General features: G+C 40.8%; 1 protein-coding gene across 1 annotated transcript; it reads right to left on the reverse strand.

Annotated features, from left to right (window-relative positions):
* Positions 1-15,670: 15,670 nt before the first annotated feature.
* On the reverse strand, positions 15,671-22,990 carry NKX6-2 (NK6 homeobox 2). The gene is made up of 3 exons (XM_077455560.1): positions 22,254-22,990; positions 19,160-19,332; positions 15,671-16,537 (listed from the first exon to the last, which is right to left on the reverse strand). The coding sequence occupies exons 1-3, from the start codon at positions 22,678-22,680 to the stop codon at positions 16,289-16,291; spliced, it is 849 nt and encodes a 282-aa protein (XP_077311686.1). The 5' UTR covers positions 22,681-22,990; the 3' UTR covers positions 15,671-16,288.
* Between the last annotated feature and the right edge of the window lie 49,099 nt (positions 22,991-72,089).

Consider the following 72,089-nt stretch of genomic DNA (forward strand, 5'->3'; position numbering starts at 1 on the left):
GGACTACCCGCGGGCCGCCCGCGGACCGCCAGCTCTCACCCGCGGAGCGACCCGCGGACTGCCCGCTCTCACCCGCGGAGCCGCCCGCGGTCCACCCGCGGAGCCGCGGACTACCCGCGGAGCCGCGGACTACCCGCGGGCCGCCCGCGGACCGCCAGCTCTCACCCGCGGAGCCGCCCGCGGACCACCCGCGAAGCCGCGGACTGCCCGCGGGCCACCCGCGGAGCCGCCCGCTATCTCCCGCGGAGCCATAGTGCCTGTCCTCACCGGGCCCCATTTGACTGCGGGCCCCATAGCGCCCGCATGTGCTGCTATGGCGGTAGTTCCGCCACTGGTAGCAGAAACAACTTCTGACATTTTTAAGGTCTTCATGCTATTTGTACTGTAGAATTCTGAGCACAGTTATAGTGGATGTAATAGTGCTAGAGGCTGATATGAATTTTCAAAGAATATTAGTTGCTCAAGAGTTCTTATATTTTTAGAACACTTTGTGTTATGATTTCAAAGGCAATATTGTAAGGTTTACCAGTGGCTAAACTTTATTTACTGTAGACCTTTTGTTTCTGTGCTGTCGCCCAGGAACTCTAATATTCATGTGGTCATGCAATTTAGTATATATTTTGAGGAAATTGTGTGCTCGATATGTGATTAAATTATATGTTTAATTTTGAAATTAGAGGACGAAAGGTAGAAATATGAGAAGCAGTGTACTGCGTCCCTCACCTTTCTTGTAATTCCACCTTTCGTGGCCCAGGCCTATAATATATCACATTTTTAGAAACATGGCTATGCTTTTTTGCCTATACACAAAGCTAATGGAACCATTCTGTTAGCTGAACCAATATACTATATATAAGGCATATAATTTTTATAGAAAACGGCTATATACAGTAGGCTTGTGCAATTCGTTTCGTAACGAATCGAAATTCGGCCAAATTTTGCATCTTTCGGACATTCGGATGCATCCGAATGTCCGAATAAAAAAATAACAAATTACAACGAATACAGAAGAAATATAACAAATGAATTTGAATGAATTCGACTTGATTCGAAATTATTTCAACCGCATTAGAAATGATTTCAAAATGATTCGACATTATTTCAACTGCATTCGAAATGATTTCAACATGATTCGACATTATTTCAACCGCATTTGAAAATATTTTGTGACCCGACTTTAGGGCCATGTATCTCGGGGCCACTTGGTGCTAGACACTTCGAATTTGGGGTTTCTAGCTATAAGTGACCCCGAGATATGTGGCCCCAAAATCGGGTCGCAAAATGTTATTAGTTATTAGAGCAGAGAATGACATTTTGCGACCCGATTTTGGGGCCACATATAGCTAGAAACCCCAAATTTGGTATGCAAACACAATAGTACTAGCACTACAACATATCCAAATTTGGAGTTTCTAGCACTAAGTGACCCCGAGATACATGGCCCTAAAGTCGGGTCACAAAATATTTTCGAATGTGGTTGAAATAATGTCAAATCATGTTGAAATCATTTCGAATCCGGTAGAAATATTTTCGAATTTCGTTGAAATATTTTCGAATGTGGCCGATTTTTCGAATTCGGTAGATAACTAAATGAAATCCGAAAACAAATTTAAGGAAGTTAACGAATATAACTAAACGAAATTAATGAATTAACGAATTAAAACGAAACGAAACTAAACAAATTTTTTCCTTTTGCACATGTCTAATATACAGTATGTTGTAATAGAGTAAAAACGATATGCTATATGGGGGTGTCATACACACTGTGATTTTGTCAGTGATGAAGAGGCAATAAAAAGAAGGCCAGATGATGACTGCCACGGGCATCTTCACGCTTTTGTGGCCTGAAGCATGTAGGGCAGGGATATGCAATTAGCAGACCTCCAGCTGTTGTAAAACTACAAGTCCCATCATGCTCTGCTCTGGGTGTCATGCTTGTGGCTGTCAGAGTCTTTCTATGCCTCATGGGACTTGTAGTTCTGCAACAGCTGGAGGGTCGCTAATTGCATATCCCTGATATAGGGTTTTCAAGATCCTTGGCAGTCACGTGAGCTAATTTAGTCTTGTGGTCCTGTGGTGGTATACAGCCCTCCTGAACTTTTCTTGTAGGCGCTCTTGCAATGTTGTTTTTAACACTAGTGTTTTTGTTGTACATCTCACTCACCAATATAGTGCATGGATAGAAAAGATGATTATATGTTTATTATATTATATGTTGAGTGTCTGGAGATCAGCACTGGCAATCCTTATCGTTTATTACTGCCTTCACCCTAAGCCTCTCTCTGTTATTAGCAAACACCATGCTCTGTATAGTTGCCACTGTTTTTTTGGTGTGTGTTTAAAGTAAAAGAAAATGTAAATTGGATATTATCAGGTCATCATCCATTATTGCAGTTTTTCCTTTCTTTCTTTTTGTTTTGTTTTTTTGGTCTTTTAATGTGTACTTATTAAAGCGGTATTTAACCAAAAATTTAATATATTGCAGTTTACCAATCATCCTTCTAGATTGTAAGCTCTAACGAGCAGGGCCTTCTAGTCCCTCCTGTATTGATTTGTATTGTAACTCTACTGTCTGCCCTCATGTTGTAAAGCACTGCGCAAACTGTTGGTACGATATAAATCCTGTATAATAATATAATTAGATGTGGTGACAGCTTTCATTTTCTTTTTAGGCTTTTTTTTTCCTTCTGTTTTCACCTAGTGATCTGGCCAGTAACACTCCTGTATTAGAGATCCCCCCCCCACTCTGGATGAAGGAGCACAGGGACAACTTTGAACAACAGCATCGTCAGTCTGATGGCGATCCTTGGCAACCCAGATGTTTTGGAACTACATTTCCCATGATGCTCAACTACACTGCAAGAGTGCAAGAGCATCATGGGAAATGTAGTTCCAAAACATCTGGGGTGCCAAGGTTCCCCATCACTGGTCTAGGGCGAGGGTGGTGTTAGATATACTAGCAGATTTAGAAACTACTTCTTTAAAGTAGTTCTAAGGTTTTTTTTTTTTTATCGTAATCCATTCTTTGCATTAACATTTTCATTTATCGGGCAGCACAGTGGTGTAGTAGTTAGCACTCTCACCTAGCAGTAAGAAGGATCGCTGGTTTGAATCCCAACCACGACACTACCTGCTCAGAGTTTGCATGTTCTCCCTGTGCCTGCGTGGGTTTCCTCCGGGGACTCTGGTTTCCTCCCACAATCCAAAGACATGCAGGTAGGCTAATTGGCCTCTGTCCAAAATTGGCCCTAGTATATGAATGGGGACCTTGGATTGTGGGCTCCTTGAGGGTAGGGACCGACATGAGTGTGCAATGTACAGGGATAGGGACAATTGTAGACACTCACTCAGGTTGAACTGGATGGACTGGTGTCTTTATTCAACCTTACTAACTATGAAACTATTTTCCTGCTGATGGTACGCATATATGCTGCCTCTCGGCGGATGGGCTTGAACGCAGAGAAGTCGCATATATGCAGCCATATGTAAACACTTTTCTGTGCTGAGAGTGCGGGACCTGCTTGCTCCCAGCACAGTTAAAAAATAAAATAAAATGGGGAACGGAAAGCTCCCTATGCATACTTGTGATCAGGAGATTTCCGATCATGGGACGTCTGTGACAGCCAATCACAGCAGCCACATTACCCAAATGCCCCCCTCCACCTCCCAGCATTTAGAAGCTGGACCTGGGAGGTGGCGGCAGGAAGGGATTAAAGTAAAAAAGTGTTTCTCCCCCACAAGGATCCCACTTATACTTACCTAAGCCCAATCTCAATCCAACACTGTGTGGGAGGGCTGTGGCTCTCTTGGCTCTCTCTTTTCTCATTGGACAAAGAGACAGCAGCTAGAGACATTGGCTCCTGATGCTGTCAATCACAGCCAGTAAGGTGGGGCCAGGGCCAAGCTGCTCTCTGTGTGTCAATGGACACACAGAGCTGGTTTAGGAGCAAGCACACACGAGTGCCCCCAGAGCAAGCAGCTTGCTATAGTGGCATTCGGCAAGGGGTGGCGGAGAGAGACATCTCTGGCAGGGGACCTGAGAAAAGAAGGATCGGATGTTATGTTCTAAAGGTGAACCTATTACAATCCCTTTTTTTGAGACTGCTACAGTCTCTACTTCTTTAGTCCGGCATTTCCCAACCTTTTTTAGGTCACGGCACCACCCTTTTAAAAATGCAAAATCCTGAGGCACCCCGGTCTAAAATGTAGAAAGCCTAAATGTTACTTATCAGTTGGAAATCTTACCCTTGGTAATGATACACAAAACTGCCTTGAAGGAATTAACATCACATTAAAAGCCCCTCTTTACATCTGAGTACCCCTTTCACCAGTAGCGGCTGTTGCTCAAAATTTTTGAGGGGGCGCAAACAAACTAAAAAATTCTGAAAAAAAAAAACTTTGCCACTGTGCCATCAAACGCAGCCACTGTGCCCCTCAATTGCCATCACCGTGCCATCAAACGCAGCCACTGTGCCATATCAAATGCTCCCACTGCGCCATATCAAATGCTCCCACTGTGCCATATCAAATGCTCCCACTGTGCCGTATCAAACGCTCCCACTGTGTCCCATCAAACGCAGACACTGTGCCCATCAAATGCTGCCAGTGTGCCCGCCATCTGCCCTCCTCTGTCCTCCTTGCTCCTCAATGTCTTTTCCCATCCTCCTCTATGATTGAACGCCTGATAGGCATCCAATCACACCGCCTGTCATTTCAGCCAATCAGGTGATGGGTAACAGACTCGAGCACCTGATTGGTGGATAGGCGGTTCAGTGTTAGGAAAGTGAATATTCATTCCTAACACAGCTGAGTGAACTGCGAGTACCGACCATGGCGCTCGCTGTTTTACCTTTTTTGATGCCTATTAGAGCCAATGGCTCTAATCAGGTGCTTAAAAAAAATACCCCGCCGCTGTAAATTAGGCGCCCGGTGCACTAAAAGGGGCCGGGCGCCTGAATGGAGTTGGCACTGGTGGCCATGGATAGCTTTATGCAATGCATGACTCTATCTATTGGTGATAGAGGGGGTGGCTGGTTAGACGGGCGGCGCCTGTGCGCCCTTATGGACGCACCGCCACTGCCTTTCACCTCCAAATTCATCCTTTGTCTGAATCCCCCCATCACATCAGAGTCCCCCCAATCACACAGTCCCCTCTTCACATCAGAGCCCAGCTTCTGACTCTAGCAGTATAGGGCAGCAGGTGGTGGAACAGCTCTGGAGGAGTGGGACTTCCATCCGCCCCTGAATGCTGGGGGGCAGCTCTGGTTGCCGCCTGCCCTGGATCAGCATCATGTGATTCCACAGTGCAGACTGGTGAGCCATCAATATCATAGCAACAAATGACGACATGTGTCCTAGCCTTATGCTGTATACACACGATCTTCCTTTCCGATGGACTGGAATCCGTCAGACAATTCGATTTACTTTTTTTCCCCAAAAGTCAGACGGACCTAGAAATAAAACATGTTTCAAATCTATCCAATGGACTAAAAATCGGGAAAACCGTTGGTCTGTGTGCTAGTCCGACGCACCAAATATACGATGCAAGGGCAGCTATTGGCTACTGGCTGTTGAACTTCCTTGTTTAGTCCCATTTACGTCATCCAGGGCTGTCTTTAAGGCAGGGCAAAAGGCCTGGGCCCTGCATTGTTGGGGGGCCCAAAGCAGCTGCCTCATACTTGCCAACTATTCTGGTTTAAATTCCCTTGTCCCTTGAAGTTTTAGAGGAGGCAGGTAACTTTTGCATGTGTTCCCAACACACACATGTGAATGCAGGCTACATGTCTCAGTTACATTGGTGGTCATTGTAAATCTTCTCATTACATTGGGGCTTGGTGTAGAATCCTTTCAATCACACTCTTGGCCAGTGTGAATGCTCCCCTTACATTAGTGGTCAGTGTAAATCCCTCCTTACATTGGTGGTTACTGTGAATGCTTCTATTACATTAATGGTCAGTGTAAACCCCTATTACATTGGTGGCCAGTGTTGAAACTCCTCTTTATATTGGTAGTCAGTAAAAAAAAAAAAAATCAGCATTGCCATTGGTCACACACTCCCCTCCCCTCCCCCCAGTACTGCCACGGATTCCTTGGAGTTTTCTGTCTATTGATGGGTTCATTCACCACCCCAGTCCATGGTGTGCAGGCAGTGAGGAGATAGTGTGCTGAAACCTCTAGCAACTAATCAGTGAGCAGTATTACTGTACAGTAATCTCTAGCAACCAATCAACAATCAGAAATCATGTGTTGTAACCTCTAGCAACTAATCAGTGAGCCATATGTGTGCTGTAACCTCTAGGAACCACTCAGTAAGTGGTAATGATATACTGTAACCTCTGGCAACCAATTGCAATTGTTCCCTGATCTGATACAGTATACTGGTTTTGAGTCCAGTAGCTATTGTATGTCTCAGAGCAGATGGAGAGCGAAATTGCATGGCGGGGGGCCCCAAGAAAACTTTTGCCCAGGGTCCAATCAATATTAAAGACGGCCCTGACGTCATCACGTTCAAAATGAACGGACTTTCGAACGGACTTAGTCTGGTCGTGTGTGGACAAGTGCGTTCGTTCCGAAAGTCCATCGAGAAGATCGTCGGACCTAGTCCGTCAAAGTCTGGTCGTATGTATTCGGCATTATAGCATCATTGGTTGTTATGATACATTATACATATTAGGTCATGTTACAGTTTATTATACTAATGATACAAGAAAAGTTCATGTTATAATAGTATATATACAATATACGGCCTATAATGTTCATTTGATGGCTGTATTTGTGGGAAGATGTTAACCTTTAACTTCCCAGAATCTGATAAATATGAATATAGTGGACACATATTTATTGTTTAAAGTGGTTGTAAACCCTTACAAACCACTTTGACTTTGAGGTAAGCCTAGATTAAAGCCCCATACACACTATCAGATTATCTGCTGAGTTTTTCCTTCAGATTTACCAAAACCATGTAGTAGAAGGGCCTGCCTGATTGCATACACATTGAAACTCCTAAGGTTTGTCCTCATATTATATGGCTTTGGTAAATCTGAAGGAAAAACTCAGCAGATAATCTGATAGTGTGTATGGGGCTTAAGGCTTACCTGTAGGTCCAAGAAATATCTCCTAAACCCACACGGTTTAATAGATATTTGCCAAAAGACAGGCACCGCTGTCTACGGCGCATGCGCTGTAGACAGCGGTGCACAGGCGCACTGAGCACGCCGCTGTTAGCGGCGATGTGCCGCAAGTGGCGGCTCCCGTGCGCCTGCGCGGGAGTGACGTCATCGCGGCTCAGACGAATGGCAGCGCCGGAGCAGAGACACTCGCCAAGAAGATGGATGCTCCGTGCTACAAGGGACATCGGTAACTTCGCTGGCTCCTGTGTCAGGTAAGTGACACATAATGGGATACTATGCGATGCATAGTAGTCCATTATGCTTTACCTTTTCAGGGAATCAAAGAAGAAGTAAACTCATCAGAGTTTACTTCCTCTTTAACAGAATGGCTGTCTGGGGTGACTGGGACATGCTATATTTTAAAATGCACCAAGTATAATGCCCTCCACTGACTTGGTGTTATTCCATTGTAATGCAATATGTATAGGACAGGCATGTTTGGACAGGTCACTACCAGGGACGGCCCATCTATTAAGGGCGCATGGTCGCTGCCCCCTCCCCCCTATTCATCGCCACCTCCCCCTATCCATGCATCCAGCCCCTTTCAGGATGCCGGGCGCATGGATTTCAATGCAGGGTGGGTGTTTTTTTGAAGCAATGATTAGAGCCAGAGGCCTTCAAAATAGGGTGGGCTTGGGGCGCAGAGAATGCGCTCACGGCCCACCCAGGTGTGTTACAACAGCGAATGAATATTCGCTATTGTAACACTGATCCTCCACCCGGCCAATAAGGAAGTAGGGTTTGACACCTATCATCCAATTGGCTGAAAGGACAGGCGATCCTATTGGACGCTTAGGAGGAGGGGAGGAGCCGCATTCTGGAAGCCGCCGATGGAGGAGAGGACATGAAACCACTGCCCGCTTAGACGGAGTAAGTGCCGGACTGACTGGAAAACAGCGGAGGGGTGGGGGGGAGGAGGTGCCAACCCCCCCCCAAAAAAAAAACATCCCAGCCGCCACTGGTCACTACAAAAATAATACCATGAAATGAAAAGAGAATGCAATATCCTTTTAGTTCTGCTTTATCGTATACCAATGCAGTAGTCATAAAAAGCCAGTACATCCGTGTAACAATGTCAGGTTTTTAAGATGTAAAAAAATCAGACCAAAATAAATGACTTCTGAATATTTCTATCTTTAATGGGGGCAATTCAATTAAAAACAAACAAATATTTAACCACCTAAGGACCACCCGCCTGCATTGTACTGTGGAAAGGCGACCGCTGTAGGCAAAATGACATACTGGTACAGCGCTACCTACTTCCGGGTTTAGGGCGCTCACATGCGACCCCCCCCCCCCCCCAGCTACTGCCCACTGTGATTATGGGCACTGGGTGCCTGTCAGCAAGTCCCGGCCAATGATTCACAGCCAGGACCTGCTGTATGTTTTTAGCACTGATCGCTGTATTAATGGCACTGGTGTTGTCAGTGGCAATTAGTCAGCCACCCCCTCCCCCCCAGCATCAGTTAATGTTAGATTGTCCGCCACACTATCATAGTCCCATTATAAGCCGTTGATCACCACCATTAGTAGTATATTAAAAAAAATGTAATTCCTGTACACATACCATAGTTTGTAGGCGCTATAACTTTCACGCAAACCAGTCAATATACACTTATAATTATTATTCAGGATTTATATAGCGCCAACAGTTTGCACAGAGCTTTACAACATGGTGGCAGACAGTACAATTACAATACAATTCAATACAGGAGGAATCCGAAAGCCCTGCTTATTGGGATTTTTTTTCATCAAAAACAAATTGGCCAAAATTTATGAAGAAATATGACTTATTTATTTATTTTGCATGTTTTATAGCGGAAAGTAAAAAAATTTGTTTTTTTTTCAGGATTTTCTGTCTTTTTTTTCGTTTATTTTGCAAAAAATAGAAAACCCAGTGGTGATCAAATGGCACCAAAAGAAAGCTCTGTTTGTGGGATAGCAACATAGCAAAAAAATGGCCTGGTCATGAAGCGGGTAAAACCTCTCAGAGCAGAAGTGGTTAACCACCTCAATACCGGGCATTTAAACACCTTCCTGCCCAGACCAATTTTGAGCTTTCAGCGCTGTTGCACTTTGAATGACAATTGCGCGGTCATGCTACACTGTACCCAAATGAATTTTATTTTATTTTTTATTTTTTTGTCCCCACAAATAGAGCTTTATTTTGGTGGTATTTGATCACCTCTACGGTTTTTATTTTTTGCTAAACAAATAAAAAAGTAAGAAAATGTAAAAAAAAAAAAAATTTTTTTTTTGTTTCAGTTTCAAAACTTTGTAAATAAGTTTTCTCCTTCACTGATGGGCACTGATAGGTGCCACTGATGGGCACTGATAGGTGCCACTGATGGGCGACACGGATGGACACTGATAGGTGGCACAGATTGGCATGGATAGGCGGTACAGATGGGCATGGATGGGTACTGATGGCATGGATGGGTACTGATGGCATGGATGGGCACTGATAGTTGGCATGGATGGGCACTGATAGTTGGCATGGATGGGCACTGATAGGTGGCACGGATGGGCACTGATAGGCGACATTGTATTGTTTTGTATTGATGGATGCCAATCAGTGCCAAACAATAATGCATGTCAATCAGTGATGCCCATTGTGGGCAGTGTTTGGCATCCATTGTGGGCACTGATTGGCATCCATTGTGGGCACTGACTGGCATCCCTGGTGGTCTAGGGTGGCATACCTGGTGCTGGGCATCCCTGGTGGTCTGGTGGTCCAGTGTCAGCATCCTCGGGGGGGGGGGGGGCTGCACTAATAATCAATCAGCACAGACCCCCCCTGTCAGAGGAGTAGCCGATCGGCTCTCCTCTACTCGCATCTGACAGACGCGAGTGAGGAAAAGCCGATCACCGGCTCTTCCTATTTACACTGTGATCAGCCAGAGACTCTTTACCGAGATCATAGTTGCGGGGTGTCAGACTGACACCCCGCAACAACGATCGCCGCGATGCGCGCCCCCGGGGGCGCGCAGCGGCTCAAAATCCTAAGGCCGTCCTATGATGTCCGGTCAGGATTTTGAAACCACTTTGCAGCCGTCATTTGACTATTGGCGGGCTGCAAGTGATTAAAGAGGAAAAAAAAAAACTTAAAATAAGGTTGCATAAATATGACCTCCACTAATACTGTGTTGAAGCACTTTTGACTTTATAAGAGCATTCAGTCTTTTGGGGTAGAAATCTATCAGCATGACACAATTTGCCTCGGGAATCTCTGCCCACTCTTCATTGTAAAAGGGCTTCAAATCCGTCAAGAGTGTGAGAACATCTCCTATGCACAGCCCTCTTCAGATCACCCTACAGATTTTCACATGGATTCAAGTCAGGGCTGAGCCAATCCTAAAGATTGATCCTCCTCTGGTGAAGCCGTTCTTTTGTTGATTTGGAGGTATGCTTTGGGTCATTGTTGTGCTCAGCTATTTAGCAGAGATTTGAAGGTTTTGCATCAAAATTTACTGATGTTTGGAACTGTTAAGAAGTCCCTTCACCTTGGCTAAAGCTCCAGTTTCAGCTGAAGAAAAACAGCTGCCCACCACCATGCTTCACTGTGGGTATGATGTGGCGTTGTGTTTTGTTTTTTGTTTTTATTTTGGTTGGTGATGCACAGTCTTGGTTTATCAACAAACATACTTTTTTGGACTTATGAAAAGAAAGTTCGGGTCTTGGTCTTAAAGCATCAGACCATAACACATTTCCTAAACATGCTTTTGGCAGACTTGATGTAGGTTTTTGCAAATTGTAGCCAGAATTGAATATTTTTTCTTAGTAAGAAAAGGCTTCCGTCTTGCCAACCTACCCCACAGCACAGATATATAAGGAATATGGGAGATTGTTGTCACATGTAGTACACAACTTGTACTTGCCAGAAATCCCTGCAGCTCGTTTAATGTTGCTGTAGGCCTCTTGGCAGCAGTTTTCTTGTTCTTTTACATTTTAGGGGCTGACCACAAAGGAAATGTTTGCAGAAGTCACACTGGGGTTGATTTACTAAAACGGGAAAGTGCAAAATCTGGTACAGCTCTGCATAGAAACCAATCGGCTTCCAGGTTTTATTGTCAAAGTTTATTTGAGCAAGCCGAACCAAAGATTTTGGTTACCATGCACAGCTGCATCAGATTTTGCATTCCCTAGTTTTAGTATGTTAAATGGGCATGCATCTTGTGTATGATCTTATGGTTACCCTAGAGCAGCCATTCTCAACCAGTGGCGGCCGCTGTTTTTTTCGGAGGGGGGGGCAAACAAACAACCCCCCCATTTAGTTTCACCCCCACCCGCTCACTCTATGTCAGGGATCGGCACTTACGCAATAGGTTGCAGGCGTGCAGCAGCTCCTGTGTGCCCTCTTCTGCCATGCGTCTCCTCTCTCCTCCTCCTCCTAAGCCAGGGATCCTCAAACTACGGCCCTCCAACTGTTGCAAAACTACACATCCCATGAGGCATTGTAAAACTCTGACATTCACAGACATGACTAGGCATGATGGGAATTGTAGTTCCTGAACAACTGGAGGGCCATGTCCTAAGGTCCTTTGAGCCAATTGGGTGACAGGTCACACGACCCACTTCCTGATTGGCTGGGAGGAGGATTAGTGTGAGAATAGCCAATATTCATTCGCTATTCTCACACAACTGGGTAGGCTTGGAGCGTAGTTCTCTGCGCCCCAAGCCCACCCTTGTTTTTATACCTATTACGGAGCCTCTGGCTCCAATCGCATGCTTCAAATCCCCCCCCCCCCCCCATCCCTTGGAATCCATGGTCTGGCATTCCTGCATGTAGATCAGGGGGCCGGACTCGTCTGTGGGGGGGGGGGGGGGGCAGTGCCCGTGCCCCTCTAATGGACAGGCCGCCACAGCAATCGACCACCCATCTGATGGTGCCTGCAGATTTCCAAGACAAACATGACTTGGCAGAGCCAACTGCTTGACACTTTGGGTTTGATTTACTAAAGACAAATAGATTGTGTACTTTGCAAAGTGCAGTTGCTCCAGGGCTAAGTAAATGAGGAAAGCTTCACTTTGTCGTGTGCAAGGGGGGAACAACAAAAAGAGCATTTTTGCTTGTACTTGATTGGATGATGAAGTCAGCAGAACCTCTGTTCGTTTACTAAGCTCTGGAGCAAATGCCCTTGCAGAGTGCAAATGCATTTTGCAAAGTGCGCAGTCTTTTTGCCTTTAGTAAATCAACCCCTTTATCTCACATTATCTTTTTAGCTGTTGGTAATTCTGACCAGTGCTGTAAGGAGAATTTTTCCCATGGACTCACAATGAATTGATTACGTTCCCCAAAAGCTGAAAATTATTTCAGGAGTTGTAGGGTGAAAAGGTTACTTTGTAAAGTGTATATTTGTCCTGTATTAACATCTGTCAAGCAAATGTGTGGCTTTGTTGGCTCAGTTGCCTCCATTCATTATCTGTGTGCTAAAGTGCCCCAGTACCCCAGGAAAACAGGCTGTACTGATGAGGAAATGGCTACAAGCCAGGGGCGGACTGACTATTTGGCCACATGGGCACTGCCCGAGGGCCCCCGGGCCACTAGGGGGCCCCATCAGGGTTGCCAGCCTCAGTAAAACCAGGGACAGTATGTAAAAATCTGTGTGTTTTTTTTTTTTTTACATCTGTCTCAGAAATGCCCCTTACTGACATCCTTTGGTCTAAAAATCCTGAGATTATAGCTGCCCCACCTCTACAATACCTTCTCAGCCAATAGAAACATGTCTGTGTATACTGTGTGATTGTATACTGTGTGGCCCCATAATATCTGATTGCCTGGGGGCCCCATAATCTCCTATTGCCTGGGGGCCCCATGAGTTGTCAGTCCGCCCCTGCTACAAGCTCTCCTTGCATGTTGGCTCTGGCTTGCAGATATCACTTCAATCAGTATGGAAAGAGTAAGCTTGGAGCTGGCTGAATGTTTCCTCATCAGAACAGCCCACTTTTCTGGGGTCCTCCTGTTCTGCCAAAGGGCATGCAGGCAATGTGAAGGGACCCTCGCCACTGCATAACTGTCCTTTAAATACATTTCCTATGGATGGTCCTACACTGAACAATTTGATTATATATTCTCAAAACAATGTAATATGAAGACAAACCTATACAATCATTAATCAAATCAGATAGGATGTTTTTCATAGCATAATTGTTGCCCTGTACACACGGTTGGACTTTCTGATGGAACATGTGCGATCATGTGTGGACTCCATCTGACATTTTTCTGTCTGAATTTCCGACACACAAAGTTTGAGAGCTCCGACAACAAAATCCGATCGTTTACATTCCAATTGTGTGTAGATTTGTAGACAATTCCAATGGACAAAGTGCCGCACATGCTCAGAATAAATTACGAGACGAAAGCTATTTTGCTACTGCCCTCTTTATAGTTCCGTCGTACGTAGTTTACGTCAAGTTTGGGCCAAAATCTGATGGAAAAAAAATCCGCTGGATTTTGTTGTCGGAATGTCCGACCATGTGTACATGTCAGTAAATCTAAAGTAGGTTGTACAATTGGATTGTATGGTCAGTCTATAATGTCAAGAGTAGTACTGTGAACTGATAGTCCACTCAGAAGAAAACATGTTAGGAATTCTGTTGCAGGGATTGATTTTTCTGACCACATCAGTCTGTTACAGGGATCAATTTATTAGAAAATCTGTTTTTATTAGACCAACAAACGATCAGCTTAGAAATAGACCACTTTGTCAAGTCTTGGTGGTGGGGGGGTAGCATGACTCCTACAGCAGATCAGACCCCTGGCATCTATTTATTTCTAGTATCACTTTTCACCCAATCGTGTTTTAGCATCTCTCAACCAAAATGACACAGACCCAACACAAATTTACAGTTTCTGCTAGGACAAAAAATGTATCACAGGTGATTCCAGGGGGGAACCTCAAGGTGTCTATTTAGGTTATCTATTACCTTTGGGGTGTCTATTATACTGGCAATGTTATATTACAGTGTGCATTCCTGTTTAGTTAAACTACTACCACCATTTTTAGGTTATAGTAATTCTGTCGCCCTCCTTTTTCGGGGTTTATGGAATGAGAACTAGTTTACTGTCCAAAAAGTGTTTTTTTTTGTTTTGTTTTTTATTATTAGAATGTTTTAATTATGTATTTAAATAATAAAAAAAATTAAAAAAAAATTAAAAAAAAGTTTCACTGCCAGGAGTCCCCGTGATCCGAGTGACCAGGGAATCCTGGCAGTGAAAACCTTTTTTATTTTAGTTTTTTTATTATTTATTCAAATAATAAAAAAAAAATTTAAAAAAGGAAAACCTTTTGGACAGTAAACTAGTTCTCATGGCCAGTCGGTCTCGACTTCTGTGCTGCACAGGGTACAGAGCAATGACATCTCATAATGAAAAATGTAAAGCTATACTTTATTTTATTTTTTTATTTTTTTTCTTGCTCCCCTGCAGCCCTATAATTTATAGTAGGTATATACAAATTATCATTATATATACTGTTCTTACTCTAAAGCCTTGGTAGTTCTCGAGCAAATACTATTAGTAGCAATGTTTAAAATAAAAAGCTATATATATATATATATATATATATGTAATATTTAAGTAACAAGCCGTTATATATCTTATTTATATTAATAAATTAAAAATAAGTGGTAATCTTCCTAATCAGAATCCTAATTGAATTGCAGTCACACTCTCAGGAGTAGGTAAATCTAGTTCCGAGGTCCCAGAAAGTCGATTTGCCGGGTCAGTGTCTATACAAAGGACAGGGCAGGTGTACAATCACCGCTAATCAATGGCAAGCAGGGATCCATTCCATCAGCAGCAGCCTCCAACACAATACAACAGGTCCCATTCACACCTGTGCCAGGCTCGGGGGACCCAGGGGGCACCATGGACTGGGCAGGGCATGCTGAAACTTGTGGTTCAACAGTGACCACAGCATCGCAGATCTGTGTGCCGATTTATCATACACTGCCAATATCTCACTGAAATAGCATGACCTGATAATCCACTACAAAATACATTACATTATGTAAGGAAAAAAAAATTAACTTTTAAGCAAAAACATCTATTGATTTTCCTATACAATGTAAATTTGAAAATAAAATATTTCAGAATATTTTAGTTTCCGATATTTCAATTTTTTTTTTAATCTGTTATTTTTCATAAAATTATTTAAAAAAAAAACGGAAGTTTTAGTAGTGTATTTTGCAAATTATAGTAACATTAGTTGCAATAGCTGTGGAACCGGTGTATAAATGACAGGACACTAATGATTCCCAGTGTATAAATAATAACAATAATAATTTCTCTCTGCCCAGGTGTGGTTCAGTAAATACTAGTGGTAATAATACATGTTGTAAATAATAGCAGTAATAATATAGTGATAATGTTTTTATGTACAAACATTATTTAAAAAATATATATATATAAAGACAAGCCAATGGCAATAATAATAAAGTGATGATGTTTTTATGTACAAATATTATTTTTTTAAATATATATAAAGACAAGCCAGATGTATGGAGAATCTGTTAAATAATTTATTGAATATACAAAGTTTTTTTTCCAGTAACTGGAGGACAATATTTTAATCCAACTCAAATAAACCATTATTTTGGTATCTTTTTTTTTTTTTTTTGGCTGGAGTGTCAATGTGGAAAACTTCAAGAGCTTTTTTTTTCTGCATTGGGGAAAGAAAAAACACACCACAAAATTGTGTAATCTGATCTATATACAAAGTAGGAGGAAATGCAGCTGTACAAAAAGTAACAAAGTGTGTTTTTATATATATATATATAGATCTGGGTGTGAGCGGTGTCTGTAATTACAGAGTGGATATTTGGGGGGTCGCCGTGTCCCCCTATAGTCGGTCCCTTTTAGCCCAATATACAGGAGCAATAAGATCATTTTTTTATAACTTATTTTGTAAAAAATTATATACATCTTCAACATACATTTTCAGCTGTACAACACATAGCACTTTAAACATACACTTACAACTCTTATTTATAATTGGAATACCCTGGTCATTTCAGCTTGTAAAGCGCTTGTTTTGGGGGGGGGGGGGGGGCTGGGAGAGGTCCTTGGAGTGTAGGGGGGGGGGGATTTAGAGGAGTCACAAGTCTCTTCTTGTGGATCACAAGGTGTCCGAGTTATTGCTGCACGGGCTCAGCAAGTTCAAGTTTGTGCTTTTGTGCTTTTTCAACAACCTGGAGATTTTCTCATCGTCGGAGTTGGGGTCTAGGGGCTTGTTGTATTCATCATCGTCCTCATTATCCGAACTCTCCTTCATCTTCTCCGTCTCCGAATCGTGCTTTTTCTTGGCTGTGGCCATCTCTGCAGCATGCCGCTTCCTCCATTTGGTCCTGCGGTTCTGAAACCACACCTGGGCATGGAGAGAAATTATTATTATTATTATTTATACACTGGGGAATCGTCAGTGTCCTGTCATTATATATCGGTTCCACAACTATCAAGTGTAAAAAAACTAATAATGTTTCATCAAACTGTCGCATAATTTCATATTCTGTATATAAATGATAGAAAAAAAAAAAAGTACACAAAGATTTAAAAAAAAAAAAAAACACACACACACACAACAAAGTACTCATTTCGCAAAACTATATATATATATTTTTTTTTTGCCTAATTACAGTAAGAATTTATATATATTTTTTGATGTATATATACATACAAATTTAAAAAATATATATATATATATATATTTTTCAATAAATAAAGATAAGCAAAATATATGTGTTAAATAAAACACGTGATGGGGTTGATCTACTAAAATCGGAGAGTGCAAAATCTAGTGCAGCTCTGCATAGAAACCAATCGGCTTCTATTTGTTTTTTTTGTTTTTTTGTCAAAGCTTAATTGAACAAGATGAAGTTAGATTATTGGCTGCACCAGATTTTGCACCCTCCATTTTTATCTATCTATCTATCTATCTATCTATCTATCTATCTATCTTCTCTGATATTAGAATTATTAGATAATAGTAATCTATAATTGTATACTACTACTATCTAGAAATTCCAGTATCATAGATTAGTAATTTGACTGGCACATATATAAATAATAACTGCAACATATACTATTGAGTGTCACTATGACGCCACACAATACTGTCCCCTAGTATTAATAAATGTAATATGAAACATTTGTGATTTATGGTATTCACATAGTATAACTTTTAACAGATGCAATTTATTGGTATCACTACAACTCCACACAATACTCTTGTGTGTAATTGTATGTATGTATTTAGATATTTATATGTGTCTGTACTTAGATATTTAAATGTGTGTATTTGTAAGTATGTATTAGATATGAATATATGTCGGTGCATTTTTATGTATATATGTTTAGCTGTTTGTTTTAGCATATATGTGTTTTTAGTTATTTATAAGTTTGTGTATTTTTATGTATTTATGTTATGTGTGCCTTTTTATTTACGTATGAATTTATACTTCCTAGCGTGTTTATGTGATACTTTGCATGTATTTAGACATTCATACGGGTGTTTTACAAACATATAGATTCGAAAATGCAACCTCAATTTAAAATGTAACTAGCTAAATTCAACAATGTTTCATATTGCATTCTTTTCTCACGCTACTACATTGTTTCTTGACATCCAATAATGATACAATGTATGTGTGTATCCTGTAAATAGTCTCCTCCAATGTACTGTGTAATATACACAAGTGCTGGTTTACAAGTACTTGTCAGATTAAATTAACTTCACCAAAATATGTAAAATTATTCAACAAGCTCAGCTGCAACATGATTATTTTTAAGGTATAAGTAAATCGTGTATACATATATTGTTGAGCATATAAAATTATTTAGTTTAAATTCAGTTTAAAGATGCATAGGAACTGAGAACCAGATTATGAATAATGTTATAAAATAAAAATGCAAGTTAACAGGTTTTTAAATAAGCATTCGCAAATAATTAACAGAACAATGCACATGTGATGAGAGTAAAAAAAATGTATATAAAATTCTATGTATATGTACGATTATATATATATATATATATATATATATATATATATATATATATATATATATATATATATATTATTTTTTATACATTATATTTATAAATATAATATATTTTATACACATATAATATGTAATATATATATATATATATATATATATATATATATATAATAAACATATATGTTTTATACATTATATTTATAAATATTATATATATATGTATAATATATATGTTATATTTATACAGAATAAATATATATACTTTTTTTTTTTTTTTTTTTCATTCAACAAGAATCACAGACACTACAGTGCTCAATTCGGTTACTAGAAGTGGAAAATATTCACTTGGATCCAATCATGTGAAAAACAAATTCCTGTTTACTTATTTAAACTGCACATGATTGGGTATGCAAAGTGAACAAAAATGTGTTTCTTACATACAGATAATTAATGTGAATAATTACACAGTTGTGTGAAGATTCTCAACTCAGCCTCGATGGCTATAGAATATATATATATATAAATAATGTAAAAAAAATAAAAAGCCACGCTGTCCACCATTCTCTATTTTACATTCCTGTATTTTATTGTCTCTTAACTGGGCTTAATATAATAAACGTTTCTATAAGTGTGTGTATATATATATATATATATATATATATATATATGTATGTGTATGTGTATATATATATATATATATATATATATATATATATGTATATGTGTGTGTGTGTGTGTGTGTGTGTGTGTGTGTATATATATATATTTGATATAATAAAGTTCCCTGTTTCTAGCAGTTGCTCTTCTTATTAAATTATTAATACAAACATCTGAGAATTTTTTTTTTTGAGACTTTGTTTTACTATTTTCCACTTTGTGACAGTTGTGTACATGTGGATCTTCTATAATGCAATCCTATGAATATGGATATGGAATATATATATAGAACCCGGTCAGATCCATAGAGTGCCATGTGAGGTCCAGCTCTTACCTTGACCTGAGATTCTGTCATGCCCAGGGAATAGGCCAGGCGAGCTCTCTCCGGACCTGCCAGATATTTGGTCTGTTCAAATGTCTTTTCCAAAGCAAAAATCTGCTGTCCTGAGAATGTGGGTCTGGAGTGCTTCTTTTTGCCGTCTTTATCCAGCATCATCCCAGCCTGGCCTGCAATGATCAACCAAAGACGTCTTACATACAGTCATTTCACCTACAGCACAGAAGACATGTGAGAGCGATTTACTAAGAGAGTTCTAATGATCACTTCGCTTAGTGAATAATAAAATGAGGTTTTGATCATTTTGAATATCCAATGTGCAAATTAAAATAAAACAAGACCTTTGCACATGATTGGATTACTGAAGGGCACAGCTTCACCTTGTTTACTATGTGAACGTTCACAAGTGTGAAAAATCTTTCCTGCCAATAAATCAATTTAAGAGGCAACAGAGAGGAACGTACCATTTTTATATGCACCATTTTCCTATTAGAAATATACTTTGTTCCAGTGAATTGATTTGTGCACTATAATGTAGATAATAACATACTGCTAAGTGATAACAGATAAGACTGAAGTGTAATTAGTAGAAGGTGCAATGTCACCTTTATTCTCTTCTGGGGAGTTGTGAGACTTTACTATACACATGTTGACTCCAGTAAGGCCCTAGAAAAGTGTATGATCAGTGTACAAGTGAAATGCATGATCTTCCAGCCTGGAGACTTGTATAAGAAAACCCCATGGAGTTCAACCAATAGAAAAACAAAGAAATAAGGGCTGTATATGATCAGTGTAAGTGCAGTGCCTGTATTACTGTCTGGGAAGTTAGTGTGAACACACACGTCAATGGAGTTCAACCAACAGAAGAATGTATGGATGTGTACTATGTATGATCACTGTAGAAATGCAGTAATTATAGGTAGCAATGGTCATACATAGTAGGCTATTACGTCTAAAAAGTTAGATAGGGGAAAAAAAAGAAAGAGAAGGTACATGAAGTTCAATGAATAGAAAAAATGAATAATACATATGTGCCAAATATGATCACTTGCAGCATTTGGGCTTCCTGCCTGCAAAGATGTATGATCTCTATAGAAGTGCAATGCATGTTTGTTCTTCCTGAAAAGTTATAGTTGGAAAAAGAGACAAGCCCATAGAGTTGAAAACTGAATAATCAAATAAGTGCTATATATGATCAGTGAAGTGCAGTATACGGTTTCCTTGCTGCAAAGTGCTAGGTATGTTTTCTATAGAAGTTCAGGCAGGAAGACTATGTGCTGCACTTAGGGATTATATATATATATATATATACATATATATATATATATATATATATATATATATATATATATATATATATATAGACAGACAGAGAGAGAGAGAGAGAGATATCAATGTCCAGGAAGAATATATACTGCACTTCTATAAGCATCATACATAGCAATATCCAGGCTTTTCCAAGTCCCTCTGCTTGGAAAGTTTCAGTGGGGAAAAAAAGACAAGTCCATGGAGTGCTATAGTAGAAACATTCATTAAGAATAAATGTAGAAGTCTTTATGCCTGTACATTTATATATATATATATATATATATAACCTCTATAGAATTGCAGCGCATGGCATTTCTGCCTGAATATTGCTATATATGATTCATATAGAAGTGCAGTATATGGTCTTCCTGCCTGCAAAGTCCTATGTATGTTTTCTGTAGAAGTGCATGGTCTTTCTGCTTCTGCTAGTTGAAAAAAAGACAAGCCCATGGATTTTAAATTAGAGCATAATTAAGTGTAGAAATGCAGTATTGAGGCTTTTGCCTGAATATTTCTGTATGTGATCCTTATAGAAATGTAGTATATGTTCTTCCTGTCTGGGAAGTTCTATCACTATAGAAGTGCAGTATATGTTCTTCTTGCCTGGACATAGATATATATCACTAGAGAACTTTAGTATATGGACTTTCTGCCTGGATATTGCTATAGAAGTGCAGTATATATTTCTCCTACCTGGACATTGCTATATATATATATATATATATATATATATAATATGACCCCTATAGAAGTGCAGTATATATTCCCCCTGCCTGGACATTGCTATATATATATATATATATAGCAAAAATCCCTAAGTGCAGTACATGGTCTTCCTGCCTATATATATATATATATATATATATATATATATATATATATATACATATACACATACATGATCCCTACAGAAGTGCATTATGGTCTTCCTGCTATATATATGATCCCTGAACTGTAGTATATGGACTTCCTGTCTGGTTATTGCTATGTATGATCTTTATAGACGTGCAGTATATATTCTTCCTGCCTGGACATTGCTATATATATATAAAAATCCCTAAGTGCAGTACATAGTCTTCCTGCCTGTATATTGCTATGATCCCTATAGAAGTGCATTATGGTCTTCCTGCCTGGACATTGCTATATTTATATATGTATATGTGATCCCTGAACTGTAGTATATGGACTTCCTGCCTGGATATTGCTATGTATGATACCTATAAAAGTGCAGCATAAATTCTTCCTGCCTGGACATTGTTATATAAATATATATATTCCCTATTGATCTGTAGTATATGGACTTCCTGCCTGGGTATTACTATGTATAGATCCCTATAGAAGTGCAGTATATATTCTTCCTGCCTGGACATTGCTATATATAAAATATAAAGTGGGGTACATAGTCTTCCTGTCTGTATATTGCTGTTATGATCCCTATAGAAGTGCATTATGCCTGGATAGTTCTCTCTCTCTCTCTCTCTCTCTCTCTCTCTCTCTCCTCTCTCTCCTCTCTCTCCTCTCTCTCCTCTCTCTCTCTCTCTCTCCCCACTATATGGTCTTTTTGCCTGTATATTGCTACGTATCATCCCTATAGATGTTCTTCCATCCTGTATATTGCTATGTATGATCCCTATAGAGGGTCTTCCATCCTGTATATTGCTATGTATGATCCCTATAGAGGGTCTTTCATCCTGTATATTGATATGTATGACCCCTATAGGGAGGGTCTTCCATCCTGTATATTGCTATGTATGACCCCTATATGATGAATGGTTGTACTTACTAGGGCAGGTCAGCCTGGGATCCCTCCAAGGTGAACTTTGCATGACTCCCGGCCAGAAGATGGGCGCTCGGCCCGGCAGCTCTGCCAGGGGTTTGGGGTACCTGGACACGGCTGCTGGGTTGAAGTACATCCCGGTGGAGGTGGCGAGTCCATTAATACGAGGCAGGCTGGAGAGCAGGTTGCTGGAAGCCCCCAGAGTGGCCCCCAGGGGCCTCCCGAGAATGTCACTAATCCCATGCGGTGTCCCCAGGGGGAACTGTGTGTTTAGGGAGGAGAGGTTGTGGGCTTTGAAGGTGGAGGGGTTCTGTAGTGCATAGGGGAACAAGGTGGTCTTCATCTCTGCCATGTTATGGAGGGCAGCCAGGGGGGTACTGCTCAGCACGAAGGCTCCCTGTCTGTTAGTCTCCATCTGCCCCACAGCTAACATTTGTGAGCATCCGGAGCGGCGCCGGTCCCTGCGGAAATCCCAGCCGAGTCCCTGCGGCGCTCCTGGGAGGGAGGGAGTTGGGATCAGAGTCTCTGGAGCAATACCGGCAGACCGCACAGCATCCGATCCCGTCCTCTGCGCCCGTCCCGCCGCCCTTCACCTTCTTTTGCTGTTTATTTATTTTTCAGGTGCAAAAAAAAACAAAAACAAAAAAACAACAACAACAATCCCTCGGAGATGAATGTCCTCCGCTGAGCTGTCCCCAGACTGAGCCGCACACATCCCACTCCGGGCAAGTCAGCCCCGACCGGCTCACTGATCCACTGATAACTGGCCAGCCACCTGCCAGGCCCGCCTGCTGATTGGTCGGCCTACAGCCACGGAGAGCGCTGATTGGCCCATCGATTAGACCCCCCCTCCCCGTGCTCTCCATCTCCCCCCCCCCCCCCCCACACACACGTCACTCCCCAGGAGCAGCACTAAATGAAGGTCTTATTATAAAGTCAGGTGCTTTAAATGGCTGTAAATTCAGCAACTGATTTATCTTCCAAACGACTAAATAAATCCCATTCAATGAGATTTTAGTGAGGCTCCGACTTTAAAAGGGAATCAGGAAAAAAAAAATATATAGCCCTGTATCTCATCAAACGGGGAAATGTAAATTTTATTGTCATTTCTCCGAAGTATTAATTTGTCTGCACTGAGCAGAGGAAAAAAAAGAGAAGAGCCGACAAATCCATTATGTGATGTGTATAAAATAATTACACGGCAAAGCGGCGGTAAGCAAAGCGGCAGCGATTCTTAATAACATCATCTATAGATCGGCTCCCAATGAGACCGGATTCATATTCATTGGAAGCTTGTACCATCAATTGTACCATCAATTCATCAATTGTACCATCAATTATACCATCAATTAGGAGCACACCACCAATACACCCAATACCCATCCCCACCTTCCATCCCTTCCAATGCCAATCATATATATATACATTCCTGTGTATTGTCTATATACTGTGTATAGCTCTATAAAGAGAATGTGTGTGTGTGTGTGTGTGTGTGTATATATATATATATATATATATATATATATATATATATATATATATATATACACATTTGTATTTTATATACTGTATATAGTTCTATAAAGTAAATGTCTGTATGTTTATATATATATATATATATATATATATATATATATATATTCTTTTGTATTGCATATACTGTGTATAGTTCTATAAAGGGAATGTATGTGTGTGTGTGTGTATATATATATATATATATATATATATAGCTTGTACATACTGTATATAGTTCTATAAAGGAAATGTCTGTGTATAAGTGTTTGTATATATGTATATATTCATCTGTATATTGTATACCATATGTACCGTATGCATATATTCAACCTGTAAACTTCTGTATGTGTCGATTCACATTGGTATGGTGTATACTGTTTGTGTTTGTGTGTGTATGTATATATATATATATATATATATATATATATATATATATATATATATTCATTTGTATTGCGTATCATATGTACTGTATGCGTGATGCGTGCATTAAAAAAAAAAAAAAAATATATATATATATATATATATATATATAAATTCAAACAATCTGTAACTTCAGTATGTGGTAGCTTCAAATTTGTATGATGTACTGTGTATAGTTCTGGAAAATAAATGTTTGTGTGTGTATGTGTTTGTGTATACATTTATTTATTTTATATATATATATATATATATATATATATATATATATATATATATGTGTGTGTCTATTGTGTATCATGTGTACTGTATGCGTGCATTCAAATATATATAGATATATATTCAACCTGTAACTTATGTGTAGCTTCACTTCACTTCATATTATTACGTACATTGTAAAAGAAATGTCTGTGTGTATATATATATATATATATATATATAAAACAACCTAGCTTCTGTATGTGTAGCCTTACATTTGGATTTCGTATCGTAATCATATGTGTATCATATGTAGTACATTTTCTGTATGGGTGCATATACACATAACAACCTGTAGCTTCTGTAAGTGTATCTTTATATTTGAATTGTGCATCATAAGTACAACAGAAAATAAACGTAAATAGGTATTGAGAATAAAAAGTTGTGAATATTTACCTCAATTTTTTAATCATGTGCAGATGAAATAAATAAACGTTTCACAATGAGTAGATTCTGAACGCCATTAGTAAAGCAACCCAATTGCATAACACACACACACTCACATATATATATATATATATATATATATAACTTGCTTTACATATGATTGGATAATTGAAATAAATAAATGTCCACTCTTTTACTAAAGGAGTTGAGGAACTTCTCATTTGCAAAATTTGTGAATTTTTACTTTAATTATCCAATCGTGTTAAAATAAAACTCTTTTTTGCGTATTATTTCATCTTTAGGTGTTTCTTCATTATTTTTTTATTTTTTTTAGCTCCTTAGCCCAATTGTACCTATTTCAGGTTCAGGGAATAGAAAGACAAACTATTCTCCAGACCTGATGAGTGTTTGAGTACAGAGCCCTGTGACTTTACTCATGTAGTGCAGACTTTATATTTCTGTTGTCACCCTCTCAGTAAGGATAATAAAATATAATGCTGGTCCTCTTAGCAATCGCATTTTTATTGCATGAGAGGGGGGCGAAATTGCCCATTTTGTGGGAACTGAGATCAGCTCTGTAGGTATGTACTTTACAGTGAGGACACAAAAGACAGTAAAGAGCAGATTGTGTATACAGCCGTCCCAGCTTCCATAGGCAGACAATGGTTCCCCATCACTGGAGCCTTTGTTTCGACCCATCTATTGAACCCCCCCCCCCCCCCACCTCCCCCCTCATACTGGAGACCCTCCAAATGGAGAGCCAACTTGGTTTAGTAAATTCTGTGTGTGCTGAGGACGGGGGCTGTCTCACTGAAATGAAGAGGACCTCCTTGAATGAGAAATTATCTGAGGTGACCTGTGGTGATTGCACAGACTGACAAACTACTCCCATTAATATAGTGCTGAGATGACAAGACCCCCTGATGTCCCCAGAGACCCCTGACCCATTATAGACACACACTATACTATATAGACGGCTGACACGATGGGGAGTCACTCTGCACTCTCTATTTATTAATAGATCCAATGTATGACATGAGGGTGTATTATTACCTCTGTGCATATATTACACACATTCTGATGGTTTTTATATGTTCAGGTGTTCCCAAATTAATATTGTACAGCAAACCCGATCACAACAATCGGCAGCTGCATGCCTTCCACACGTCCTATGTCTGATTTCATCTTTATCACTCACATGAAAAAAAATATATAATATATATATATATATATATATATATATATATATATATATATATATAGCAAGGGGTAACTGGGACTGATATGCAAGGGAATAAAAAAATATTAGGATTTTTATTTTTTGCTTGTACATGCTCGAATTAGTTTGCTACAGGGAACAGGTGTTCACTTTCCAACATTGTGTTAGTAAAAATCCTTTTAATTTTATTATTTTGCACATGATTGGATATTATTCAAAGCGAACACACAGCCTCTTATTATTTACAGGGCAAAGTAAATCATCTACCCTTTGCCAAGTCCAATTTGCTCCTTTATATCGAACTGTTGTTGAAGTGGCTTTTATATATATATATATATATATATATATATATATATATATATATATATATATATATATTGTATACATATTTATTAACACATAATAAATATATACATATTTAATATATTTATATTAACACATTATATATATATATATATATATATATATATATATATTTATATATTTATTTTAGTGTTAATAAATATATACATATTAATATATTTATATTGTGTGTTAATAAATATATACATACTAATATATATATTTATTTATTTTAGTGTTAATAAATATATACATATTAATATATTTATATTGTGTGTTAATAAATATATACATACTAATATATATATATATCTATATATATATATATATATAGATATATATATTTATATTATGTGTTAATAAATATATACTTATATAAATTATGTGTTAATATATATATATATATATATATATATATATATATATATATATATATATATATATATATATTTATTTATTTACACATAATAAATAAATATATATATATATATATATATAAACACACAAGTATATTAATATGCATATATTTATTAACACATAATAAATATATAAATATATATATATATATATATATATATATATATATATATATATATATATATATATATATATATATATATATATATTACATACAATAGGTATAGTTATGAGATGTGTGGACAAAAGAACGCTTAATAGGACCACCATCACTGTGCCTGCGACATCATCTGTCCCAAGAGACCCTTTAAGGATTTCTGAACACTGGAGAAAACATGACTGTTTTCATCAGTAACTAATCAGGGTCCCTCTGTCTGGTGACACAACGATTCTGATTGGCTTCTACTGGATACATACTATACAATTTTCTTTTAGATTTTTTTTTCCCTTTAGATTTACCAAAACCATATAATATGAGGTCAAACCTTCAATTTGTATGCAATGAGGCAGGCCCTTGCACTACATAGTTGAAGGTGAATCTAAAGGAAATCGAACAACAAAAGTTGTATAGTGTGTATCTAGCTTTCTGCTAGGATTCTGTACTGGTTTCATGTGATATATTTACAGGCAATCATTTGTGTAGCTGAGAAGAAGACATGGAATGGGTGTCATTAAAGAGAAATGACCAAAAATGAGCCATTTCAGCAATCATACTACAGCTCTTGTTTCTGTTATTCGGAGGAGTTCAGATAACTGGTTGCCACCTGTAGCATCTTACTGGTAGCTATAGGTGGCAACACATCTCCCCTTTCATCCACATATTCACTCATTACATTTTTTTTTTTTACCAAAATACCACTATTGCTTGGGCTGACTGGACATAAAGCCTGGACAAAAACCCAAAAAGGAAAATTTTTATATATTGCAGTTTCCCAAACATTAGATGTGGTGGCTGTATTCAGTTTTTTTCTGGTATTTTTCTCTCTGTTTTCACCTGGTGATCTGGCCAGTAACACACCTCCTGTATTAGGGTGCCCCCACTCTGGATGAAGGAGCACACAGGCACCTTTTTACAACAACATTGTGGGTAGGGGAATGTTAGATATACTAGCAGATTTGTATTTGTATTAGGGTGTACCCACTCTGGATGAAGGAGCACAGAGGCACCTTTGGACAGCAACATTGGGGCAGGGGAATGTTAGATATACTAGCCAATTTGGATACATTAACACATTGAAACTTTACAAGCAATTACATCAACTGTTTGTTTCTCCTCTGTTTTCACCTGGTGATCTGGTCAGTAACACACCTCCTGTATTGTGTCCACACTCTGGATGAGGGAGAAACAGAGACATCTTTCTTTGAACAGCAGTGTTTTCAGTCTGGTGGGAGCAGATGTACTAGCAGATTTAGATGCACTAACAGAAGCCAAATTCCAGCTCAGGCTGCAGTTACAGTTTTTTCTTCTTGTAGGATAAATGTTTTACATTAATAAATAAAAGCTGATCATTGTATGCACCCCTGTCAGTGGTGACAAATTGTTTGCTTCAACACTCCTAATTGATGCATTTGCAGGACAGCTTGTTGAAAAATCTTCTGGCCAGATCACCCGGAAAAATAAAAGCCTAACGAAAACCAATGCAGCAACCACATCTAAGACTTGATAAGCTGCAATATAATAAATAATTACTTTTGGATTTAATACAGGTTTAAATGGCCAGACACATAGAAGACGCGTTTTTTGAAAATGCCCTGTACCTGATTGGTTGGTTGAAATGAGCTCAAATTGCCAGACCAAGCAAGAAGACAACCCTCACCATCAACTTCTATCTGTCTTGGCTGATAACACATGGCCACCCCTGTGTTATTCTAAAACAATGGTTATTACCATACTTCTGCTTTGTCCCCAATTGCATATTTCTTTAAAATGATCTCAGTAGCTGTGTGGGGGCACCCCTAAACATGCTTCTTTAAAGAGGACACCTTAACCACTTAAGCCCCGGAAGGATTTACCCCCTTTCCTGACCAGAGCACTTTTTGTGATTCGGCACTGCGTCGCTTTAACTGACAATTGGGCGGTCGTGCGACGTGGCTCCCAAACAAAATTGACGTCCTTTTTTCCCTACAAATAGAGCTTTCTTTTGGTGGTATTTGATCACCTCTGCGGTTTTTATTTTTTGCGCTATAAACAAAAAAATAGCACCAATTTTGAAAAAAAACACAATTTTTTTACTTTTTGCTATAATAAATATCCCCCAAAAATATATAAAAAAAATTTTTTTTTTCCTCAGTTTAGGCCAATACATATTCTTTTACATATTTTTGGTAAAAAAAATCGCATTAGTGTTTATCGATTGGTTTGCGCAAAAGTTATAGCGTCTACAAATTAGGGGATAGTTTTATGGCATTTTTATTAATAATTATTATTTTTTTACTAGTAATGGCGGCGTTCAGCGATTTTTATCGTGACTGCGATGGCGGACACATCAGACAATTTTGACACATTTTTGGGACCATTGTCATTAATACAGCAATCAGTGCTATAAAATTGCAATGATTACTGTAAAAATATCACCGGCAGTGAAGGAGTTAACCACTAGGGGGCGGGGAAGGGGTTAAGTGTGCCCTGGGGGAGTGCTTCTAACTGTATGGGGGATGGGCTAGCAGTGACATGACACTGATCGCTGCTCCCGATGACAGGGAGCAGATGATCAGTGTGCTGTCACTAGGCAGAACGGGGAGATGCTGTTTATGCTGTGAGATCGGCATCTCCCCATTCTTGAGCTCCGTGACACGATCGCGGGGATCCCCACGGCGATCGAGTCCACGGGTCCCAACGGTCATGGAGCTCGTGGCAAGCGCGCGTGGGCATGACGGGAATTTCAAAGTAACGTACGGGTATGTTACTTTGCCTAGCTGTGCCCTTTTGTCAAACGTATATATGCTGACAGCGGCTGGCAAGTGGTTAAACATTGTTCTTAAAGGGAGGGCACCCTAAACATTGCTATTGTAGTTAAAGCAGTATTAAACCCAAAAGCAAACATTTGTTACATTGCAGCTTACCAATTCTTAAATGTGATGCCTGCATTCGTTTTCTTTAGTATGCTTCCTTTCCCTTACTTTCACCTGGTGATCTGGCAAGTAAATCTGTTTTTTTTTGTTTGTTTTCAAAATAACAAGCTGTCCTGCAGATGTAAGGGCCGGTTCACACAGCGGGCGATGCGAGGCGACACGGCTCGCCTCGCCTCGCTCCCGCAAGTCGTCCCCATTGAGTACAATGGAACCGTTCTGAGAGGAGCGACTCGAGTCGCTCCGACTCAGAAAAAAGGTTCCTGTACTACTTCGGGGCGACTTCGGGGGCGACTTGCATTGACTTCTATGCAGAAGTCCTCTGCAAGTCGCCGCTGACCCCCCCTGCAAGTCGCGGCGAGGAAGTCGGAGACGCCTCGCTGCGGCTCGCAGTGTGAACCGGCCCTAACAGTTCCAGGGTTTAGACAAACCGTTTAGTAGAACTATAGGCAAAACTTTTTCCTGGTGCCTCCACGGCAGCATACATGTTATAGTAGCCACGCCTACTTCTGCCCACAGGACCAATGCACAGCTATAAAAAGTTAACACCCACACAACAGCCCATTCCATTTTTTTTTGTCCTCATGGAACTCACAACCTGTGTAAAGAGAAGAAACTCTTACCTACCACCTTTGGTTGTTTTCCTTGCAGGTTCAGCCTCTCCTGTAGCGCAGTCATTGACCTTGGGATGCTAAATGCTCTGATAAGGCAGGGAGCCCCTTCTGTGGATCTTTTGGGGTGAAAATTGGGTGCTAACTATCCTCACATAAACGTAACCACTGTTAGTGCATTTCTTTGCCATCTGTCCCTCATTGGGGAGATTTCCCTTCACTTTCTGTCACATAGCCTAAACAGGAAGCAAGAGGAAATCCCTGCAAATTAAGGGAATTCCTTGGGGACCCACAGGCCACCAGAGTGTCCCCATTGGAAGATTTCTCCTCTATTGCTTTTCTGGGGGACAACACAAAATTTGGGTTTTTCTTTTACTTTCACTTTAGTTTTTCTTTGTCATTTTGAATAGGGAGAGTTATGACCCTCCTTTTTTGCCACATGTCCCTTTTGGGGAGATTTCACTTAACTTGCTGTCTCATAGCTAAAACAGGAAGTGAGAGAAAAATCCCTCCAAATTGAGGGAATCGCTGGTTGTCACCAGAACAAAATGTCCCCATTGGAAGATTTCCCCTTTATTCCTGTTTTGGTCATGGCCCCCAAAATTTGTGACTTTTTAAATTCCACTTTTGGTGTTAATGGTAAACAGGACAAATGGAGAGGATGGATCTCTCTAATGCTAGACACAGACAGCAATAAAAACTGGCAGGTATTCTAATCCCTCTGCCCTCTATCCAAAACAAGTTTTGCCTTTTGCCTCAAACTGGTGCCCCTCCAGCTGTTGCAGAACTTCAAGTCCCATCATGCCCATGCCTGAGGAGGTCATGCTTGTGCCTTGCGATGCCTCATGGGACTTGTAGTTCAACAACAGCTGGAGGGCGGCCAGTTTGAGACCCTCTAAGGCCTCTTGCACATAATACTCCTGTTTGAGCATCTACTTTTTCAGCATTTTTTGTGCATATGCGTTTGTGCAAATACGCGCGCATGCGTGAAAACGTATTCTCGCATTTTTGTTCTGCACAATATTTGAATGGGCATTTGCACATCCCCCCCCCGTTTTACTTACCTGACCTATCAAAAGTCCCGCGCTCGCCTCCGACATCCTCTTCGCCTCTCACCCTGGCCGTTGATTGGCTAGAGTGGATGGATTGAAAGCAGCACAGCCATTGGCTCGCTCTGCTGTCAATCAAATCCAATGATGCAACGTGCTGGGGGCGGGGCCGAGTTATACAGCGAGCGGCTACGGCCGAGTGATACAGCGAGCGGCTACGGCCGCTCGCTGTATCACGGGAGCGCGCTCGCAAGCACTCCTCACTATGCGAGGGAGCTCACACGAAGTTGTGGAGTCCTTGCGGGAGGAAGCCGAGACAGCTGCCGAGGGACCCCAGAAGACCAGGTTCGGGGCCACTCTGTGCAAAACGAGCTGCACAGTGGAGGTAAATATAACATGTTTGTTATTTATTTTTATTTTTTTTTGCCTTTAGTGATCCTTTAAAGTGATTGTAAAGGTACATTTTTTTTTTAAATGACAAACATATCATACTTACTTCCACTGTGCAGCTCCTTTTCTGGGGTCCCCCAGTGACTCTCATGGCTCTTCCCCACATCTGATAACCCCCTCGGAGAAGCGATTGCCCCGAAGGGGTTACCTTCCAGGCACGCTCCCGAGTCCAGCATTCAGCATCCATAGAGGCTGAATGTAGGACTCGGCCCCGCCTCCCAGGGCTTGCGTCATTGGATTTGATTGACAGCAGCAGGAGCCAATGGTTGCGCTGCTATCAATCTATCGAATCGAGAACCCCAGGCAGAGAGACAGCGCGTCCCCGTGGGACAAGTTTGAGGGTTCAGGTAAGTAATACAGGGGGGGGGGGCTGGGGGGCCGGTCACTGACAAGTGTTTTATAGGATGCATTAAGGTAAAAAAAAAAGTACTTTTACAGCCCCTTTAACCACTTCCCGACCGCCTCACGCAGATATACTGCGGCAGAAGGGCACGTACAGGCAGAGTCACGTACCTGTACATTGCCCTTTAAGACGCGGGTTGTTGGAGCACGCGCGCCTGCCGGGAGCTTCGTGAGCATGATGGCGGGTCCTGCGGACTCGATGTCCCCGCGGATACCCGCGATCGTCTCACAAAGAGGAAGAACTGGGAAATGCTAATGTAAACAAGCATCTCCCCATTCTGCCTAATGACAGGATACTGATCACCGCTCCCCCCCCCCCCCCCCACAGTTAGAATCATTCCCTGGGACACACTTAGCTCCTACAGCGCCACCTAGTGGTTAACCCCTTCACTGCCAGTCACATTTACACAGTAATTAATGCATTTTTAATTGCACTGATCGCTGCATAAATGTCAATGGTCCTAAAATTGCGCCAAAAGTGTCCGATCTGTCCGCCATAATGTTGAAGTCACCATAGAAATTGCTGATTGCTGCCATTACTAATAAAAAAAAAAATTAATAAAAATTCTGTAAAACTATCCCCTATTTTGTAAATGCTATAACTTTTGCACAAACCAATCAATAAACGTTTATTGTGTTTTTTTTTTTACCAAAAATATGTAGAATATGTATCGACCTAAACTGAGGATATTTATTATAGCAAAAGGTAAAAAAATAAAAATAATTCATTTTTTTTTTCAAAATTGACGCTATTTTTTTGTTTATAGCGCAAAAAGTAAAAACCGCAGAGGTGATCAAATACCACCAGAAGAAAGCTCTATTTGTGGGGAAAAAGGACTTCAATTTTGATTGGGAGCCATGTCACACGACCACGCAATTGTCAGTTAAAATGACGCAGTGCTGTATCGCAAAAAACGCTCTGGTCTTTGGCCAGCCAAATGGTCCGGGGCTTAAGTGCTTAATGTAGCTAAATCTGCTAGTACATCTAACAGTCCCCCTCTCCCAGACTGACAAGGCTGCTCTCCAAAAGTGTCCCTGTGCTCATTCATCCAGAGTGGGGGGGAACTCTACAGGAGTTGTGTTACTGGCCAGATTACCAGAGGAGGAAAAAAACCTAACAAAAGGAAAAACGAATGCAGCCACCATCAATAAAAAAAGCTGCACCATATAACATTTTTGGCTTGGGGTTTAACACCTCTTTGGCACACATCTTATATTATGGCTTGCTCTTCTGTATTCCAATACCATAGAAATCATAAACGTGTTCTTCCCACCAGCTGAGGCCTTGGAGTATGCTGGATGTGAATGTGGCACTTAGGTGCCTAGACTGTCATCCATTCTGTGCCCTCTCCGTGCTGCTGGTCACTGTGCCACTATCCTGATTGGCACATTATACCCAGTGCAGAATCCTTCCTTTTTCAAGTGTAAAATGGATGGAAGACTAGTAAAAAAAAAAAAACCTTCTTCTTACAACACATAAATAAGACTCTAGTCCTAGAAGTGGTTGTCATTTGTCGCTGTCACCCTGGATCTGCACTTTCCTCCTGTATATCCTTATTGTGAAGACTGTACTGGGTGATACTTGTACAGCATGCAGGCTTCTATTTTATACTTTGGGACTGAGATCTGGTGGTGTCTGCTCTAGTTTTCCTTTGTATGAGAAGACAGGGAGCATCGAACTTCAGGGTAACAGGTTTCATTTATTTTTATTTTTATTTTTATTCTCCTCTAGAATTCACTAGATAACTACAGGACTAAGAGCAAAACTCAGAACCATTATTTGGTAAAGGGAATAATTTTTATACTAAGAGCAAAACTCAGAACATTATTTGGCAAAGGGAATCATTTTTTTAGCAGTCCTTGGAAGTTTATGTCCTCTAGTTCCAATCAGGAAGGCAAAGAAAAGAAATCCACTTCGATCGGGTGTGTGAAATACACAAGCATGGGATATATATATATATATATATATATATATGGCATTCAACAATTAATACAAATCTTTGTGTTTTGATATAACAGTGATGGATGCACCTCCAGTGAATGCTTGGTGAAATTATCATGATATATATATATATATATATATATATATCATGAGAATTTCACCAAACATTCACTGGAGGTGAATCCATCACTGTTATATCAAAACACAAAGATTTGTATTAATTGTTGAATGTCAGATCCACTACTTAATAAATAAATAAACAAATCAATACTGTAATGTCATTCCGATTCACTAAGGGATATTTAGTAAATAATAATAACAGTGACAATAATAATATGGTGCATTTAACGCTAGAACTATTGCAATTTTATGGCATGCTTGCTGATAATATAACATAAAGCATAATAACCAACACAACAAAACAATTTCAAAAATTCATCACCTGCTACTAAGGGTTTGTTATTTCGCAGACCTTTGTTCTATAGGCTGGGGGAGCTGATTTAAAAGGTTAACTTACTAAACAAAAATGTTCACTTTGCAAAGTTTAGTAAATATTTCTGTTCACTATGAATGTCCTGTCAAATACAGAATTTAAAAAAAAAAAAGGATTTTTATTTTTTTGTGAGAGATTGGATGATGGAAATAAACATAGATTTTTACCTTTTAGCTAAGTGAACATTCTCTTAGTACATCTCTCATCTATGCAGTACCACTATAGACCACGCAGACACACAGGGGCTGATTTACTAAAGGAATAGAAGGTGTTCGTTGTGCAAAGGGGTGCAAGTCATGGGACAGTACAGAGTAGCTAATAATAAATAAATGAAACTGACACACAGTATATTTGGTCATAAATGGCCACGGTGTTTATTCAAGGGGTAACCCAAATTAGCTACATTCACATTAACTAAAAAATCAGCTTTCAGCATAGAATTAAATTTCAAAATTAACAAAATGATCCAATACCAGATCTCAATCACCATGTCCTTCCAGACTTATACTGGAAGACGAACCCCCACTGAATATCACCGTGACTAAACAATCATAAAAATAGGGAGGGGGGGGTGGGAGCGCAAACTGGTCCTCTTCAGGTGGCTGTGAAGCTGAGGTAGCGTCCGGCTTATATAAGCAGTCATAGGAGCGAAGAAACAGCCCGCCAAATTCCTCCAATGACGGCTTGTTGCTAAGGGATATTGCACCAATAGCCCTGCTGAGAGAAAGGAGAGAAAATGCACAGGCAAAGAGCCCTCTGCCCTGTCCCATGCGGGCCCCCGGTTAATGCCGGGGACCGAACATGGGACAGTACAGAGTAGCTAATAATAAATAAATGAAACTGACACACAGTATATTTGGTCATAAATGGCCACGGTGTTTATTCAAGGGGTAACCCAAATTAGCTACATTCACATTAACTAAAAAATCAGCTTTCAGCATAGAATTAAATTTCAAAATTAACAAAATGATCCAATACCAGATCTCAATCACCATGTCCTTCCAGACTTATACTGGAAGACGAACCCCACCGGCCGAAGCCAATTGTGAAACCAAACGCTGAGGCCCCCCCAACACCGTGGCTTTCTCTATCATATTCTGCAAACCTACATTGAAAATGTCCAGACCTATGTCCGACAAATGTACCAAGTCTGATCTATAGAGACCTGAGATAAAACCTTCCAACTCAACGTGGCGATAGGATAAGTTATTGGAAGAAACCAAAAAATTATGAATGGTCCTATTTAAGCGTCTACGAATCTTGTCTAGATAAAATAAATTGCTAGAGGGGGACCAAAGTAACCTAGGAATCATCTCAGAAAAAGCGATAATTGCGGATGGAAAAAGGACCTTAAACGAAAAGAGATCCTGTTTCATCTCACATAAAAGATTCCAAGTTTTAACTTTACCAATATCATTTGCCCCAGCGTGGATTATTAATAGATCCGGGCTGGGCCAAACATTATTTAAATAAATTAATTCATTTCTTACATCTTTCCAACGTAACCCCCTAACACCATGCCAAAAGATTTGCAAAGCATGAACCTTAAAACCCAAAGTCTTTTCGAAATTCCGTGCTTCGGCTCTTTTGTAGGCCCAATGAATAAATGAATGGCCTATAATCCAGACCTTGAACCTAGGAAAATCTGAAAAGAAACTTAATTAGTAACTAACTCAGGTCGAATGTAAGACTTATATCTAACACTGTCCCAACGACCCAACCTCTGAACCTCCTCAGAAGAAAAACCCATAGAGTTAGCAGCAGTGGCAGCCCCTATTCTGAAGGAGTGAGATGAGAAATAAAAGCCCGACAAACCAAGGGTTTTTAGACAAGAAGAAAGGACAGAAGAAAATTGATAACGAGTAAGAGGAGACAGGTCATTGTGAATAAAGAATGACCCGTGAAAGAAAGGTCTAAAGGCGATAAAATTTAAATTATTTTGGACCGGGCAGATAGGAATATACCCTGCCCGACCCAACTTAATCATGCGTCCCTTACCAACCTGATCGGTTTTTGATCTTCTGATGCATATAGTGATAGAATCTGAATAAACAAACACATCACTATCTAACAGGATAGCGCATGAAGACTTATTTGAGGCGGAAAACTCACCCACCCGTAAAGCGCCAAAAAATGCCAAAGAAAAAGCTGCGTTAAATAATAAAATTTCATAAGGGGAATAGCATACTGAAGGCAAAGTCTGAATTAATTTAACCAAAAGATCAATAGAAATGGGTCTCCTACCATCTCTAACCAAATGGGAACGCCTAAAACCTTTCAATACCTGACGTACTGTATAGAAAGAAGACAAGGCCGGAAGGTCAAAAAATTTTAGAAAGAAGGAAACCCCGGCCAAAATTTTATGTATAGAAGCTGCACTAAGGTTAGAATGGATTAAAAAAGTAACAAAAGACAGAGCTGTGTAAGCATTACAACTGGCAATACTTAAATTGTATGTAGAGCAGAAACTATCCCATCTCGACCATGCTCGCAGATAGTCCTCCCATGTTCTCAGTGAAACGGAGTTCTTTAAATTGGCGGAGATTAATCCCAAATCAAGCCCCAGAGGAATTCCGGGCATTGGGAGCCAATTGGGTCTGCCTCCGGAGCCAATTCGTGGAACCTGGAAAACTGAAGACGAGATAACGAGTCTGCAATGCTATTGCTTACACCTGGTAAATGTTTAGCCTTAAGCCAAATATTATATTTCATACAATGGAGAACTAAGAAACGAAGCAATTTGATTACAAAATCAGACTTAGAAGATAAACAATTAATCGCGAATAGGACACCTTTATTATCCGTGTGAATTAAAACTCTCCGATTTTTAAACAAATCACACCAAATAACTACCGCCACCACTACTGGGAATAATTCTAACAAGACTAGGTTACGCGCAATCTCAGGAATCCTCCAAGATGTGTGCCACTTTGAAGCACACCAATGACCTGCCAGGAAGGCACCAAAGCCTATAGAACCTGAAGCGTCGGTAAAAAGGCCTAATTCAAAATCGTCTATAAATTCTTTCTGCCATACCGTTGATCCATTAAAACCTAACAAGAACTCATCCCATACCTTTAAATCATCTTTAATGGCTTTTGACATGGTAACATGAGAAAAAGGATTTTTTAAATCCTTTGTAGCCCTAGCAAAACGGCGAGAAAAAATCCTAGCTACCGGAATTACTCTTGCAGCGAAAGCAAACAAGCCTAATAGAGATTGGACATCTTTAAGCAGAACTCTCCGTCTAGATATAAAAGAGGATATTAGCGACCTAATCTTGAAAAGCTTTGATGGAGGCAATCTGAATTCCATGGCATTTGAATCAATGACAATGCCCAAAAATTCCAGACTAGTAGATGGAAACACTGTCTTCTCCTGGGCAAGGGGAATGCCAAAATTTTCACAAATATCAAAGAAGGCTGACAAAGAATCAGAGCAAACAGAACATTCAGGTGGACCTATGAAAAGAAAATCATCTAGATAATGAATATAACCAACACCGGGATGCACCACAGACACTACCCATTGAAGAAAAGAAGAAAAAGCCTCAAAGTAAAAACAAGATAAGGAGAAGCCCATTGGCATACATTTATCAAAATAAAAATATCCGTTAAAATGAAAACCTAGAGAACTAAAGCCTTGCGGGTGTACTGGAAGTAAACGAAATGCAGACTTAATATCCGCCTTGGCCATTAATGAATTCCTTCCAAAATGCTCAAGGAGAACCAAAGCCTCATCGAAAGAAGCATACGTAACTGAAGCATCGAAATCAGCAACCTCATCATTAAGAGACTTGCCAGCAGGGTATGACAAATGATGTATTAGGCGAAAAGAGCCTGGCTCTTTTTTGGGAACTACGCCCAATGGAGAAATTCTGAAGTTGGAGAAAGGGGGTGAGAAGAACGGACCCGCAATCCTGCCCTCTGTTAGTTCTTTCTCAATTTTAACCCTAACAACCTCTGGGTGTGAAAAGACCGAACGCAAATTGTCCACTAACTTACAACCAGACCCAGAAAAACCAGGGACTAAAAAACCATGCTTGAAGCCGTTATAAAGCAGCTCCGCCATCCTGGTGTTTGGATACATTTCTAGCCAAGGAAGCATGTTTGACAATTTCACAGTTGTCTGTGCCTTTTGAAAACCCATCCCTGGATTGAGGCTGACCTGACATGGCAGAGGCCTTTCGATAACATCTACAAGCCGGGTGTGACCCTGTACAATATGAGCACTCGTGCTTGTATCTACAGTTGGCCAGAAATCTGCATTGTCCTTCATTGAATGCAAAGCAGAAACCTTTGCGAAATGAATTATTAGTAGAGTTGGGTGCTTTGAATTGCACCTGCGGTTTTGGAGGCAACATCAGATTTAACCAAAGGCCAACGTCTTTCACACCCCAACGTAGGGAAGGGTGTACCGCCAGCTTCTGCCTGAAATTCTCATCATAATGAAACCATGAAATACCCCCGAAATGCCTAAAGGCCTCAGCAACAATGTCTAGATGTTGAAATAGCCCAGAACATTTTTCTGGAAATTTTTCACCCATAACTGAAGCGAAAATACAGAATGCTTGCAGCCAATTCTGGAATGTTCTAGGTACTGCTCTCCTTCTATCTTCTTCTGAACGCTCCTCTGATTTCTTATCTAATTTAGAAAGAAATTCTTTAGAAGAAGGCAGGAGGGATAATAAATCAACAAATTCTCCTCTCCAAATTTTCTCCTTAACTGAGGAAGACAAGTGGAAACCTAACGGGGAGATTTCGCACGGAAGCGCCTCTTTCATACAAGCTTCTGCTACTTGACAAGGTGTATTATTACAAGAACTAGGCTGTAAAAGACCACCAGTATTCACTAAAATGCTCTGAGTTCTTAAAGGGTTAAACTGTTTCTCCATAGGAATAGTAACATTACCCTGCGAACGCATAGCGTTCCAGACAGGGCCAACCTTTAAAGCATCCGCAGTGACTGACTGCTGCAATCCAGTACCATCTTGATAAGCACCAATATTTTGTGCACCTGAAGCAAGCAAAGGCTGCACATCTTCCCTTACACCAATAGGGGGAGCAGTACTGATATTCAAATGATTAACAGGATTTTGTAATATCGCTCCAGAATACTGAGCACCTGACACTGCACCAGAATACTGTGCACCTGGCTGCAAATTATAGGAAAAAGTACCAGAAGACTGTACACCTGACAAAGTATTAATAGGAGCACCAGCAGGCTGTGTCTCCTGAGCTGCACCAAATAAATGTGCCCCTTGTAAGGTACCAGAAGGCAGTGCCTCCTGTACAGGGATAGTTGTTTGAACTGAAACATTGTTTAATTGCTGTCTATTCTGAAAAGAACTGCCAGCGCTTGCAAACAGAGCCCTGGCAATGAGAGAGGGAGAGGGAGATCCTTGTTCCCCTTCTGACAGGCTAGTAAAAGCATTTGCTAAAGAATTAAGGATAACAATTAAGTCAGGTAAAGAAGAAACAGGATTCTCACCAGGCGGGATATCTGACACAGCATTCTGTCCCAAAGGAGCTGCAGCGCTGGTTTCTGGAATGGAGGATGAGGAGGATAAAGTTGCAGCATCTTTAAGATACCTGGAACGAGAAGTAGAGGTGAAAGAATCTTCCTTAGAATAAGGAACAGCAGGGGCTGCCGACTTTTTCTGCTTCTTTCCTTTTCCTACAGGTGTGCGGGAGTTGCCAGCTGAAGGAGAATTCCTGTGTTCCTCCATAATGTTCGGCATGGGCGTCAAACAGGCAGGGAGAGAAGAAAAAGCAGGAGGGTCTTCAGCTAAGCAGTGCCTCAGCCACTCCTCACCGCCCGAGCTTTCTGCTTTTTCCAGAAGCTGACGAAGGAGAGACTCCATTCTAACTGTACACCTGAGCGCAAACTGGTCCTCTTCAGGTGGCTGTGAAGCTGAGGTAGCGTCCGGCTTATATAAGCAGTCATAGGAGCGAAGAAACAGCCCGCCAAATTCCTCCAATGACGGCTTGTTGCTAAGGGATATTGCACCAATAGCCCTGCTGAGAGAAAGGAGAGAAAATGCACAGGCAAAGAGCCCTCTGCCCTGTCCCATGCGGGCCCCCGGTTAATGCCGGGGACCGAACATTAAGGTGAAGTTGTATGCACTTTGATCAGGTGCAAGCAAAAACTGTGCTTCTATTACATTTTCCTGGCATGTGATTGGGTATTTAGGGTGAGCACAGCTTTACTTAACTTTTTTTGCACATTGAAAAGTCTCTACTTTTTTAGTGACTGAACCAAATGTGTTAAAAAATTAAAAAATAAAAATACAATTTTTTTTCCTTCATTTTTCCTTGAACTTGACTCAGTATTTGAAGTCATCTAAATGTATTAAGTATCTCAAAAACAAAAGTTATATTAATTTTTTTTTTTTTTTTTTTTACCTGGTAGTTCACCCAGTCTCTTATTTTTCAACAGATCAAGATGTCCAGAAGTAGCAGTAAGAGGGTTGAGACAAACCATTCAACACTTACAGGGGTGTTTATTGTATTGCTTTTTTTAAAGGAAAAATAAATCTGTTGATTTAATTGCTTTAAAAATGTTACTGTCTGTCCTTTCACTTCTTCATTGACTGTCATTTTGGAGTTTATTTGCTAAATCTAGAGAGTGCAAATTAAAGGGGTTGTAAAGGTAATTTTTTTATTTTCTACATAGGTTCCTTTAAGCTAGTGCATTGTTGGTTCACTTATCTTTTCCATCGATTTCCCTTCTAAATGTTTTTTTTTCTTTGTTTTCTTTGTCTGAATTTCTCACTTCCTGTTCCTCCTCAGTAAGCTGTTCAGTAAGCTGTTCTGGCTGACTAACCACCAGCTCAGATGATGGTGAGAAGTTTACTGAGGAGAAACAGGAAGTGAGATATTCAGACAAAGCAAAAAAACATTTAGAAGGGAAATCAAAGGAAAAGGTAAGTGAACCAACAATGCACTAGCTTAAAGGAAACTATGTAGAAAATAAAAAAATTACCTTTACAACCCCTTTAAGCCACAATTCTGCATACAAACCAATCAGCGCTTAGATTTTATTGCAAGCTGAGGTTAGAAGCTGGTTTGTTTCTAATGCAGAAATGTGACTAATTTTGCACTCTTTAGCTTTAGTAAATAATCCTCTTTTGTGTCTATTGCTTTGCAAAACCTTAAACAGATTAAACAAGAAAAAAAAAGTGGAAACTGGAGTTTAGCCTTTACATATTAGTCAAGTCTTCTAGTCCATCTAACATTACCCTCCCTCTAGATTGACAGTGCTGCTGTTCAAGGGTGTCCCCACCGCCCCTCCCATCAAGAGTGGAGTCACACTAAACAAATATGCAATATGTTGCAGCTTATAATTCTTAAATATGGCCTAAAAATGTATATACTATTTTTAGGCTTTAAAAAATATTGTCAACTGGCTAGTAATACAGAGCAAAAAAAAAAAAAAAACATTACCTTCCCTGCTCCTCCCATCAAGAGTGGAGTCACACTAAAAAATAAAAATAAAAATCAAACAGGTCTTCATTGTGCATTGTTAATTGGGGTTGATTTACTAAAGACAAATCCACTTTGCACTAAACGTGCACTTGGAAGTGCAGTCGCTGTAGATATGAGGGGAAGATCTGAAATGAGGGGAGGCTCTGCTGATTTTTATCATCCAATCATTTTTAAATTTTCCTTGCATGTCCCCCACAGATCTACAGGGACTGCAATTTCAGTGCACTTGTAGTGCAAAGTGGATTTGCCTTTAGTAAATCAACCCCAATGAACAATGCACAATTCACACCGATCTGATCTTTTTTTAGTGCAACTCTGCTCTTGATGGGAGGGGCGGTGGGGACACCCTTGAACAGCAGCACTGTCCATCTAGAGGGAGGGTAACGTTAGATGAACTAGAAGACTTGACTAATATATATATTTTAAAACAAATTATTATTTAAACAAATTAATTATTAATTTGTTTAAGGTTTTGCAAAGCAATAGACTCTAAAGGCAAATCCACTTTGCACTACAAGTGCAGTCGCTGTAGATTTGATGGGGACATGCAAGGAAAAGAAAAAACAGCATTTTTATTATCCAATCATGAACAAGCAAAAAAAAAATTATTTTTTTTCTTTCCCTTACATGTCCTCATCAGATCTACAGCGACTGCACTCCCAAGAGCACTTTCAGTATACTTGTAGTGAAAGTGGATTTGCCTTTAGTAAATCAACCTCAATGAGCAATGCAGTGGGGACACCTGTGAACAGCAGTACTGTCAATCTAGAGGGAGAGTAATATTAGATGAACTAGAAGACTTGATTAATTAATTTTATTTTTCTTGTTCAAGGTTTTGCAAAGCAATAGACACTAAAGGCAAATCCCCTTTGCACTACAAGTGCACTTGGAAGTGCTGTTGCTGTAGATCTGATGGGGACATGCAAGGAGAATAAAAAAAACAGCATTTTTTTATCATCCAATTATGTACAAGCAAAAAATGCTGTTTTTTTATTTTCCTTGCTTGTCCCCATCAGATCTACAGGGACTGCACTTTCAGTGCACTTGTAGTGCAACGTGGATTTGCCTTTAAATCAACCCCAATGAACAGTGCACAATGAACACCTCTCTGATTTTTATTTTTTATTTTTTAGTGTGACTCCACTTTTGATGGGAGGGGCAGTGGGGACACCCTTAAACAGCAGCAATGTCAATCTAGAGGGAGGATGATTTTTTATTTTTATTTTTTGCCCTGTGTTACTAGCCAGTTGAAAATACATATTTTTTTTAAAGCCTACAAATAGTATATAAATGCAGCCATCACATTTTAGAGGTGTAGGCTGCAACATACTGCATATTGCATTGCAAATATTGCATATTTGTTTCTGCTTTAATGAATGTGTCCCTATTCTTTCTCTTATTCCTTATAATTATTTGCATCTCTCTGGTCTTTCAAACACTTGCAAAAGGGCATTTAGCATTAATAGAGAAGTTTCCTGTAGCAACCTATACCAGGATCCTTCATCCCCAACAATAAGACAGGGGCCCCCTTCTGAGGTTTGCTCCATTTCTTGGAGACCATTGCTGTGCATTGCAGACCCGAATATTACAATATCGGGACAGCTTTGTGAATTGGACTTTAATAATTGCAGCCGTTTGATATGCTGCTTATAAAAAAAAAGTGACAGAGAGCTGAGACTCCATCAGCAAAGCAAGTTAGATTTTAATGCCTGTTTATAGACCCTATGCTGCTGCTTTTATACATAACTCTTTTATGAGCAGCTCTGTTAGTTATTCCTATGTACACAGGCTCTACATTGACTTTATAGGGGGATGATGATTTGTCACCCACTCTGCTGCTCTTCACATAATTAATACATGAACAATAGCCGGATAGATGGTCTGTATTACCAGGAGATCAGATCTAAATACACTTCATTCACACACACAGCACCCCGTCGGCTCTACACAGGCTGACTGATGTTTATTCCATCGCTAGTCTAATAGGAAACATTGGGACTGGGCTCTGCAATCTGCAGCCGATCTCTGCACTCACCCCACACACACACCTCCAACTTTATACATCATTTATAGACCCATCACAACACTCTCATTTACACACCAATGTGTTGAACACATTTATTTTCCATAGGTTAAACAATCTTATTTAACCTTACATGGCTCAATTTGTCTCCCATTTATTTGCAAATCAAAAACAAATTTATAGCTTTCTATGCAAAATATTGTTATTACCAATTGTATCATTTGTTGTTATTTTTGTGACACTTTAACCACATCAATACAGGGCACTAAGTGGAGTTCCATTCTTAAATGTAATTTTGCATTATTCAGCTGCATTAAATACAATTAAAGTGGAGTTCCACCCTAAAGTGGAACTTCGGCTCATCGGAACGCCCCCCCCCCCGCCCTCCGGTGCCACAATTGGCACCTTTGGGGGGGTGCAGATACCTGTATAATACAGGTATCTGTACCCACTTCCGGGCATAGATAGCCACAGATTCTGCAGCTATTATGCCACTTCCTGTCCCCCCCCCCCCCTCCCTGTCTACTGGGAAACACACGGATCCCAGAGACAGCAGGGACTATCCGTATTGCGCAGCGTGACTCGCGCATGCGCATTAGGGAACCGGGAAGTGAAGCCGCAAGAATACCGAAGATGGCGGCGGCAGCACCCGAGAGCCAAGCGACAGTTAGGCTTCAGGTGCCGACATCGCGGGCACGCTGCACAGGTGAGTGTCCTTATTTTAAAAGTCAGCAGCTGCAGTATTTGTAGCTGCTAACTTTAAAAAAAAGTTTTCCAGGGGAACTCCGGTTTAACAACATTTGTACATTTTTTATTTTTTTTACTCACCTTTTCATGTCTGTTGCTAGGGGGTCCGATAATCTGCCTCTTCCTCTCCATGGCGCCTAACGTAATTTCCCTCTGCGCCCGTGCTCCTGGGAGATGCTTGTCATAATTTCCCAGGAGTCAGTGGGCAGCGCCGCCGCCTTTGTTGCCATCACAATGGGGGCGGGCACTTCCCACGCCAGTTGTGATGGCAATGTCAGAAGTGTATGGCACCATACATACGGCGCATGTGCGAGGACGGGCAGTGCATGCTGGTCGCTCAGATATATTCCTCTATGAAATCGGCAATCGAGCGTCGATTCAGCACAGAAGCATGAGTGCTAAAAATAAGCGTTGTTAACAAAAGACATTCATCCTAAAAAAAAAAAAAAAAAACATAAAAAGTCAATTCTAACAGTGGGAACTCAGCTTTAACCACTTCTGTTCCAGAAGGATTTAGCCACTTCCTGACCAGGCGTCGCTTTAACTGGCAATTGCGCGGTCGTGCGATGCTGCACCCAAAGTAAAATTTATGTCCTTTTTTTTCCCATAAAAAGAGCTTACTTTTGGTGGTATTTGATCACCTCTGCATTTTTTATTTTTTGCGCTGTAAAAAAAAAAAAAGAGCGTCAATTTAAAAAACAAACAAACAATATTTTTAACTTTTTGTTCTTAATATTATTATGAATATTTTAAATTTATTGCTATTAATATTATTATTATAATACAGAATTTATATAGTGCCAACAGTTTACGCAGAGCTTTGTAATATAAAAAGTAGACAATACTGTTATAATGCAATAAAATACAAGAGGGTTAAGAGGGCCCTGTTTAGAAGAGCTTACAATCTAATAGGGTGGGGCAGGTGGTACAAAAGGTTGTAACTGTGGGGAATGATCTGATAGAAGTGATAGAAGATTAGCTTCCCTGAATAGATGAGTTTTCAGGAATCGTCGGAAGGCAGCCAGAGTGGGAGATGGCTGGACAGGTTGAGGTGAGGTTTCAGTGATCGCCATTTGCTATAATAAATAATCCCCCTAAAACATGTAAAAAAAACTACCATATGTATTCTTCTACATTTTTTTGGTAAAAAAAAATAAAAAATCGCAATAAGCGTACATTGATTTGTGCAAAATTGATAGCGTCTACAAAATAGGGAATAGATTTATGGCATTTTTTACATTTTTTTAATTAATTCATTTTTTTTTAATTACTAGTAATGGTGGCGATCTGACACTTTTTTGGGACCATTAACATTTATACGGTGATCAAAGCTAAAAATAGCCACTGATTACTGTATAAATGTCACTGGCAGGGAAGGGGTTTACACTAGGGGGAGATCAATAGGTTAAATGTGTTCCCTAGGAGGTGTTTCTAACTGTGGGGGGAGAAGACTGACTGGAGGAGGAGAGAGATCACTGTTACTAATCACTAGGAACAGACAATCTCTCACTCCTCCCCTGTCAGAATGGGGATCTATCTGTTTACTTTGACAGATCCCCGTTCTGGTTTTCTTTCCCAGACATCACGGCCGCCGGTCACGCGCATCGGGTCCCCCACCGTGCACCGTGCATGCGCCTGCTATGGCTCTGAAAGGAGCCAACGTACACCTACGGCAATTCGTGGGAAAGAGTCGATCTGCCACAGTATAATGACAGTGGCTGGTCGGCAAGTGGTTAAAAGGTAACTCCACTTGCGTGGGGGAAAAAAAAATGCAAATAATCTAGCGTATATAATTGTGACACAAGTCATATTGTAATTGAATGTTGTAAAAATTACCTTTGCTTTTCAATCTGCAGCTCTGTAATTTTCTGAAAATTATTATTATTATTATACAGAATTTATATAGCCCCAGCAGTTTACGCAGCGCTTTACAATATAAAAGGGAGATAATACAGTTACAATACAATAACATACAAGAGGATTGAAGTGGTTGTAAACCACTTTAACCTACAGGTAAGCCTAGATTAAGGCTTACCTGTAGGTGCAAGAAATATCTTCCAGACTTGCCCGGTCTAGGAGATATTTGCAAATTGCCGTACACCGATTTCTTCTGCGCATGCACCGGAGTTAGAAAGGGCACGCTGCGCGGGTGTGACGTCACGCGTCTGCAGCCAATCACAGAGCCGGAGTTTGCGGCCCCGGAAGGAAGAGGGGTTTAGAATGGAAGCTTGCTACTTGCGAGGAAGACGGGGGACATCGCAGGCTTCTCCTGCAGGTAAGTGACACATAATGGACTACTATGCGATGCATAGTAGCCCATTATGCTTTACCTTTGCAGGGAAACAAAGAGGAAGTAAATTCATCAGGGTTTACTTCCTCTTTAAGAGGGCCCTGCTCAGAAGAGCTTACAATCTAATAGTGTGGGGCAGGTGGTACAAAAGGTTGTAACTGTGGGGAATGAGCTGATGGAAGTGGTAGGAGATTAGTTGGATGTGTGATAGACTTCCCTAAAGAGATGAGTTTTCAGGAATTGCCTAAAGGCAGCCAGAGAAGGAGATGGCCGGACAGGTTGAGGTAGAGAGTTCCAGAGGATGGGAGAGGCTCTTGAGAAATCCTGGTGAGGAGCATAGCAGGAGGAGACAAGGGAGTAAGAGTAGGAGGTCTTGGAGAGGGCGGTTTGGGTGATATTTGGAGACAAGGTTGGTGATGTAGCTCGGGGCAGAGTTGTGAATGGCTTTGTATGTTGTGGTTAGTATTCTGAATTTAATTCGCTAATTCGCTGGGTGATTGGGAGCCAGTGTAGGGATTGGCAGAGAGGGGGTGGCAGACACTGAGCGGTTGGTAAGGTGAAAATGCAATGCAATATGGCTACCTGGAGGTGTTCTGTACACAGATGGTAGAAACATTATTTTCTGCTTGTGTGATTGGCTCACTCATTTTCCCAGAAGTCTACACTAATATACAAGTCAGATTTCAGGCATCCACTGCAACAAAAAATGTCATTTTCGGTGAGATACTCCCAATAGGAAATCATATCTAAAGGGATGCAGGCCCAGCAGCTTTCATCATTAGTGCTCTCTGCAGGTGCACAGCTGATTGATAATTATGAAACCACTCCCATTAGATCCACTTTCCTACATGGACACAGAGAAACGCACAGGGATTTCTTCAGAATAACAAAAGGTAGGAATCTGCAACAAAGTTAGTTAAAAATTCTTGCAATGTACATCGATCACCCGGAGGGGAATATTTTTTTCCTTAAGAAAAGTGAAGTTACACTTTAAATATGTATTAACCTCTGCCCCCCCCCCCCCCTCCCCCAAAGAAAAAAAATGTATACATTGCAGCTTAGAAGTGATGGGAGCTTAGATCTTTAGATGTAGTGGCTCTATTCGTTTTCTTTTCTTCTTTTTTTTCCTGGTTTTCACCTTGTGATCTGGCCAATAACACGCCTCCTGTATTAAAGTACCCCCACTCTGGACGAAGGAGCAACAGCAGCATTGTCAGTTTGGGGGGGGGGGGGGGAGTGTTATATGTACTAGCAGATTTTAGATACACTGACAAATTAAAGCCAAACTCCAGCTCACACTGCAGTCACACAAGCACAAGTTCTAGCAACAGTGTTTTTTCTTCTTTTGGGATAAAGTTTTACATGAATAAATAAAAGCTGATTATTGCAAGCACTCCTGCCTGTGGTAAATGGTTTGCCTGAACACCCTTAAGGGCTACATTTGCAGGAGAGCTTGTTCTGTTGAAAAACAAAAAAGACTACAGAGCAGATTACCAAATGAAAGCGGAGTTCCACCCAAAAATGGAACTTCCTCTTTTTTCCCCTGGTTCCTGCCCGCCCTCCAGGGTCATATTTGGCACCTTTTAGGGGGGGGGGGGTGGAGAAAATACCTGTCTAATACAGGTATTTTGCTCCCACTTCCGGGCATAGATAACCCAGCCACCTGTGGGTATCTACGCCACTTCCCACCCCCCGCTGTATTCTGACAGACACACAGGTCCCAGAAAACAGCAGGGACCAGTGGGATAGAGCAGCGCGAGTCGCGCGAATGCGCAGTAGGGAACTAGGAAGTGAAGCCCCAAGGCTGCAAGGATGGTAGGAAGCAAGCAGCACCCGACAGTCGAGGGATAGATCGGCTTCAGGTGCCAATATCGCGGGTGCTCTGGACAGGTAAGTGTCCATATTTTAAAAGTCAGCAGCTGCAGCATTTGTAGCTGCTGACGTTAAAAAAAAAAAAAAACGGCGGCACTCCGCTTTAAGCCTAAATAAGAAAACGAATGCAGCCACCACATCTAAGAATTGGTAAGCTTCAAAATATTAAATGTATATATTTGAGTTTCTACTGCTTTAATGCAACTGTGCTGTCTGCCCTCATGTTGTAAAGTGCTGCACAAACTGTTGGCGCTTTATAAACCACGTTTAATAATAATAAAAACCAATCACATGTTCTCCTATAACTTGCTGATTTTTGTGGTCTCACTAATACATCCCAAATCATATTTTTGTAAACTCATTTAGAATTATTTCTTTATTCTTTTTGTGAGATGGACTCCATGCTTAAGTAGAACTAAAGGTGATTTTTTTTTTTTTTGTTAGTGAATTTGAAAAGGGAGGGTTAAACCCCCTGTCTTTTTTTATAATTTTTTTTTGCCATGTGTCCCTTTGGGGAGATTTCACTTTGCAGCCAAAACAGGAAGTGAGAGGAAGTCCCTCTAAATTGGGGACATCCCTGGTTGTCACCAGAACAAATGTCCCCATTGGAAGATTTCACCTCTATTCCTGTTTTGGTCACAACTAAAATTAGAGATTTTTTCTTTTTACTTACACTTTTAAACAGGACAAATAAAGAGAGTATATCTCCCTAATGGGGGCACAGACAGCAATACAAACCTATCAGGTGTTATAACCCCTCTCCTCCACTCCATCCAAAAAAAAAAAAAAAAAAAAAGTTTTGTCTTTAGTTATACTTTAAAAGTGATGGTAAAACGTGTGGTCATGTTTTACGCTTTTATTCATGCAAGTTGTATTTTCCCTTATTTGTCTTATAAGTCGGGTCTGTCACTCCTTCCTTCCATACAAGTTGTACTACAAGCTCTTTTCTCTCTCTGGAGGTGACTGGTGTAATAGAAGAACACAAAGTCTTTGAGCACCCTCTAGTGGGAAGAAAAGAAAATACAATGAGAAATAAACAGTCGTTTTTAGTTAGGAGTTGCTGTTTATTTTTCCTCTCTTTTTTCCGCGTTTAAAGAACGGAATCTTTATAAATGGAATATTTATAAATTGAAATAAAAATACCTGAGAAAAAGTAATTCCTTCACTAATGTATGTTGAAGAATTTCTTTATTAATGCGGACCGACCTTCAGTCATTTTTTCATCTTTCCATCCAGAAGTGTTGCTAGGTCTACAAAAGATCTTGGGCTAGAGCCCATAGCAGCGTAGTAAAGAAAGTCATACGATTGGGCGAGCATACACATGTATATACAGTAATATACCTGTGTATGTGTACATATCCACAGAGAGCCCCCCTTACATCAGGGTCACCAGAGAGCCTCCTGCTTGCATCAGGGTCCCCAGAGAGCCCCCCTTACATCAGGGTCCCCAGAGAGCCTCCTCCTTGCATCATGGTCCCCAGAGAGCCCCCCTTACATTAGGGCCCCCAGAGAGCCTCCCCCTACATTAGGGCCCCCAGAGAGCCTCCCCCTTAAAATCAGGGTCCCCAGAGATAAATAAATTATGTGGCGCTACTTATCTACATATATAAATAATTAATTTAAAATAAGCATACAATTACATCAAAAAGTATGTGCAAAATACAATAATACAAAAAGTGCAATGTGCAAACATCATAAGAGTGCAATAATAAAGTGCAAATTCTTTAACATGCAAAAAACTATAAGTTGACTGTGCAATAAATATATCCGGGAAAAGAATATAATCTCAAAAGGTCCTTGTGCCACCTGGTGGTAGAAGAGGAAAGTTCAACCAGCCCAAACTTAGGCTTGATTCACACTAACGCGTTTTTTGATGCATTTTGCAGAAATGCAGGGAATTTTTTTAACTTGGGTTCCTATGGAACATGTTCACATCAATGCATTTTTGTGCCTCTGCGTTTTTGGAAAGGGTCTGGGACTTTTTTTCATGCAAAATGCAGCGTTTTGCATGTAATAGAAGTCAATGGACCTGCATCAAAAACGCAAGTACAGCGTTTTTACCACGATTTTGCCGCGATTTACATTTTGCGTTTTTTAAAATTTTTTATTTTTTACTTTTTTTTCCACTGCATATAGCTGGTTGCTAAGCAACCACAGTGGGAAAAAAACAAAGAAAAAAACGCAAAATCGCGGTTAAAAATGCGTGTCCAAAAACACGACAAGCACCGCAAAAAACACTGCAAAAACGCTCAAAAGCAACATACATAGATGTGAATCGAGCCTAAGGCCTGATTCACACCTATGCATTTTTAGTGCTTTTTGCAATTTGCAGATTTGCACTGCAGTCCATTTATCATGGTTTCTTATGGAACACGTTCTGTAGCGCAAATCGGCAAAATGCAAAAAGCAAAAAAAATGCTATAGGTGTGAATCCAGCCTTAGGGAGAAGTCAATGGATCCCTAGTAATTAACTATAGTAGCTACTCCGGACAAGGAATTTGGTGAGGAGCTCCCTGACTAAAACCCAGGGTCCTACATCAGCACGACTCCCACAGGCAGAGGGATGATGGGACTTGTGGTTTCGCAAACAGCTGGAGGGCCGCCAGTGTGAGACCCCTGCTTATGTAAACTCTAACAATAAACGTGTCCCTTTTGGTCTGATAAATATACAATTGAATATTATATGTACATATTATAACTGGGTACTGACATTTATAGGTAAAGCTGATCCGAGGAAAATCATTAATAGCAATAAACTGTTTTATGTTGCCGTACAGATATTTATTTGGAATAAAATCTTTATTTTTTGATTTTTTGACAATAAGATGGTATAGGTGAATTTCTGCCAGTCACAGGCTGTTTCACTCCCCTTCATCCTGTGTCTTAACCACTTAACAACCGGCCCATAGCCGAATGACGGCTACAGGGCGGTTGTTTTACTCTGAGAGGCCGTCATATGACGTCCTCCCAGAATTCCGCTCTCGCACGCCCCCTGGGGTGCGCACTCGGGAGCATCCGTGACCGCCGGGTCACATCACGGATCACGGTAAACTACCGCTCATCGCGGCCGTTTACCACGTGATCGCTCCGTCAAATGACGGCGGTTCATCCCTCCCCTCTCTGTACCGATCGGTACAGCGGAGGGGGAAGAGATCGGTGTCAGTAGCGCTGTGGGCTGCACCTGCAGTGCCCACATCACTTCTCACCGAATTTAACCCCTCAATTCCCTGCCAATACTCTGCAATACCCAGCCAATACTCTGCAATACCAGCCAATACTCTGCAATGCCAGCTAATACTCTGCAATACCAGCCAATACTCTGCAATACCCACCAATACTCTGCAATACCAGCCAATACTCTGCAATACCAGCTAATACTCTGCAATACCAGCCAATACTCTGCAATACCAGCCAATACTCTGCAATACCAGCCAATACTCTGCAATACCTGCCAATACTCTGCAATACCTGCCAATACTCTGCAATACCTGCCAATACCCGCCAATACTCTGCCAATACCCGCCAATACTCTGCCAATACCCGCCAATACTCTGCAATACCAGCCAATACTCTGCAATACCCGCCAATACTCTGCAGTACAATTCCAGCCAATACTCTGCAATACCCTGTCAATACTCTGCCATAAATTGCCATACCTGAAGATACCCAGCCATGCTCAGAGATACCCAGCCATACTCAGAGATACCCTGCCATACTCGGAGATACCCTGCAATACCCAGCCATATTCATCCCCCCCCCTCCCGCCGCCCTCCGGTGCTTCTACCGACTGGCCAATACGATCAAAGCCTCAAAGCCAGAATCTTTTTTATTTTTATTTCAGGCTTCTCAGCTGACCCCATATCTCACTGTAAAAAGGACCTGTCATGCCATATTCCTATTACAAGGGATGTTTACATTCCTTGTAATAGGAATAAAAGTGATCAAAAAATTTTTTTGGGGGGAAAAAAATGTCAAACTAAAATAAAGTAAAATTTACAATAAAAAAATAAAAATATTTAAAGCGCCCCTGTCCCCATGTGCTGGCATGCAGAACGCATACATAAGTCCCGCCCACATATGAAAACAGTGTTCAAACCACACATGTGAGGTATCCAAAAAATAAGGCTGCGCTAAAACTTATACATTACAGTATTAACAATGTGACGTGTTAAATTCTAGTGTTAAACAATGTATACTATCAAGAAAAATTGTGTATAAAAACATCAAACTTGAAGTACATAAAAAGTCCAAAGAGAGGGAAGAACGAAGGTATGGAGTAAGTCCCTTGAAGTGACTCTTTACAAACACCCTTCAGATGTATAGCAGGTGTGCCCAAAAAGGAAGTTCTATCCACCACCTATTTTAATGAGGCTTACCAGCTGCCAAGATCTCTTTTTAAGGAGATCATACAGGCATGAAGAAAAAACGATCGTTCCTGGTCTCCCCGATGGGTTCTGCTGGCGTCTCCACCTCTTATATCTCTTTCTTACAACGTCTCGCATTCCACCGAATTTTTAGATAAGACAAGAAAGAAAGGCTCCCATAGCGTAATTCCGCATAAAAATTTATTACGAATGAAATAAAAGTAAAACAAACTCACAAATTCCAGTTGAGTACAAGCGTAAGTACAATCACGAGCCGGCCGGCTCTCTCTTATTAACACTGCCCGTCCTTCCTGGTCAACGGGGAATGGCGGTAACGTCAGCACGCCGCTCACCCTACGTCGTTTCGTCAAAAGTGACTTCTTCCTGGGGAACGGGCGGCGCGCTGACCCACCGCCTAAATACTCACTAGCTACAGAACGTAACCGCCCACTTCCGAGCTCCTGGCTACAGCTCCTAATCAGCCATTTTAGAAATGGGCAAAATTGATCGTTCGCCCTGATCATTAAAAGAAACTAAATGAACTAAAATACACGAACGCTATAAGGAATCGGGCACAAACCGTTTCACAAATAGGTTCATACTCATTTGATCTTTTTTGTGAATTAAAAAATCTTAAAAATAAACTAAACTAAAGAACACTCTAGAGAATCAGAACTAACCTGTTCTCTGAATAGGATCATATCTGATGGTATAATCCGGTCGCATACCTACCCATTAGGAGAGCACGATCGGACAAGGTCAACCCCCCTTACCCGAACGCACAGTTCTAGTAACTGCACCCAGAACATTGGAGGGCCCACCATCATTCCACGACCTTACTCTTCCACATGGGCAAAGGACACTGTCAGATCATCAGACCATCAGGCCATTTCTTAAGTCTAAAAATTTCATAAAACTCTATAAAGAAGGAAAGGAACATTCTCATATACAGGACATTATTCCAATTAGGCCTTATATAGCATAGGCCATTGGGAAAAACCTCAAATAAGCGACATAAATCGCAAATAACAAAAACATCCCCAAGTGAGCTTAGTTAACCCAAACCCACAGGGGGGGACTACTATCCCATACTTTATTATGGGTCGCCCACCAATTATGGTAGACCTCTTAAGAAAGGGTGGTCAAATATTAATATTATTTCATATCACCTAATATCTAACATTTTAATCGATGCTAGGCCCTAAAGGATCGGGGGTTCTATGATGTCTCAATATGTAGATGAGAGAGACCATAGAGCCCTCCTCACCACCCACCTAAAAAGATGAATGGAACCCGTTCCCAGGGTGACCTAAAACATTATAAAGGGTGGCCAGAACCACTCTACCAAGTCTTACTGGTCAGTACTAAAGCGGGATATACCCCTCACATCACCTCAAAGGGGATGATGTCGGATAGATGGAAATAATCCCGCAAGGTCAATAATTAATTGCTATACTTCAGAATGGGCACCCCCAGTGATTTGTCAAAAAGGTGGATAATTCCAAAATTCTCTAATCTTATCAGGACCGAAAATACGGAACAAGCCCAGGAATTCGGAAGTGGTTCACATTAAAGGGGTCTAGCCATTATCTATGAAGGCGTTCACGTCAACATCCACATTGAGACCGTATGGAGTATAACACCGTGTTTTATGTATCCACATCATTTCTAGTCTAGACAAATCACGCACCAGGGAGCTCCCCCTCCAATGTGCACTAAACTTGTCTATACCCAGAAATAGGGTGTTTGCTGGGTTACGGCCATGATGTAAATCATAATGTTTGGATACTGAGTGAAATTTATACCCATTTTTAATGTTTGTGATATGCTCACCCAAGCGTACTTGCATAGCTCGCTTGGTTCTCCCTATATATTGGAGCCCGCAAGGGCATTGCAAAAGGTATACGACGCCCTTAGAGCTGCACGTTATAAAGGGTTCAATTTGATATTCTTTCTGAGTACTAGTAGAGACAAAAGATTCAGTTTTTCTCTTTTTACTCTTATTCAACATACAGATCTGACACCTTCGACATTGGTGGTACCCAGTTATATGTTGAAAAAAAGAAATATTCTTAGTAGGGGGATCAATTACATTAGGAGCTATCCTATGTCTCAGGGAGGGAACCCCTCTGAAGATGATCTCTGGTTTAGCTGGAAGAAAGGTACGAATGACTCTATCATTCGACAGCAAATGCCAATGTTTCCGCAGCATTTTCTTGACTAGATAGTGTTGGGTGGAAAAAGTCGTAACAAAAGGGACAATAAGCTTCTCCCTTTCCTTACCAGAACTAGCCCCCAAAAGAGCAGCTCTGTCACCCTCAGCAATCTGTTCAATAATTGCATTCATGGATTCGGCATCATACCCCTTTTCTTCCAGTCTCCCTTTCAAAATGTTAGCCTGCGACCTAAAGTCGCTAACGTCAGAGCAATTCCTCCTCATCCTTATAAACTGACCCTTAGGAATTGATCTTAGCCATGAGTTATGGTGGCAGCTCTCTATGGGTATAAAAGAGTTCCTATCAGTTTTCTTAAAATAGGAAATCGTTTTAAAACCCCCTTCAGATTTACTAATGGTCAAATCAAGGAAATGGACTCTCTCTGGACTGGCCTCTACTGAAAATCTGATGCCCCTATCGTTGGAGGAGGACGTCATCTATATACCTCGCCCAAAACACCAGGTGCGGGCTTCGGTCTTTATAGATGACGTCCTCCTCCCACTTAGCCATAAAGAGATTCGCTAGGCTAGGGGCGTACTTCGCCCCCATTGCCACTCCCCGAATCTGTTTAAAGTACTTTTGCTCGAACCAAAAATAGTTATGGCTTGCCGCAAACTCAAGTAACTCAATGATGTACTGTTGTTGCGGTGTTGACACAGTTGACATGGTATTCAAATAGTGTGTCGCAGCCGCGACCCCTAATTCATGTGGAATGATCGTATAAAGCGAGGTGACATCGGCTGTCACCAATAACGTGCATTCCTTCGATCTCAACCCTGAGAGTAAATTGATCACCTGTCTTGTGTCCTTCAAATAAGAGGGCGTTTTCTGGACCAAGGGCTGGAGAAAGAAATCGATATATTTCCACACCCGGGACGTAACGGAGTCTATACCCCTCACTATAGGACGTCCCGGGGGGGGGAAATAAGGTTCTTGTGGATTTTTGGCAGGTAATAGAGCACCGGAGTCCGTGGTGCCTTAGGGACAAGGTATACTTTCTCCTTCTCATTCAATATCCCAAGTTGAAATCCCTTATCGACCAGGGATTGCAAAGTCTTTTTATATTGGACTACGGGGTATAAAAACATTAAACTTGAAGTACATAAAATGTGAGGTATCGCTGCGAACGTTAGAGCGAGAGCAATAATTCTAGCCCTAGACCTCCTCTGTAACGCAAAACATGCACCAGTAAAAAAAATTAAAGCGTCACCTATGGGGCTTTTTGAGTAGCGACGTTTGGCGCCATTCCACAAGCGTGTGCAATTTTGAAGAGTGACATGTTAGGTATCTATTTACTCCGCGTAACTTCATCTTTCACATTATGCAAAAATTGGGCTAACTTTACTGTTTTTTTTTTTAAGCACAAAACTGTTTTCTTTTTCCAAAAAAAACACGTTCGAAAAATTGCTGCGCAAAAACTGTGCGAGATAAAAAGTTGCAACGACCACCATTGTATTCTCCAGGGTGTTTGCTAAAAAACATATGTAATTTTTTGGGGTTCTATGTAATTTTCTAGCAAATAAATGATGATTTTTACATGTAGGAGAGAAATGTCAGAATTGTCCTGGGTGCTCCAGAACGCCTGATGGCGCTCCCTGCATGTTGGGCCTCTGTATGTGGCCACGCTGTGTAAAAGTCTCACACATGTGGTATCGCCGTACTCGGGAGTAATAGCAGAATGTGTTTTGGGGTGTAATTTGTGGTATGCATATGCTGTGTGTGAAAAATAAACTGATAATATGACAATTTTGTGGAAAAAAAAAAAGTAAAAAAATCTTGATTTTGCAAAGAATTGTGGGAAAAAATGACAACTTCAAAAAACTCATCATGCCTCTTACTAAATACCTTGGAATGTTTTCTTTCCAAAAAGGGGTCATTTGGGGGGTATTTGTACTTTTCTGGCATGTTAGGGTCTCAAGAATTGAAATAGGCCGTCAGTCCTTCAGGTGTGATAAATTTTCAGATATTGGCACCATAGCTTGTGGACTCTATAACTTTCACAAAGACCAAATAATATCCACCAATTTGTACTTATTTTTACCAAAGATATGTAGTAGTATAAATTTTGGCCAAAATTTATGAAGAAGAATTACTAATCTGCTAAATTTTATAACAGAATCGAAGAAAAATTAATTTTTTTACAGAATTTTCAGTCTTTTTTCTTTTATAGCACAAAAAATAAAAAACCCAGCGGTAATTAAATACCACCAAAATAAATCTCTATTTGTGAGAGCACTGAAAGCTGAAAATTGGTCTGGTTATTAAGGGTGTTTAGGTGCCCAGTGGTCAAGTGGTTAAAATAAGAGGGAGGTGAAGCTTCTATCAATCTACATGTAATATGCCACCCCCATTGTGTTTAGCTTGTTAATGGGAATGGAGGAGGAGAGAGGGAAGTGGGATGTCATTTACTACTGTGTACACACCAACATTTGTGACTCTATAGCATACCTCCCAACATTTTGCGATGGGAATGAGGGACACCTACTAGCAAACGTATACAGGCATAGGACACGCCTCCTGCCACACATCCTTAAAGGAGAATTAACCAAAAAAATGGTTAATTAAATCCAGAAAGGCTTTTTTTTACCACTACTATTCCTTTATATTGGCTTTTAAAATGTACAAATGCAGCAATTTAGAAATTGGATGAAAGGTTTAGCACTGGGAAACGCTTTCTGAAAGATAAAAAGTGCGTATTATATACAACTATATGGATCAGACCAAAATGAGGGACAAATGAGGGGGGGGAGAGGGACATTGCTCCAAATTAGGGACAGTCCCTCAAAATCAGGGACACTTGGGAGCTATGCTATAGTCACATGGGCTGCTCAGATGTCATTGGGAGGAAATACTCAGCATAGAAACTCGCTGATAACTGAGAATGTGCAGAGCTGCCAACACTGCTCTGCAAAATCCCGAGCTGAATTGGGGACATGGATAGAAGGGGGAGATAGAGAGCAGCAGGATCAACCAGGTTTTTTTACAGAAAACAATTTCATAGTGACTGAGTGAGTATGAACAGCAAGTAATACACCATTTATTGGTAGCTTTTTATGATGTGAGTTTAGTGACACTTTAAGGCTGACATAGACAAAGTGCAATTTGCAGCCAAAGGACCGGGCCCCTTTTTGCGATTCGGCACTGCATCACTTTAACTGACAATTGCGTGGTCATGTGACGTGGCTCCAAAACAAAATTGACGCTACAAATAGAGCTTTCTTTTGGTGGTATTTGATCACCTCTGCGGTTTTTATTTTTTGCAAAATAAAAAAAAATAGAGCGACAATTTTGAAAAAAATTCAATATTTTTAACTTTTTGCTATAATAAATATCCCCCAACAATATATTAAAAAAAACATTTTTTTTCCTCAGTTTAGGCCGATACGTATTCTTCTACATATTTTTTGGTAAAAAAAATTGCAATTAGTGATTATTGTGAAGAAAGTAGCTGATACACAGCGACTAATAAACTCCGCGCCACAAAAAATAAAAAAATAGTAAAATATAAAATTGACCAATAATCAGTGAATCAAATATATTGAATAAAACTAATAGCTGCTCCCTAAAAGAACAAGAAAAAACCTGTCATGCTGAAGATATACTGATGATAGGGGCGCTAGATCAAATATAAATATCAAAAGAATGTGAAAATTTGACAATCAAATGATACCCACCATATTACAAAAATGCAATAAACAAAAAAATTACAACCAAAATATAGTGAAATACAATAGTAAATAAAGTCCCAGTTGGGTGATGACACCAAAAGGAAAAAAAGAAGTCCAAAACTGTGATTTTTTTCAGTGAAAAATTCCTTGTGAATCCATAAATCAAAAAAACTGCTTTTTAAAACACATCACGATAGCGATCCTTCACTCTGTAAATTTTACGGGATCGATAAGATCTCAAAACATTGGAGAGGAACCCACTTGAAAAGGGAAATATCAAAGAACGAAACGAAGTGGATATACAATTTAAAAACTATGCAGCCTATAGGAATGAACATAGAGCTCGATTTAAATTGTTTTTTGTTCAATGATTGAAAAGTTCCTCGTATTTCTTGCGTCTAGGCATTTTCTGCCATTTCCCTATTTTTTGAATTTATTTGGTGTTTTTTTCTGGTCTATGATGTGGGCTTTGTTGGTTTTTCCTCACATCTGGTAGCCAGAGATAGTGTCGGACATATTTTGGGTAATGGCAATAATATATTTAAGAATTTTATATAATTTTTATTAGAAATATTATAATTACTAATCAGAAAAAATCCCTCTTTTTTTGTCTTATAAGTGGTAGAAAAATTCCCATACTATAGAGTGACATCTAGTGGTCAATTTGTAAATTACAAGCCACTTATCCCCTTTTTTTCCAATGGACATCTCCATTGGAGTATTATATGCGTATTTTTCTAATTATATTTTTTTCACTCTCTAATTTCTAGCATATACCATTTATCCCTTCGTTTTTGGGTTAATATGTTTTAAATGCTAGTTATGTTTTAATGAACCATTATTGTTGTTAGCCTTAAGTGGGACTGAGGCTGCGTATTAAATTAAGTATTTCTCGATTGGTCTAGGGATTAATCTTGACACTATAAAGAACGCTGACTTTGTGACTGGATACGCTTCCTGATGACGTGTCAAACGAAACGTACGTCGAGGCGGTATCCAGTCACGTTCGTTTAGTTCCGGTCGTCCTTGGTTATCGGCTGCCCTTTGGTGGAACGCACGCTTACACCACGAGGAACTACATATCCATTACGAAACGTTTGTTTTAAGCAAGCAGCCCCAGTGCCAGGTTGGGCACCGACATATGTAAGCAGCCATTTGGCCTTATGTTTTTTAATTTATTTTTATTATTAAACGGTGTTACGCTATGGATTTTTGTTTGGCTGTTTTTATGACCTATCTGAGTCTATGAGGAGAAGCTTCTGTCCATACGAGGTCCACCTTATTCCATGTGAGCAGGGAATCAACCTGCATAAGCCTATTTGACTATCTTTTTAATTAAAGTAGTCAACAGCATCTGGTAAGAAGACATCTTTATCTTCACAAGTGGGGTGTTGTTTCTATGTCCATAAGTTTTTGGTGAAGGGACGTTTCATTACGTTATAGAAGATTCCAGCAGTTTTTTTGATTTATGGATTCAGAAGGAATTTTTCACTGAAAAAATCACAGTTTTGGACTTTGGAGTTATATTTATTTAAGTTCTTTTTTTCTTTTTGGTGTCATCACCCAACTGGGACTTTATTTACTATTGTATTTCACTATATTTTGGTTGTAATTTTTTTGTTTATTGCATTTTTGTAATATGGTGGGTATCATTTGATTGTAAAATTTTCACATTCTTTTGATATTTATATTTGCTCTAGCGCCCATATCATCAGTATATAATTAGTGATTATTGATTTGCGCAAAAGTTATAGCGTTTACAACATAGGAGATAGTTTTATAGCATTTTTATAAAAAAATTTTTTTACTAGTAATGGCGGCTCAGCGATTTTTATTGTGACTGTGACATTATGGCGGACACATCGGACATTTTTGACACATTTTTGGGACCATTGTAATTTATACAGCAATCAGTGCATCTCACTGATTCCTGTGTAAATAACCCTGGCAGTGAAGGGGTTAACCACCAGGGAGCGGGGAGGGGTTAAGTGTGAGTGTGTGTTTTTTTTACTGTTGGGAGCATGGCTTGGCATGTGATGTCACTGATCGTCTTTCCCTATAACAGGGAACAGACGATCCGTGACAGCCACACTATGAAGCACGGGGAGAGGTTTGTTTACGCCTACCTCTCCCCGTTCTTTAGCTCTGTGACCCGATCATGGGACACCAGCGGCGATCGGGTTCGCAGGTCCCGCGACCATGGTTACAGAGGACAGGACCGGGTCACGAGTGTGCCGCCAGCTGGGCACTTAAAGAGCAACGTACCTGTATGTTGATGTGCCCAGCCATGTCATTCTGCCAACGTAAATGTGCAGGAGGCGGTCCTTAAGCTGTTAATGCATCCCATACATTAAGGTGAAAAAACAGGGGCAAGTCCTGCATTCGGTTGCTATGAACGCCGAATGTTGGACTTGGGAGCGCGCCCGCAAGGTAACCCCCTCGGGAGAGCACTTTTCCTAGGGCAGTGATGGTGAACCTTGGCACTCCAGATGTTTTGGAACTACATTTCCCATGATGCTGAACTATACCTCAGAGTGCATGAGCATCATGGGAAATGTAGTTCCAATACATCTGGGGTGCCAAGGTTTGCCATCACTGTCCTAGGGGGTTATCAGATGTGGGGAGGAGCCGCCGAAGGACCCCAGAAGAGCAGGTTCGGAGCCACTCTGTGCAAAACGAGCTGCACAGTGGATGTAAGTATGACATGTTTGTTATTTTTATTTTTTTATAATTGAAGCTTTACAACCACTTTAATGTCTTAAAGAAAAAAAAGGCAGCATATATATGAGTATTCGTCACTGAAATTCAGACTCCATAGTATGAAATCTAGTACTCCTGTTAGAGCTGGAACATCTGAACGTTCGCACAAAAATTCATCCATGTTTAGCTCAATACTCCTCCGCTTATGTTAACCTCGCTGGCGGTTTTCCTGAGTGTGGCTCGGGGTTAAATTCAGTACCATTAGCGGTAACCCCGAGCCACATGGTGGCATTGCAGGATCCTGGTGCGGTGTACTTACCTTGTCCCCAGGATCCTGTGATGTCCCCCAACTGTGTCTGGGGGCTCTGTCCTCCGCCCGAAGCCTCTGTGTGCCAGGCTCCGTTCCCTGCGAGCGTCGCAACGCACGGGGCGGAGCCTGGTGGCAAACTCAAAAAGTACAAAATTCATAGCACTGTACACTGTTAAACTTACTGTATGAAATTATTTCACATTCCTTTTGTCCCCAGTGCTTAGTCCAATGCGCTGCATGCAACAAAAAAGTGTCCCTTTACGACAAAGGTGGTTTTAGACCAGCTAGAAAACAGCGATAGTAAATTAGAACACTTGCAGAATTGAGTGATAGTGAGTGAATCGTGGGGAAATTAATTTTATTATTATAATTTTTTATAATTATTTACAGTTATTTTTTATATTATCATTTATGATTTTGTGTTTCAGTCTTTATCATACCCGACTCTTGTTTGGACAGATTTAAGTGCTTTTTCTAATGCCGCGTATACACAATCGGAATTTAGGTTGGAAAAAGCTCTGATGGTTCTCCCGACGGAATTCCAACAGGATTTCGCTCAAGCTGTCTAATTGGCAAATTGTATCAAAAAACACACTGGAACTGCGTGTGGTGTGAACTGTAAGCAAAAACTGATCCGGAACGTATCCGGAGGAGTGCATTTTTGTGGTATAAACTGGCCCTTAATTGAAAGGGCCAGTTCAGACCACATGCAGTCCAGTGCATTTTTTTTTCTGCATCACAAAAGCATAGAAAGTAGGTTATATGGTTTTCAGTGGCATAGTTCACACCAGTGCAGTGCTTGCAGTTCCAGTGCGTTCCAGAAAAAAAAGTAGAACATGCTGAATTTTTTCCTGCACTGGACTGTACTGGAACGCTGTAGAAAGCATCAAAAACTCACAAGAATGCACTGGACTGCACCAAAAACTGGAACACCCATGTTCTTATTTAGGGTTAATGGGGGAAAAAAGGGGGGAAAATGCCCTAAACTGCATCAAAAATGTGCCAAAAAAATGCACTGGAATGCATAAAAAAGGCATATGCAAAAAAGCATCTGGAGAGCATCCGGACTGCATTTCCATGGTGTGAACTGGCCCTAAATAAGGACATGCGCATTCCAGTGTATTTTTTATGCATTTTACAGCGTTCCAGTACAGTCCAGTGCAGGAAAAATGCACCATGCTTTTTTTCTGGAACGCACTGGAACTACAAGCACTGGTGTGAACTATGCCATTGAAAACCCATATAACCTACTTTCCATGCGTTTTTGATGCAGAATTTTTTTTTATTGGGATTTTATGTGATAGACCAACACAAAGTGGCACATAATTGTGATGTAGAGGGAAAATGATAAACGGTTTTCACATTTTTTTTTACAAATAAATAGGTGAAAAGGGTGGGGGGCATTTGTATTCAGCCCCCCGATCAATACTTTGTAGAAGCACCTTTCGCTGCAATTACAGCTGCAAGTCTTTTTGGGGATGTCTCTACCAGCTTTGCACATCTAGAGAGGGACATTTTTGCCCATTCCTCTTTGCAAAATAGCTCAAGCTCTGTCAGATTGGATGGAGAGCGTCTGTGAACAGCAATTTTCAAGTCTTGCCACAGAGTCTCAATCAGGGGCGGATCAAGGGGGGGGGGCAATGGGTCAATTGCCCCCTCCGAGAATACCGCCAGCTAATGACAGCACGGCCGGTTCCGCGGGTCCAATCGCAGCCGGTTCCGCGGGTACCCGCGGGCCGGTTCCGTGGGTCCAATCGCGGCCGGTTCCGCGGGTCCAATCGCGGCCGGTTCCGCGGGTACCCGCGGGCCGGTTCCGCGGGTCCAATCGCGGCCGGTTCCGCGGGTCCAATCGCGGCCGGTTCCGAGGGTACCCGCGGCCGGTTCCGCGGGTCCAATCGCGGTCGGTTCCGCGGGTACCCGCGCTGAGTGGACGGGTGAGGGGGGGGCAGCTGGGCGGCTTAGGAGGGCTGCTGGCCAATCAGGAAGCCAGCAGGCAGGGGAGCAGGGAGATGACATCATCTCTCACTGCCCTGCATCCCTCCAGTTCCACCCTCACTGTGTAGGAAGCTGTGTGCAGCAGAGAGATTGCATCATCTCTCTGCTGCCTATCTTCACTCTGGGACCCAACAAAAGACCACCAGTAGGTGACAATCCGCAGTGTGTGGCAGGCTACGTGGCAAGTGGCAATCCGCAATGTGTGGCAGACTACGTGGCAATCCACAATGTGTGGCAGACTACGTGGCAAGTGGCAATCCGCAATGTGTGGCAGGTGACGTGGCAAGTGACAATCCGCAATGTGTGGCAGGTGACGTGGCAAGTGACAATCCGCAATGTGTGGCAGGTGACGTGGCAAGTGACAATCCGCAATGTGTGGCAGGTGACGTGGCAATCCGCAATGTGTGGCAGGTGACGTGGCAAGTGACAATCCGCAATGTGTGGCAGGCTACGTGGCAAGTGGCAATCCGCAATGTGTGGCAGGCAACGTGGCAAGTGACAATCCGCAATGTGTGGCAGGTGACGTGGCAAGTGGCAATCCGCAATGTGTGGCAGGCGACGTGGCAAGTGACAATCCGCAATGTGTGGCAGGTGACGTGGCAAGTGACAATCCGCAATGTGTGGCAGGTGACGTGGCAAGTGACAATCCCCAATGTGTGGCAGGTGACGTGGCAAGTGGCAATCCGCAATGTGGGTCAGGCAACGTGGCAAGTGACAATCCGCAATGTGTGGCAGGTGACGTGGCAAGTGGCAATCCGCAATGTGTGGCAGGCTACGTGGCAATCCGCATCTGGTGGCAGGCGACGTGGCAAGTGACAATCCGCAATGTGTGGCAGGTGACGTGGCAAGTCACAATCCGCAATGTGTGGCAGGTGACGTGGCAAGTGGCAATCTGCAATGTGTGGCAGGCTACGTGGCAAGTGACAATCCGCAATGTGTGGCAGGTGACGTGGCAAGTAACAATCCGCATTTGGTGACAAGTGACAATCCACATTTGGTGGCAGGCGACATGGCAAGTGACATCCTCAGGGCTCCCACTGATTCTGCAATATGGTGAGTTGAACCATTTAATTTTATATTACAATGTATTAATAGAAATAATGCGCTTCAATCATCCTGACACCATAACAACCATGGTGCCGTAATGATTGAAGCGCCAATACCAGCCATTTCCCATATAAATTGCCCCCCAAAAAACATATTTTATAGCAGTGCCCCTCCCGAGATTAGACTCTGGATCCGCCCCTGGTCTCAATAGGATTTAGGTCTGGACTGTGACTGGGCCATTCTAACACATGAATATGCTTTGATCTAAACCATTCCATTGTAGCTCTGGCTGTATGTTTAGGGTCGTTGTCCTGCTGGAAGGTGAACCTCTGCCCCAGTCTGAAGTCTTTTGCAGACTCTAACAGGTTTTCTTCTAAGATTGCGCTGTATTTGGCTCCATCCATATTCCCATCAGCTATGAGCAGCTTCCCTGTCCCTGCTGAATGAAGGCATCCCCACAACATGATGCTGCCACCACTATGTTTCATGGTGGGGATGGTGTGTTCAGGGTGATGTGCAGTGTTAGTTTTCCGCCACATATAGCATTTTGCTTCTAGGCCAAAAAGTAAAGTGTTGGTCTCATCTGACCAGAGCACCTTCTTCCACATGTTTGCTGTGTCCCCCACATGGCTTCTCACAAACGTGACTTCTTATGGCTTTCCTTCACCAATGGCTTTCTTCTTGCCACTCTTCCATAAATGCCAGATTTGTGGATTTCATGACTAATAGTTGTCCTGTGGACAGATTCTCCTACCTGAGCTGTGGATCTCTGCAGCTCCTCCAGAGTTACCATGGACCTCTTGGCTGCTTCTCTGATTAATGCTCTCTTTGCCCGGTCTGTCAGTTTAGGTGTCTTGGTAGGTTTTCAGTTGTGCCATACTTACTTTCCATTGAAAAATGAATGGATGGATTGAACAGTGCTCTGTGAGATGTTCAAAGCTTGGGATATTTTTTATAACCTAACCCTGTTTTAAACTTCTCCATAATGTTATCCCTGACCGGTCTGGTGTGTTCCTTGGCCTTCATGATGCTGTTTGTTCACTAAGGTTCTCTAACAGACCTCTGAGGGCTTCACAGAACAGCTGTATTTATACTGAGATTAAATTACACACAGGGGGACTCTATTTACTAATTAGGTGACTTCTGAAGGCAATTGGTTTCACTAGATTTTAGTTGGGGGTATCAGAGTAAAAGGGGCTGAATACAAATGTATCCCACACTTTTCACATATTTATTTGTAAAAAATGTTGAAAACCATTTATAATTTTCCTTCCACTTAACAATTATGTGCCACGTTGTGTTGGTCTATCACATAAAATCCCAATAAAATACATTTATGTTTTTGGTTGTAAAATGACAAAATGTGGAAAATTTCAAGAGGTATGAAAACTTCTTCAAGGCACTGTATTTGCAGATCAGCCGTGTACTCTCCTTTCCACCTGTATGCGAACCCTGTCTGCAAAATGGGTCGGATTCCTTCCAGATCCCAATGAATCAGATTCCACTAGAATTCATAGTAGAGTCCCATGGAAGGGGCAACCACTGGGGAGACAATCCTGGAAGCGCCCCATATCCATCCCTCTGTGCTGAGACTTACTTGTTATTTACTAGCTGAGCGCAAGGAGATCATACTCCCCAACTTTCTCCTCCTCTCCTCCACCCTCCCCACTTCCCCCCTATCTCCCTTCTCCCCCCCTTCTATAACTTCTCTCCCCTCTCTCCCCCCCTTCTATAACTTCTCCCCCCCGCCGCCGCCCCCCCCCCCCCCCCCCGTTTTCTCTGAGAATGTACTCACCTCCATTGCTCATGTGCTGTTCCTGTTACCTGCTGGCAGTGAAATTATAGGGGTTGTAAACCTGCAAGTTTTTTCACCTTAACCACTTTCAGACCGGACCATTTTGCTGGTAAATGACCAGAGATCTTTTTACAATTTGGCACTGCGCTGCTTTAACTGGTAATTGCGCGGTCATGCAATGTTGTACCCAAACAAAATTTGTGTCCTTTTTTTCCCACAAATAGAGCTTTCTTTTAAAGGTATTTGACTGACTCTGTGATTTTTATTTTTTGCGATATAAACGTAAAAAGACCGTAAATTTTGAAAAAAAATGATATTTTCTACTTTTTGTTATTAGAAAAATACAATAAACTCAATTTTAGTCATACATTTAGGCCAAAATGTATTCAGCCACATGTCTTTGGTTAAAAAAAAAAGTCAATAACTGTATATTTATTGGTTTGCGCAAAAGTTGTCACATCTACAAACTAAGGTACGTTTTCTGGAATTTACGCAGCTTTTAGTTTATGACTGCCTATCTCATTTCTTGAGGTGCTAAAATGGCAGGGCAGTACAAACCCCCCCAAATGACCCCATTTTGGAAAGTAGACACCCTAAGGAAATTGATAAGAGGCATGTTGAACCCATTGAATATTTTATTTTTTGCCTCAAGCGATTGAATAATGACAAAAAAAATTTTTTTTTTTTTTTTTTTTTACACAAAGTTGTCACTAAATGATATATTGCTCACACATGCCATGGTTATATGTGGAATTGTATCCCAAAATACATTCTGCTGCTTCTCCTGAGTACGGGGATACCACATGTGGTCGACTTTTTGGAAGCCCAGCCGCGTACGGGGCCCCGAAAGCCAAGCACCGCCTTCAGGATTTCTAAGGGCATACATTTGTAATTTCACTCCTCACTACCTATCACAGTTTTGAAGGCCATAAAATGCCAAGATGGCACAAAACCCCCACAAATGACCCCATTTTAGAAAGTAGACACCCCAAGCTATTTACTGAGAGGCATGTTGAGTCCATGGAATATTTTATATTTTGGCACAAGTTGCAGGAAAATTACAAACTTTATTAATTTTTCACAAAGTTGTCACTAAATGATATATTGCTCACACATGCTATGGGCATATGTGAAATTACACCCCAATATAAATTCTGCTGCTTCTCCTGAGTACGGGGATACCACATGTGTGGGACTTTTTGGGAGCCTAGCCGCGTACGGGGCCCCGAAAACCAAGAACCGCCTTCAGGCTTTCTAAGGGCGTAAATTTTTGATTTCACGCCTCACTACCTATTACAGTTTTAAAGGCCATAAAATGCCAAGATGGCACAAAACCCCCACAAATGACCCCATTTTAGAAAGTAGACACCCCAAGCTATTTGCTGAGAGGCATGTTGAGTCCATGGAATATTTTATATTTTGCCGCAAGTTGCGGGAAAATTACAAACTTTTATTTATTTATTTATTTTTTTCACCTAGTTGTCACTAAATGATATATTGCTCACGCATGCCATGGGCATATGTGAAATGACACCCCAAAATAAATTCTGCTGCTTCTCCTGAGTACGGGGATGTGTGTGGGACTTTTTGGGAGCCTATTCGCGTACGGGGCCCCGAAAACCAAGCACCGCCTTCAGGATTTCTAAGGGTGTAAATTTTTGATTTCACTCCTCACTACCTATCGCAGTTTTGAAGGCCATAAAATGCCAAGATGGCACAAAACCCCCACAAATGACCCCATTTTGGAAAGTAGACACCCCAAGCTATATGCCGAGAGGCATGGTGAGTATTTTGCAGCTCTCATTTGTTTTTGAAAATGAAGAAAAAAAAATAATGTATATTTTTTTTCTTTTTTTCAATTTTCAAAACTTTGTGACAAAAATGAAGGTCTGCAAATTACTCACCATACTTCTTGGCAAATAGCTTGGGGTGTCTCCTTTCCAAAATGGGGTCACTTGGGGGGATTTTGTGCTATCTGGGCATTCCATGGCCTCTGAAACTATGATAGGCAGTGAGGAATGAAATCAAAAATTTACACCCTTAGAAAGCCTGAAGGTGGTGCTTGGATTTTGGGGTACCGTACGCGGTTAGGCTCCCAAAAGGTCTCACACTTGTGGTATCCCCGTACTCAGGAGAAGCAACAGAATGTGTTTTGGGGTGTAATTTCACATATAACCATGGCATGTTTGAGCAATATATCATTTAATGACAACTTTGTGCAAAAAAAAAAATAATAATAATAATAATGTCTTTTTTCCGCAACTTTTGTCAAAATATAAAATATTCCATGGACTCGACATACCTCTCAGCAAATAGCTTGGGGTGTCTACTTTCTAAAATGGGGTCATTTGGGGAGGTTTTGAACTGTCCTGGCATTTTATGCACAACATTTAGAAGCTTATGCCACACATCACCCACTCTTCTAACCACTTGAAGAAAAAGCCCTTTCTGACACTTTTTGTTTACATGAAAAAATATTTTTTTTTGCAAGAAAATTACTTTGAACCCCCAAACATGAAGTGTTTTTTTTAAAGCAAAAGCCCTACAGATTAAAATGGTGGGTGTTTCATTTTTTTTTTTCACACGTATTTGCGCAGCGATTTTTCAAATGCATTTTTTGGGGAAAAAAATTTTATTTTAATGCACTAAAAATCACTATATTGCCCAAATGTTTGATGAAATAAAAAATATGATCTTAGGCCGAGTACATGGATACCAAACACGACATGCTTTAAAATTGCGCAGAAACGTGCAGCGGCGACAAATTACATACATTTTTAAAAGCCTTTAAATGCCTTTACAGGTGACCACTTTAGATTTACGGAGGAGGTCTACTGCTAAAATTAGTACCCTCGATCTGACCTTCGTGGTGATACCTCACATGCATGGTGCAATTGCTGTTTACATATGACACCAGACCAACGCTTGCGTTCGACGTTGCGCCTTAGCAGGGGGGGACAGGGGTGTTTTTTTTTTTTTCCTTTTTCTTTTTTTTTTTTTGCTTTTTTATTTTATTTTTAAACTGTTCCTTTCATTTATATATTTTTTTTATGATTTTTATTGTTATCTCAGGGAATGTAAATATCCCCTATGATTGCAATAGGTAGTGACAGGTACTCTTTTTTGAAAAAATTAGGGTCTATCAGACCCTAGATCTCTCCTCTGTCCTCAAAGCATCTGACCACACCAAGATCGGTGTGATAAAATGCTTTCCCAATTTCCCAATGGCGCTGTTTACATCCCGCAAAATCTAAGTCATGAAATGCTCGTAGCTTCCGGTTTCTTAGGCCATAGAGATGATTGGAGCCATTCTGGTCTCTGATCAGCTCTATGGTCAGCTGGCGGAACCACCGGCTGCATTCTCAGGTTCCCTGTTGGGACAGGAGAGCCTGAGAAAACCATGGAAGATGGTGCGGGGGGGGGGGGACATTCCCTCCCACTGCTTGTAAAAGTAGTCTAGAGGCTAATTAGCCGCTAGGATTGCTTTTACATAAAAGCCGACTGCTGGCTGAAAAGAATGATACCAAGATGATACCTAAACCTGCAGGCATCATTCTGGTATAAGCACTCAAAGTCCAGCAACATACCAGTATGTTGCTGGAACTGGTTGGGCATATATTGTAATTTTTTTTTCATGCAGCCTGTGGGCTGAACGAAAAAAAAATATTGATCGGTGGGTATGCCCACCATTAGAATACCTCCCTTCATCCACCCACTTCTAATGGTGGGCATACATGCACCATTTATATATGCCGAAGCATGGGGGCATCCTCCCGCAAAAGGTAGGAGCAGATCGCTCCTCCACCCCTTATGCCCCCATGCTTCGGCATATATGCTCTTTTTTAACTGTGGTGGTGAAATCACCTCCGACAGTGCTGGAGTCACGGCTTTATGTATCGTGGGAGCAAACGCTGTTGCTGTCAAGATAAATAAATCCACGCTACAGCTGAATGGCGTACCTGAAAACAAAAAATGGTTAACAATAAAACATTGCAGAATAGAATACAGTACAAAGGAGCAGAACAATAGAGAGAGAATAGAGAGAGAGAGAGAACAATAAAACGACAACTATTTTTGGTTTTTTTATTTTATATTTTTTTGGTTTTTTTTTTTTTTTACTTTTTTTTTTTTTTAAACACTTTTTTATGTAACTTTAACACTTCTGTTGTAACGGTTCCAGCGGTTTGGGTCTCTCAAAATGTGATGGCATCTTGGAAGACCCTGTGAACGTGTGCCTAGCCTGTGCAATGCTGTACCCTACTCTAAAACTCAACTAGTTCTTGGTAGCGTTCAAAACATTCACCAATGCAAAGACCAGGATTGTCAGGACAGCGGGGACAATAATGACGGGTGTCACGCCTATATCCGCGCTTTCTGCAGACACGACATTTTCTTTGGGGGGCTCGTTGGGTAGGGGTACTCGGGAGGACATAAGAATAATGCCTCTCATGCAGCCGGCTTACTGCATCTGGTAGGGGAACGTGAGGTGGAGCACCGCCTGGATACAGAAGGGCTCTGACGATATCCTCCTGGAATTTAAGGAAGGATCCAGTCCATCCTGAAGCTTTGTGTAGCACATAAGCATTCAGCATAGCCAATTGGAATAAATAAACAGACACTTTTTTGTACCAGCGTCTGGCCTTACGGGCAACTAGATACGGCGCCAACAACTGGTCATTGAGGTCTACCCCTCCCATATTTTGGTTATATTTGTGGACACAGAGGGGTTTCTCCACAATACCAGTCGCCGTAGG

The sequence above is a fragment of the Lithobates pipiens genome, unplaced genomic scaffold (genome assembly GCF_037356315.1).
Source record: "Lithobates pipiens isolate NorthernLeopardFrog02 unplaced genomic scaffold, aLitPip1_a1.2 Scaffold_25, whole genome shotgun sequence".
Classification (NCBI taxonomy): domain Eukaryota; kingdom Metazoa; phylum Chordata; class Amphibia; order Anura; family Ranidae; genus Lithobates; species Lithobates pipiens.

What these genes read in the sequence shown, in the direction of transcription:
- NKX6-2 (XM_077455560.1), bottom strand. Translation starts at nt 22,680, where the DNA reads ATGTTAGCTGTGGGGCAGATGGAGACTAACAGACAGGGAGCCTTCGTG. An exon ending in TCCCAGGCTGACCTGCCCTA is followed by an intron (nt 19,333 to 22,253) that starts GTAAGTACAACC and finishes TGATCATTGCAG; the next exon opens with GCCAGGCTGGGATGATGCTG. An exon ending in TGACAGAATCTCAGGTCAAG is followed by an intron (nt 16,538 to 19,159) that starts GTAAGAGCTGGA and finishes CTCCATGCCCAG; the next exon opens with GTGTGGTTTCAGAACCGCAG.